The sequence below is a fragment of the Diceros bicornis genome, chromosome X, assembly GCF_020826845.1.
Source record: "Diceros bicornis minor isolate mBicDic1 chromosome X, mDicBic1.mat.cur, whole genome shotgun sequence".
Lineage (NCBI taxonomy): Eukaryota > Metazoa > Chordata > Mammalia > Perissodactyla > Rhinocerotidae > Diceros > Diceros bicornis.
The window spans coordinates 123,550,177-123,622,265 of record NC_080781.1 but is presented as its reverse complement, the minus strand read 5'-3'; the positions used below and the strand labels follow the sequence as shown (position 1 = coordinate 123,622,265).

At 40.0% G+C, this 72,089-nt stretch overlaps 1 protein-coding gene and 1 pseudogene across 7 annotated transcripts; both read right to left on the bottom strand.

The window, feature by feature from the left end:
• Positions 1 to 1,382, bottom strand: part of LOC131400372 (integrator complex subunit 6-like) — a 5,830-nt pseudogene extending 4,448 nt beyond the window's left edge.
• A 10,600-nt stretch (positions 1,383 to 11,982) lies between these two features.
• Positions 11,983 to 65,590, bottom strand: INTS6L (integrator complex subunit 6 like). Of its 7 annotated transcripts, none has more exons than XM_058536814.1 (18): positions 65,136 to 65,590; positions 64,917 to 64,994; positions 41,168 to 41,317; positions 40,266 to 40,355; positions 39,845 to 40,028; positions 39,452 to 39,580; positions 37,041 to 37,204; positions 34,663 to 34,815; positions 31,475 to 31,607; positions 24,880 to 24,974; positions 23,770 to 23,880; positions 21,311 to 21,529; positions 20,289 to 20,412; positions 19,121 to 19,263; positions 17,262 to 17,496; positions 14,332 to 14,706; positions 13,353 to 13,446; positions 11,983 to 12,970 (listed from the first exon to the last, which is right to left on the bottom strand). In XM_058536814.1, the coding sequence occupies exons 1-18, from the start codon at positions 65,244 to 65,246 to the stop codon at positions 12,862 to 12,864; spliced, it is 2,697 nt and encodes an 898-aa protein (XP_058392797.1). In that variant the 5' UTR covers positions 65,247 to 65,590; the 3' UTR covers positions 11,983 to 12,861. The 7 variants fall into 7 exon arrangements, 6 of the variants coding, with proteins under 6 accessions (XP_058392797.1, XP_058392799.1, XP_058392798.1 ...); XM_058536816.1 differs by having other exon boundaries at positions 17,394 to 17,496; XM_058536815.1 differs by lacking the exon at positions 23,770 to 23,880.
• Positions 65,591 to 72,089: the final 6,499 nt, after the last annotated feature.

Sequence of the window (72,089 nt, the reverse complement as noted above, 5' to 3'; positions counted from 1 at the left end):
AGATAGATTGAACATGTAAATCTCCCCACCTCTAACCTTGCGGAGATTCAGATAATGTCATACTTGGAGCTGGGTGGGTATACGGAGTGCTTTTCAGGGTTGGTGGTAGATAAAACATGAAATCAAGGGTATAATAGGTTATCTAAAAGCTGTTTTCATCAAAGGATAACTCAAGAATATGCCCCTACATTATCTGAATACAGTTGTGATAAAAACATTTTCCCAAACCATTGACATTTTCTATAAAATAGGAGCCCAGAATGGATAAAAACATTTTCATTGAGCATTTACTTTCCACCAGTACTGTTCTAAATGCTTTACATGTGTTAACTCGATCCTCCACCAAGCCCTATGAGATTATTATCTCCATTGTTAAAAAGGAGGAAACCAAGGCACAGAAAAATAAGAAAAACTTCAATTGTTTGAGAAGTTTTAGGGTGAGGTGAAATAACTTTAAGTCTGGTTTTGTTACAGAAGAGATTATTGCACGTTCTGTGCCTTTACACCAATCATCTCTCTCATGAGTGCAGATGTAATCCCCTTTGTCTTCATGCTTCAATGGTCAAGTCAGTATGTCTCTCTCACACACACAACACACATCTCACATTAAGATGTCCATGAGTACAATCCAATTATGGCAACATCACCTAGTCCTTCATGTTTCAAGAGGAACACTTAGTCATTGTCTCGATGAAGCACTAGTGACTTGAATAATGGAAACAGAGGAAGTAGACTGTAATCTCGATAGCAAAGTAGTTACTATGGGGGGTGGGAAAGAATATAGACTCTGGAGCCGGAAATATGTGGATCAAATCCTTGCTCTATCTCTTGTGAGCTGTGTCACTCAGGGCAAGGCATTTGACCACTGTCAGCCTTGATTTCTTCTTATTAATGGGCGGATAGTAATATTCACCTGCAGAACAGCTATAAGCATTAAATGTGATCATTTAAAACACCAGATCTAGTCCAACAAATGGCAACTATTATTTCTGTTCAACCAACACACTCTTGGATCAGAAGGCTCCCACTTTCTGTTCACATAAGAATCCCTGTGTCGTATTTTATATTTTAAATACATAGAAGTAAAGCATATGATTTATATTCATTCTTTGAAGAAGAAAATAATTATATCAAGAATATCACAATTTGGGCAGAAATAGAAATTGTTCTCCTACCTTTTTATCATTTTTAAACAGATATCTAAAAGTATAAACTCTTTTAGGTTGACCTGGATTACTCTGTTGAGGTGGAGAAGCCGTCTTCAGACGTTCCGCATAGTCAATTATCTGTGCAAGTAGAACACTCCGATAGGAAAGTGGAAAATCCTTGGAAAAGAAATTGATGCTATACAGCTCAAATTGACGATCCTCTAGGGAGGACATGATCATAGACTGTGTTAGCGATGTGTACCACGGTGCCAAACAGAATTTAGAATCTCATATCTAGGAGCTATATCATGTTCTAGGATCTAGAATCATCTTCCCTCATCTAAGTCATGACTCAGTCCACCATCACTCCTGCCTATAGGCTCAAATCACTAGGTCCAGAACAACTCCCTTATGCCTCAAGCCAGGTTTGAGAATGGACTGACCTTCTTATACCACCATCCCAACTAAAAGACCATACTTGTCCCCTGTTTGGAAGAGCCTAGGCTCTGTGACATTCTCTTATCATCCAGAGAAGTTTGGGTAGTGGGTATTTACCTCTTTGGATAATTGGATGAAATCTACAGACTTTCTTCCCCCAAAACCCCCTTACACACAAAACCTGGTGTATAACTTCAGGGATGTGTCCAGCCTAACATCATCTCAATTTAATGGACAGATGATCCCACTTAAAATGAACAAAATGGGGTAAAGAGGCTTTATAAACTGATGCCAACTATCCTGGATACTCTCAGTTTCATTACTTTCATGTAAACAAGGAATTCTCTGCCGGACTCATAACTGTAGGCAGTGTGATATCGTATTTGGGTGTGCAGTCTTTGGAATCTTAGAGACCTAGATTCTGCCACTTTCCAACTGGCTAAACCTGGGGAAAATACTTGAAAGCTTACTGGAAGTTTCTGTTTCCATAAAATGGGCATAAAACAGTATCTACCTCCTGGGGCTGTTTTAAGGATTACAGGAAAGAAAGCATGGAGAGGGTGGTGTATATGCTGATTAACACACAGCTCCCCTTAGGCTTGAGAAAAATAAACTTGGACTTGGGTACATGTAGGGATTCAGTGAGAATGGGTATTCTAAATATTAAAGTATTACAAAATAACCTACTTATGCAGTAAACACCTTCCTGCAAGCTAGACTTGATATTTTCATAATCAACAAATTTCCTAAACAAAATCTTGTCTGTTTTTATCAGATCAATCTCCTTCTAGTTAACTGATCTAAATGACTACTACATGCAATATCACAAACATTTCTATATGTCTGAGGTTTCAGATCCTGCTTTAAATGAGGCAAATAATTTTAGTTAGCCCTGAAGTATATCTACAGATGTAACACAATCCCTATCAAAATACCAGCTAGTTTTTTGCAGAAATTGACAAAGTGACTCTGAAATTCATATGGAGATGAATGGACCCCAAAGAGCAAAAAAAAAAAAAAAAAAAATCTTGAAAAAGAAGAACAAGGTAGGGGGACAAACATTTCCAGATTCCAAAACTTATTACAAAGCTACAATTTTCAAGACCATGTGTACTGGCATAAGGATTGACATATAGGTCAAAGGAACAAACCTAAGAGCCCAGAAGCAAGCCCTTAATTTATGCTCAATGGAATTTTGACACGGGTGCCAAGAGCACTCAATGAGGAAAGAACAGTCTTTCCAACAAATGTTGCTGGGAGAACCGGACATCCACATGCAAAATAGTGAAGTTGGACCCCTTCCTTACACCATATACAAAAATTAACCCAAAGTGGATCATAGACCTAAATGTAAGCAAATAACAAATGCCAACTACCTGTAGGCTTTATGATCAGAAAAGAAAAAAACATCCACCAATCCATAAGTACCACTTCATATATGCTGCATTTTAAACTAAGTATAAATCCAATGAATCAGACTGTGAATTATTTATACAATTTCTCTTTTTGTTCTGGAAGAAAACTAATATAGGCAGTGCCTGCATGTTGTGAAGAACTACCTATAGTCCAGGCCTCACATGTTGCTTCTCTAGCCAACTGGTTTTAGTGAAATCCACATGAGGATAAGGGTGCAAATTCAGAGAATGTATTAGTTTTTCATTTTGTGTAACAAATTACCCACATTTAGGGGCTTAAAAAATTACCCCAAATTTAGTGGCTTAAAACAATACCCATTTATTGTTTCTTACCTCACAGTTCTATAGCTCAAGAATCTGTACAGTGTTGACTTGGTTCTCTGCTTCAGGTCTTAAAAGGCTGAAATCAAGATTTTAGCCAAGCTGTGTTCTCATCTGGCAGGTGGAGGCTGGAATGAGCTTCCAAATTCATTTGGATTGTTGGCAGGATCCAGGTACTTGCTCTGTGGGACTGAAGTCCTGGATTTCGTGCTGGCTGTTAGCTAGGGCTCACTCTCAACTCTAGAGGTCACTGTCAGGTGCTTTTCACGTGGCTCTCTCTATCTTCAAGCCTTCGACGACACATTAAATTCTTCCCGTGCTTCATAACGACCTCATCTGCTTGTGCTACCAGCTGGAGAAAACTCTGCTGAAAAGGCTCGAGAGAGTAGGCTTGGCGCTCCCACTAATCTCACTATATGAAGGTCAAATGATTAGGAATCTTAGTTACATCTGCAAAATCACTTTTGTCCTGTACTATAAGGATGGAGTAACACCAGAGGGCAAAGGTCACGGGGACCATCTTAGAATTCTTCCAAGCAAGAGAGAGAAGCTAACGCAGCAGGAGTCAGAGCCATGGGTTTGGGGCCACTTCCTCATGCGAAGTACTTGTGGCTTCAGGGCCTGCTCGGGTCCGAGCTTGTACCAGTTCCTTCCATTTGATAATGGGCTGCTTCTCTGCATACCCACCGCTGTGACTTGGTGGGTCAGAAAACACCCAGGTTAGGACGGGCAGCTCAGGTGGCATGGGAGCTCGGTGTCCCATGCTCCAGCATCCAGTCTCTACTAAGACCCCAGTGGTAAGCCAAATGTTTCTCAAAAGGACCAGAATGACATTTATGTCTCCAGGAAATTAGTGTCACTTCAGAGCTGGGGTCCCGTCATCATTGAGAAATCTGATTCTTTCTCTTTCCTAGTGTACAGTCATCCTAATAAAGGGCTGCCTTACCCTTTGGGTAAGAATGGAAGAAAGATTAACAATATAAACTCTTCAGTGTAGAGGGGTCCTTCCTCAAGAAGCCTCCCCTTCATGCACGAGTTTTTGGATCTTTAACCAAGTCGAGTCTGGGATTTGATTGATTCAGGGACCCTCAGTCTTAGTGGGAGTAAGAAGGAGTAGGTCTGGAAAGCAGGAGAGCCTGGAGGGCCCCTCTCAGTGCTCCCAAGTCCACTGATGAAGGTCAGTGGGAACTACAACTACCTGATCCATTCAGGACTGCTAATGGCCTTGAACCTCAGGAGTGGAAGTTCAGGTCACCCTACCAGGAACAGCACTATCACCAAGCAAGGTGCTTGCTGAGGGCTAAGGGAATATGGAATGGGTAATGAGAAAAGTAACCAGATAACCATAGGTGGCAACAAGGACTGCAATAACTATGTTACTTCTTTATCTTTATGTGAATTCATTTACATATACATTAACCAAATATTTTTGGTTTTGACACTCTCTCATTCCCTTAGCTGCTAACATAAGATGTGTTAGTAAGAGTTAATTGTATTTCTCAGTATTTAAGATACAGGATATTAAAGGCAGGGTGTGATTTAGGCAGCAAAAGAATGAATAAGAACTAAAGGCAAAAATTAAACTTTGGGGGGCCGGCCCCGTGGCTTAGCGGTTAAGTGTACGCGCTCCACTATTGGCGGCCCGGGTTCGGATCCCAGGCACGCAGCTACGCACCGCTTCTCCTGCCGCGCTGAGGCGGCGTCCCACATACAGCAACTAGAAGGATGTGCAACTATGGCATACAACTATCTACTGGGGCTTTGGGGGAAAGAAGAAGGAGGATTGGCAATAGATGTTAGCTCAGAGCCGGTCTTCCTCAGCAAAAAAAAATAAATAAATAAACTTTGTATCCTCTTTAGGAAAAGGGTTAACATGTTATCAGCTGTAAGCGGGGAAACTTGTATCATGTTAGGCAGGAATATGATTTTGTTATTGTCTTCATTTAGGGACTCGGTATAGTTGAAAGAGATGTTCATGGGTACCAAGACGACAAGAAATGCTGGTTGTAATGTGTTAACTTGGTTAGGTGACTCATTACAGACACTTCCATTTCCTGTATATTTCCAGTTAAGAGTGTGCCACAGGGAGGGTCTTGGAGATTGGAGAGTGTGATGAAAAGAGAGGCTGCCACCGTTTTGTAGCTCCCACACATTGTTGCTGCTCTGCTAATTCACCGTTTGGCATGAAGCAGCAGCTGGGCCTACAGTTCCTCTACCTTTCCCTGGATTCTCCCTCAGTTTCTGTTTCTTTTGGGCCAGGTGTTTATGTTTAGCTCCGTGAAGCAGGGCCCTGGATTCTGGAGACACCTTGTCACCAAGGTCAGAGGCAACAAGGATGGAGATGTATTTTGTCCATTCTTATGGGGTTCTAGACCGTGTATGTGGGTTTTAGCTTGTTAGTCTTCCTCTTTACTTCAGCTGAGGTGACAGCACTTTTATCGACACTTCTTAACCACATGCCACAATTACATAGGTAAGGCCAATTTTCTGTAACAGCAGCAGCAGCAACAATAACAATAACATATATATCCCCTACTTTTTCTGCATCTCCAGTTGACTGATATAGGCAGGAGGTTGACTAAAGCTTGTTAAGCCTCATCGTACCATCTGCTTCTAGAGTCTGGTAGTTTTCTCTGTGCTGACATATTGTAGATAGGAACTCTTTTGAATTCTATCTTGCGATTTCCTTGTTGTTCAGTTCAACATTTCCAAATAAAGCACAAATAAATAATATTATTGATTGTAAGCGTCTTAGTTCAGGCTGCTATAATAGAATACCATAGACTCAGTGGCTTAAAAATAATAGAAATTTATTTCTCACAGTTGAAGGGTAGAACTGTGAGATCAGGGTGCCAGCATGATCTGGTTCTGGTGAGAGTCCCATCCCAGGTTACAGACTGTTCACTTCTCAATGTATCCTCACATGGCAGAAAGAGCACAAGACAGCTTTCTGGGGTCTCTTTTATAAGGGCATTAATCCAATTCATGAGGGCTCTACCCTCATCACCTCCCAAAGACCCCACCTCCTAAGACCATCACATTGGGAGTTAGGATTTCACCCTGAAAGTTGAGGTCACACAAACATTTAGTCCATTGCAGTAAGTGAATTTTTTTAGACTTTATGTTTATAGAACAGTTTTAGGTTCACAGCAAAATTGAGAGGGTACAGAGATTTCCCATATATCCCCTGCCCCACACATGCCTCCACCATTATCAACATCTGACACCAGAGTGGTACATTTGTTACAATTGATGAACCTACATTAACACATCATCACCCCAAATCCATAGTTTACATTGGAGTTCAACCTTGGTGTAGAACACCCTATGGGTGTGGACAAATATAAAATATAAACTGACATGTATCCATCATCATAGTATCATATGTAGTGTTTTCACTGCCCTAAAAATCCTCTGTGCTCTGTCTATTTATCTCTTCTCAATCCTTCCAACCCCCGGGACCACTGATCTTTTTATTGTCTCCATAGTTTTGTCTTTTCCAGAATGTCATATAGTTGGAATCATACAGTATGTCGCCTTTTCATGTTGGCTTCTTTCACTTAGTAATATGCATTGAAGTTTCCTTCCTGTCTGTTTATGGATTGATAGCTCATTTCTTTTTAGCACTGAATAATATTCCATTTTCTAGATATACAAGTTTATTTATTCATTCACCTACTGAAGGACATCCTGGATGCTTCAAAGTTTTGGCAATTATGAATAAAGCTGCTATAAACATCCATGTGTAGGTTTTTCTGAGGACATAAGTTTTCAGCTTCTTTGGGTAAATGCCAAGGAGAGCAATTGCTGGATCGTATGGCAAGAGTATATTTAGTTTTATAAGAAATCACCAAACTGTCTTCCAAAGTGGCTATACCATTTTGCATTCCCACCAGCAATGAATGAAAGTTTCTGTTGCTCCACATCCTTGCCAACATTTGGTGTTGTCAGTGTTCTGGATTTCGGCCATTCTAAAAGGAGTGTAGTGGTATCTCATTGTTGTTTTTAAATTTGCATTTCCTTGATGACATATGATGTGGTGCATCTTTTCATATACTTATTTGCTATCTGTATATAATCTTTGGTGAGATGTCTGTTGTCTTTGGCCCACTTATTTATTTATTTTTAAATTGCTTTTTTGAGGTTATATTGGTTTATAACATTGTGTAATTTCAAGTGTACATTATTATATATCAGTTTCTGTATAGGTTGCATTGTGCTCACCCCCAATAGTCTAGTTTTTGTCTGTCACCATATATATGTGCCCCTTTATCCCTTTCACCCTCCCCTACCTCTTTCCCCTCTGGTAACCACTAATCTGTTCTTATCCATGTGTTTATCTTCCACATATGAGTGAAATCATACGGTGTTTGTCTTTCTCTGTCTGGCTTATTTCACTTAGCATAATAGCCCTAAAGGTCCATCCGTGTGGTTGCAAATGGGATGATTTTGTATTTTTTATGGCTGAGTAGTATTCTGTTGTATATATATATACTACATCCTCTTTATCCATTCATATGTTGATGGGTACTTGTGTTGCTTCCATGTCTTGGCTATGGTGAATAATGCTGCAGTGAACATAGGGATGCATAAATCTCTTTGAATTGTTGATTTCATGTTCTTTGGATAAATACCCAGTAGTGGGATAGCTGGATCTTATGGTATTTCTATTTTTAGTTTTTTGAGGAATCTCCATACTGTTTCCCATAGTAGCTGCTCCAGCGTATGAGGGTTTCCTTTTCTCCACATCCTCTCCAGCACTTGTTATTTCTTGTCTTGTTAGTTATAGCCATTCTGAGAGGAGTGACGTGCTATCTCATTGTAGTTTTTTCTCGTTTTTTGTTGAGGAAAATTGTCCGTGAGCTAACATTTGTGTCAATCGTCCTCTACTTTGTATATAGGATGCCACCACAGCATGGCTTGATGAGCAGTGTGTAGGTCTGCACCCAGGATCTGAACCCATGAACCTCAGGCTGCTGAAGTGGAGCACGCGAACTTAACCGCTATGCCACTGGGCTGGCCTCTCATTGTAGTTTTGATTTGCATTTCCCTAGTAATTAGTGAAGTTGAACATCTTTTCACGTGCCTATTGGCCGTCTATATATTTTTTCTTTGGCCATTTATTTTTTTCTTTTGTTTCCCTTGCCTGAGTAGACATAGTATTTGAAAAAAGCACTGCTGAGACTGATGTGAAAGAGCGTACTGCCTTTGGCACATTTTTTAGTCAGGTTGTTTGTTTTCTTATTGTTGAGTTTTAAGAGTTCTTATATATTTTGGAGAATAGTCCTTTATCACAAATATGTTTTGCAAATGTTTTCTCCCAATCTGTGGATTGACTTCCCATTCCCTTGACGTTGTCTTTCACAGAGTTGAAGTTTTTAATTTTAATGATGTCCAGTTTGTCAATTTTCCTTTCATGGGTTGTGCCTTTGGTGTTGTATCTAAAAATTCATCACCACATCCAAGTCCTCTAGGTTTCTCCTATGTTATCTTCTAGGAGTTTTATAGTTTTGCATTTTACATTTAGGTCTGTGATCCATTTCATGTTAATTTTTGTGAAGGGTGTAAGGTCTGTGTCTAAACTTGTTTTTTGCATGTGGCTGTTCAGTTGTTCCAGCACCATATGTTGAAGAGAATATCTTTGTTCCATTGCATTGCCTTTGCTCCTTTGTCAAAGATCAGTTGATCTGTCGATTTGTTCCATTGATCTGTCTATTGTTTTGCCAATATCACGCTGTCTTGAGTACTGTAGCTTTATAGTAAGTCTTTTTTTTTTTTTGTGAGGAAGATCGGTCCTGAGCTAACATCTGCCAATCCTCCTCTTTTTGCTGAGGAAGACTGGCCCTGGGCTAACATCCATGCCCATCTTCCTCCACTTTATATGGGACGCCGCCACAGCATAGCTTGACAAGTGGTGCGTCAGTGCACGCCCAGGATCTGAACCAGCGAACCCCGGGCTGCCGCAGTGGAGCGCATGCACTTAACCGCTTGCGCCACCGGGCCAGCCCCTATAGTAAGTCTTAAAGTCAGTTAGCGTCAGTCCTCCAACTTTGTTCTTCCTCAATATTGTGTTGGCTACTCTAGATCTTTTGCTTCTCCATATAAATTTTAGAATCAGGTTATGGATAGCCATAAGATAACTTGCTGGGATTTTGATTGGGATTGCATTGAATCTGTAAATAAAGTTGGGAAGAACTGACATCTTAACAACCAAAAGCTGGATTTTTTAACTCAGATTTGTTCACACTGCCCAGCAATTTGTCAGCTATAGTTCAGGTTTTCCTACCCAGGCACTGGTTCTCACAGTGGTTTCTGGTCATGAATCTCTGTTCCAGTCAGCCATGACTCCCTGTTGTTTGCCTGTCTTCCTCTCCAACACTGGAGGGTAGTGGTTTCCCTGTGTGCTCCCCTCTCTTACGGATCCAAGAAGAGTTGATTTTTCAGTCTGTCCAGCCCTTTACTTGTTGGGATGAAGTGGCAACTTCCAAGTTCCTTACATGTGGGACCAAAAACCAGAAGTCAGTGATTTTTTTCTAAAAATCATTATTACATCTCATAATTTTGTGTCAGGAATTTGAGCAGGGCTGAGATGGGCAGTCATTCTGCTCCATATGACATCAAGTGGCATCAGATGGTAGCTGGATTGTTCTGGACCATTTTGTTGTTGTTGTAAATTACAGATAAAATTTACTATTTTAAAATGTACAATTCAATGGCATAAAGTACATTCACAAGGTTGTGCAACCATCACAGAACTATCTGTTTCTAGAACATTTTCACTCTCCTAAAAGTAAACTCCATTAGCAATCACTCTCCATTTCCCTCACTCCCCAGCCTCTCACAACCAGTTGTCTACTTTCTGTCTCTATGGATTTGCCAGTTCTTGATATTTCATATAAATGGAATCATGCAATATCTGCCCTGTTTTGTCTGGCTTCTTTCACTTAGTGTAATGCTTTCAATGTTCATCCATGTTGTAGCATGTATCAGTACCTCATTCCTAACAATGTATGAGGGTTCCAATTTCTCTACATCCTCAATGTTTGTTATTTTGTTTCTTTTTGATTGTGACCATCCTAGTAGGTGTGAAGTGCTTATTGTGGTTTTGATTTTGCAAATTCCTAATGACTAATGATGTTGAGCATCTTTTCATGTACTTCTTGGCCACTTGTATACGTTCTTTGGAGATATGTCTTTTCAAATTCTTTGCCTGTTTTTCCTTAGATTGTCTTTTTGTTGTTGAGTTGAAAGAATTGTTTTTATATTATGAATACTAGATGCTTACCACACGTATACTTTGCAAATATTTTCTCCCATCCTGTGGGTTGTCTTTTCACTCTCTTGATAGTCCTTTGATGCACAAAAGCTTTTAATTTTGATGAAGTCAAATTATCTATACTTTCGTTTCGTTGCTTGTGCTTTTGGTGTCATATTTAAAAATCCATTGCCAAATCCAAGGTCATGAAAGTTTACTCTAAAGTTTCCTTCTAAGAGTTTTATGGTTTTAGCTCTTATATTTAGGTACTGATTTATTTTTAGTTAATTTTTGTATATGGTGTGAGGTGAGGGTCCAACTCCTGTTATTGCTTTCTAGTTTGACTCCATTATGTCAAAGAAGATATTTGTATGATTTCAATCTTTTAAAATGTATTAAGACTTGTTTTGTGGCTTACTATATGGTCAGTTCTGGAGAATATTCCATGAGTACTTGAGAAGAATATGTACTCTGCTGTTGTTGGGTGGGGTTTTCTATAGGTGTCTACTAGACCTAATCAGTCTATGGTGTTGTTCAAGTCCACTGCTTCCTTATTGATCTTCTGACTAGTTGTTCTATCCATTATTGTGCTGAGCCTAAAGATTAGCCAGAGGTGAAATCTTATGGCCTTTTCAGGTCTTTTCTGACTCTGAGTCCTGCCCTGGGCAAGCACGTTTTTCTAGATACCCAGGTATACTTGGGAGCATTTTAATGCCCTTATTCCCTAAAGTGTCCCACTCCCCAGTTTTTCCTTCCAGGATGTTGGCATGTCTATTGTTTGCCACAGGCAGGAGCAGCTTCTTCACTTGCCTTTCAATGTTTTTGAGGAACATCCTCCACATAGCCACTTCTCCATCCTAAGAGAGTTTAGAGTGAGGTGAAAACAAGAGCAATAGATCCCCATGTGTCAGTCCTTCAGGGAGCCCCCGGGACAGGTTCAAACGGACAAACACAATTCCTTGGGAATAAGGTCCACTCTTCTCCTTGCAGAACCAGGAACCCACACCTTGATGCAGGCTGCCATCTTTAAGACCACGGCTATGCCAGAGAGGAGGATGGGCAAGAATAAGTTAAAATGCCACAAAACATTCCTATCATGTTTCAATGGCTTGCTTCCTGATTCAGCATTTGCTTCGTTGCTGTAAACCTTTGAATAGCTTCCAAAGTTCCAGTAAACTTGATTCTGACCATTTTTTCCTGTGTTTTCAGTGTTTCTGGAGAGGGATTGACCCAACCCCAGAGTACCCTACTCTGCCATTTTCACCAACATCACTCAGTTCTGTGAGTGACGTTTTGAAATGTAAACCCTTATGTTAACATCTTAATTTAATAGTGTGCACTTTTTTTTCCTGAAAGGAATAACAAATCACAAGAAAGACAAAACTAGAAATTTCTCTAGTATTAACGAAGTTGTGAAAATCAATAAAATGATTTATTTTATATATGCAAAGTCAAAATCTCTTTGTACACTTAAATTTTTGCAGATTAATACAAACATAACAATACTGCTTCATATAAACCTTTGTATAAACATTAAAGGAAATATATACATAATTTTTTCTTTTAGTGCTTCCAAAGCACAGAATATACATGTCCACCTGAAGCCTTTCTGCTGTCACACGCAAGAACAAATGTCAGGGGTTGGGGCAGCCTCAGGTGCACTTGGTAATGTCTCTAGACAAAATAGAAGAGAGTTGGAGGTAGATTGCTTGGTGACTCTCCCTGCACCCTCCCACAGAGAAATAAGTTACCTGAATAGCAGCTTTCTTACTCTTTGATTCAAACTGTCCTGAATATCGCATGGTTTAAAAGGCACAGCTAGGAACTGTTGAAAACTTTGTTCAGCACACACAAGATTACCAGTTGGATTCTGAACACCTATTCTTTCTCAAGGACGTAGTAAGGACAGCAAGTAGTGCTCCACTTGCAGGTGGCCCCTAGTCACTGGGGAAAGGCCTGGAACGGCAAAGTTCAAATGAGTGAACCCTTATCACCTGTGGTGGCGTGGCAGTGTTTACCGCATTGAACCTGCTGAATTTATAACATCATCTTCCTCAATGAAGAAAAGAAACAACAAAACAACAAATTAATACTTTCGAAGAGAACTCCTGGGGCAAAAGCCAGCTTTTACTGTCAGAGAATCACAAAATGAAAAAGCTCCACTGCTTTTTCTTAGCCCCTGGAAAACAACTCCCTTGACCAAAACATTCTAGGAAGCTTCAACAATATGCTGCTCCATCCCACAGCACAGACAACTTGTCCTTTTTTCTCCTTGGTCTTTGTATTAACATGATGATCTGCTGTTGATGTGATTGACATTGTTCAGAAGGTGGTGGGAATCTATTTTTTCTAGTACCTTCTCAAGGTACTGAATTAAGACTCGTCTTTTAAACCTAAAAATAAAGAGAAATTTTATTAACCAAGAGATACTTAAAGCACTTATGTGCAAGGCAGTATGCAGGGTACAAAGTAGAACTGACAATCTCCATGGGAATAGAAAATGTATCCTCATGTCAAGATAGGGTTTAGCACATAATACCAGTGCCAACCGAGGGTCCAAGCCCACCTCATACTGTGGTGAGCATAGAAGGTTCCATAGACTTGGATGAATGAGTTGGACTCAGATAATATCAATCTAGATGCCTCTGGAGACAGCCTTAACTGTGAGTGAGGGCCAGGGTTTGAGAAAAACAAGGCAGAGCCTATTCTTCCCCTTGTCTTGCGTTGGGCACAACTGCTTAAAAACAAAAAAAAAGAGCTCCTCTTTGCACTCACCTTGCAGCCTCCTTGATGGTAAATTCAACAAACTGTTTCTTGACTGCAAGAGGTCCTTGCACTTCTTCAAGCAAAATGAAAATTCTTTCATACTCTGAAGATATTTAAAGAAAAAGCTTCAGTATTTTAAAAAATATGAATGGGAAGTAAAATTCATTCTTTACACATCCTCAGTAATCATTCTTCATGGGCGAAAAGTTAGACATAGTCTGTAATTTAAACACTCAAATCAAAACATCTGCACATAACTACTAAGGGAACTCTTGTAAACACTAATCAAACGTGATAGACTGAATAATGGCCCCAAAGTTGTCCAGGCCCTAATCTCTGGAGCCCGTGAATATATTACCTTATAAGGAAAAAGGGACTTTACTTTGCAGATGTAATTAAGTTATGGATCTTGAGATGGGCAGATTATCCAGGTTTATGCATGTAGGCCCAATGTAATCACAAATATCCTTATAGAAGGAAGGCAGTAGACTTAGAGTCAGAGAGAAAAGATGTAAGGATGGGAGCAGAGGTTAGGGAGGAGAGAAGGTGCTAACATTGCAGGCCTGAAGATGGAGGAAGGAGCCATGAGCTAAGGAATGCAGGCAGCCTGTAGAAGCCAGAAAAGGCAAAGAAACAGATTCTTCCTAGAGACTCTAGAAGGAATGCTGGCCTGCCAACACCTTCATTTTAGCCCAGTGAAAATAATTTCAGAATTTTGACTTCCACAACTGTAAGATAATACAGTTTTGAGCCACAAAGTTTGTGGTAACTTGCTACAGCAGCAAAAGGAAACTATTACAAGTAAGGGAAAAAAAGAGAAAAAGGTGTGCTGGGTCTTTTTAATTAAGCAAGAGGAATCGCTTTAAATTATGTGAAAACCCAATACTTCCCAAAAATGCACCTGAAGAGATGGTTTGAAGCTATTCTGAATCATAGAATGGGAGAGACCTCCCATTACATTATTGATAGATGTTCTTTCACTACTTACTTCGTCCAAATTTTCGAACTTCCTTCATTAACTGATGTTTTATATCAGCATTGATTCCTTGTGCCATAGCAGGAGTTATTTGCAATCTATTTGGCATAGCTCCTAAAGTAGATGTTACTGAGACTTTTCGATCATCTACGGAGACAGTACAGTTTTTGGTTCCTCCCACAAGTGCATTACTACCAGGTTTGTGAATCAGGCCATCTTTCCTGAGACTCATGAAGTCATCAGACAGAGAATCCAATGGGTTGGGTGGAATCCCATCTCCCGCCATATTCATCAGCTCTGGTGCAGCAGATTTTGACAAGAAGCCATCAGGTGGGGTTTGACCATTTTCCATCTTCTCCTCATGGACTTCATGAATGACAGTAACATCTGAAAATCAAATTAAGAAGTTGAGCTGTGAGGTAGGTGCATTATATCAACCCCACAGATAGATCCCGGTGCCCCTCAGTTTTGAGGAAATTGTTTCATAAAACAAAAGGATGTACCAGATGGAGTCTGAGACCCCTCAAATTGAGCTCAGGAAGGTAAAATGGCAAAACCACTTTTTTCTCTCCATGGCACTATGAATGCACATGGAAACTAAGTAAGATGGTATAGCTAATAAACATTCTCAGATCCCTGGCACGGCTGGTCTAGTGGCAAGCTGAAAAGCAGCAAGTCTCACTTGATATCATGATTTCTATAATTTACCCATAAAACGCCATGCTATACTGAGCTTGACACCAGACTATGTGAGCCCCCCTCAACCTCCCCCCTCTCTACATCAAAAGTTCTAAGAAAACAGAGGTGGCCATTAGGTCTGAAGGCTCTACATGTACTCGATCACCAAAAATCCTTGTCTGTCTATGATTCTCACTATTCTCTTCTGTGTCAAAGAAGTGGCTTTCTTTTTACTCCAAGTCTGACACCTCTACTTCATTTACTCATCTCCTCTGTGCCAGGCACTGTGCCAGGAGCTGGTGGATGGGCAGTGAACAAGACAGAAACGACCCCTACCCCTGTGGAACTCACATTCTCATGGGGGATGTCAGACAGTAAGTGCGCAAGGAGCAAATAAAATAATTACATTTTGAATTCATGTTAGGGAAGAAGCAAGCAGGGGTGTGACAGAGAGCAGGAGAGGGAGCCCCCATGGACCGCATGGTCCAGCAGGGCCTTCTGTGGAGGTGTCCTTTGGGCAGAGCTTGGAGGAAGAGAAAGAGCCGGCCTGTGCACACGCAGAGGAAGAGTGCCAGGCTGCAGCAAGGGCAAGTGCAGGGCCTGTAGGAGGAGCTGAGCCGGGACCATAGAACAAAGGACACAGACAGACAGAGCAAGGAGGAGACCCACAGGACATGAGTTAGGAGAGGGTGGCAGGGCCAGGTTGTGCAGAGCTTATAGACCATAGTGGGGAGTTCAGATTCTGTTCTGACTGCATAAGAAAGTTGATGATGGGTTTTCAGGATAGACATGGCATGATCTGATTTCCATGTTGACATGATTATTCTGGCTGCAGGGCAGAAAATGGGTTAAATGAGAAGATGGGAAGCAGGGAAATCAGATAAGAAGCTATTGTAGTAGTGTGGTGACAGATGATGGCAGCATAGACTAGAGGAATGGAGAGAAACGGTAGGGTGCAGGATTTTTATTGGTCGTCAAGTGGCCTGGACTTGCTAATGGATGGAAGTGAGAGAATAAAAGAGAAACAATGGTGACTCTAAGGTTTTCACCTGAACCACTAGGTAAATAATTGTGCCGGGGGGTGCAGGTGCCAGTGCACAACTGCTCATGAGAGTGGACTGTGTCCAGCTCTTCCCGATCTGGTTCAGTGACCTCACGTTGATAGCTTGACATCGATAATGTTGGCATTATTTACACTGTGGAAATCTGCAAACAGTACAATCCAGGGCTTCTCCACCCTCCCAACCCCCACACCTGTGGACAGTTGGCTGTTACAGTGTTACCACCCGATGGTGTCCTTAACTGCACTGGGGAAGGCTGCAGGTTGAGTTGTTTTGAAGGGAGGGGCGGTCAGGAGTTCAGCTGAAACACATGAAACCTACTGAGTTTTATGTCTGTCAGACACCTAAGTAGAGATACCATGTCCACAGTTAAATTTGAGTCTCGAGTTTGGAGCAAGTTGTAGTCTAAAGGTATAAATATCCAAGTCGTTGACATGTAAATCTTATTTAAAGCCCCAAGCCTGCATGGGATCACCTAGGGAGAGAGTGCAGTGACGAGGAGTGGGTCCAGGATCGAGCCTTGGGTCCCTGCACTATTTAGAGGTGGAAAGGAAGGGAAAAGCCAGAAAAAGAGGATGAAAGGGGTCTCCTTTCTATTAAAGGGAAAAGAAAACCAGGAATTTGTGGTGTCTGGGAGCCCAAGAAAGTTTCCACGGAGGAGGGAGTGAACGACTGTGTCAAATAATGCTAAGAAGAAACGGGAACATGCGGCAGACACTGGGGACCTTGATGAGAGATGTTGCAGGGGAGTGGAGGAGGCAAGGCCAGATTGCACCGGGCTAGAGCATGAAGAGGAGATGAGGACATAGAGAGCCAGTGCAGACCCATCTCTTTATTGATCCCATTTGCCCCTACCGCCTCAGGAACCTGCTTTATCATTCTGACTTGTGCAGCAAAGCCAAATGGCTGCATCTCATTAGGCCTTGCCCTGGCAAAGCAAACATGTTCACACCTCCATTTCTCCATCTTGTGTTAATTACTATGTAGATATGGATATTTTCCCCCCTCATATAGACTGAGATCCTTGAAACAGGGTCTCTGCTCCCCACAGGGCCCTTTGTACCTACCACATCGATGGTTTAATAATGGTTTACTTAATGAACAGGAACTGAATACAAAATAAATGAATAGAAAGGAAAATAAAATTGTTTAGTGTCTTAGTCCTCTAGGAGCCATAAGGAAATCACAACCACTACTCTATACCTGTGTGTACAAGGGTGGGTTTTATGAGGTTTGGATAAGATGGGAACCACGAGGCTGAGGGTGGTCCCTTTCCGCCCACATGGTTAGTTACAGTAGGTGGTGTTTGTGGTTTCCTCAACAGCAGGGACATACTCCGCCTTCTCTTAGATGACAGAGGACTGTTGGGTTCTCCAGGACGTTTCACTTTGTTTTGTGGCCCTGCTACAAACTCATCTGCTTCATCAATCATCATTCCCTAAAAAACATCAATGAACACATTCCATTAAACATAACACTGCAAGCACTCTTCATAGGCAGACACAATCATGCATTATATCACCCATATAGGTCTTAATCATGGGCCAAAGATTTACCAGGCCCCACACGGACTCTGTTCAGAAAATGCTACTCAATTTTAACCCAGTGTAAGTGGAACAAGGAGGAAACTAAAATATAAGGTGCTGTCCAAGGTCAAACATAGTACAATCATGATTAACCAGAAAGCTTAGGAAATAAGCACTTTTCATCAATCAAAATTGGAATAAACCCACAGTTACCTTTCTGAAGAAGTACAAACGATTTTGAATCAACCCTTGGTACGGGAAATAATTCATTTTTGTGTGTTTTGTGCTTTAAACTCATTAAGAAATATTGATTATCACTGTACAGAATGCTGCATGTACATGGTGAAGGGCAGGTAGATGGAAAATGTAATTCCCCCAATGGCAACCTCACAGAGATTCAAATATGTCCACCTTGGTGCTGGACAGAAAGGAGGGGGCTTTTCACTCTTGGGGGTAGATAAAAGATGAGAGCCACCAGTATAGAAAGTTAGCTAACAGCTGCTCTCATCAAAGGATAACCCAAGAATATGCGCTCCCATTATCTGAATAAAATCATGATAAATGACTTTTCCAAGGCATTTTCCAAAGCAAAATAGTACAGAAAGCGGAAAACATATTCACTGAGCATTTACTATGTGTCAGGTAATGTTCTAAATGGCATACATGTGCTAACTCAATACTCCACAGAGCTCTATTAGTTAGGTATAATAATTATCCACTGTGCTATAAGTGAGGGAACCAAGACACAGAAAGATTAAGAAAAACTCCAACTGATTGAGGATTGGGGTGAGGTGGAATACCTTTCACGGTCTAGTATTGTTACGGAAGAGATTATTGCACAGTCTGCACCTTAATACCAATGGTCTCTTTCACGAGTGCAGATATAATTCCCATTTGTCTCCCTGCTTCAATGGTCAAGTCAGTATATCTTTCACATACACACACACACACACACACACACACACACATTTAGATCTCTAGTAGGACAAACCAAGTAAAGCAACATCACCTAGTACTTCATATTTCAAGAGAAGCACTTCATCACTGTCTAGATAGAGCACTAAAGATCTGAATAATGGAAAGAGAGGAAATGAACGGTGATCTCAATATTAAAGGAATTAGTATGTGGAGGTGGAAATGAATACACTCTGGAGCTGGAAAGATGTGGGTTCAAAGCCTGATTCTTATCAGCTGTGTCAGACAGTGTAAGCCATTTGACCACTGCCAGCCTTGATTTCTTCTTATTAAAGGGCAGATAGTAATACTCATCTGAAGAACGCTTGTGAGCATTAAATGTGATGATTTAAGACCCCAGCTTCTACTAGGCACTCAATAAATGTCAGCTATTATTTTATTCAACCAACACACTCTTGCATCAGGAGGCTACCACTTTCCATTCACAAAGAGCCCTGGAGTCATATTTTATCTTTTAAACAAACAGAAGGAGAACCTCTGATTTATATCCATCTTGTCAAGACGAAAGGAACTATACCATGAATATCACAATTTAGGCAGAGATAGAAATGAGTATCCTACCTTCTTATCTTGTTTAAATGGATTGCCAAAAGTATGTAGTCTTTTTGGTTGATCTGGATCAATCTCTCGAAGTGGAGAAGCCAATGTCTTCAGATATTCCTGATAGTTACCCATTTGTGCAACTGGAACACTATGAAGGGAATCTGCAAAATCACCGGAAAAGAAACAGATGTTATACAGCTGAAGTGTATGGTCCTTTTGAGAGGACATGATCATAGTTTGGCTTAGCAATGTGTATCTTAGCATCCAATAGTCTAAAATCTCGAATCTAGCATTCTAGGATCTAAAATCATCTCTCTTCATCCCACTCATTACTCAGTCTACCATCACTACTGCTTACAAGCTCAAATCACTAAGCCAGGAACAACTCCCTTACTCTTCAAACGAGGTTTGAGGATGGGCTGATATCCCTTATACCACCATCCAAACTCAAAACACCATATTTGTTCTGTGTTTCGATGAGCCTAGGCTCTGTGGTTTTCTCTTATCATCCAGAGAACTTTGGTTAGTGGGCCTTACCCTCTTGGAGAATTTGATTAAATCTACAGGCTCTCTTCCTAGAAAAATCCCTCCTTCCACACAAAACTTCGTGTATAATTTCAAGAGGTTGGCCAGGCTAAAATTTGCTCATTTTAATGGACAAATGACCCTGTTCAAAATGGACAAAATGGAATAAAGGGGAATTGTACACCATCACCAGTTATCCTGAACACTATCAGGTTCATTCTTTTCATGTAAATGAGGAATTCTGGATTGAATTCATCACAGTAGGCCAGGTGGGATAGTGTTGTGGTGTGCAATTTCCCAAATCTGACAAACCTGGGTTCTGCAACTTACCAACTCACGAAGCCTGGGCAAACTACCAAAATGCTCACTCTCAGTTCCCATGTCCATAAAATGGGCATAAAACCATTATCTTTCTCATGGGGCTGTTTTGAGGCTTACAAGAGCTAAAGCACGATGATTAATATATGCACTGATTAATGCACATTTCTCCTTAAACCTGAGAACAATGAACTTGTGCCTGGGTAGACGTAGGGATTCAGTGAAAGCAGGCATTCCAAAAATAAAAGTATTGCAAAATAACCTATTCGTTATGTAATAAACACCTTCGTGTAAATCAGGCTTGACATTTTCCTAATCAACAAAAAGTGCTTTGCTCATTTACCTTCATCTTGTCCAACAATAAACTTGTGTGTTTTCAGCAGATTGGACCTCATTCTGGTTAACTGGTCTAAAAGACCTCTACGTGGAATATCATAGGCATTTCTGTATGTTTGAGGTTTCAAATCCTATTTGAAATGAAACAAATAATTTCAGTTACTCCTGAGGCTTTTAATATAGAAATGTAATTCTTAACCCTCTTATCTTAGCGAAGAGAGGGATACTCAATACAGCTAACTACAGTAGAATTTTCCCAGTGGAAAATTTACCTGCGTTGGCCTTGTTCTGAATTCTAATACACCCACAAAGCATTAAAGTCACCGAGAATATCCTTTTTGAAGTATGTGATTTAAAACATCAAATCCTGAGATTTATGCCTGTGGCACCTTGCAGGCCCACTGCTTGCAATCGAGATGCATTCCTCTGGTAGCCATGGAGGGGAGCTGCTGGGACCTCCCTCCAGGAAGCAATGGCTGATCCTGCAAGCAGTGCAGTTAGCTGAGCGCCTCCAGCTGCAGTGCCTTAGGGATCCGCTGCAGCACATGAGCCGAGGCCATGCTCTTCCCAGGCTGCCACCCGCCAGTGACTGCGAAAGGTGGGGGGTGTTAGGGCCTGGCCACTTCTGCCCAACATGGACCTCCTTTATGGGAAATCTTGGTGCCAGAGGTCCCTGTTAGGCTGGCCAAGACTTTCTACAAGCTACATCAATGTCTGAGGCTCTTCATATCCAATCCTCCTTCCTTGCCCCCTCCTCTCATGGCTGCTAGATCTGCATTGTGGCCTGAAACCTCCCCCTGCTTACTCCTGTTCCCTATCCCCTTTCTCTTTCACAGACATTACCCCTCAAACATATCTTGTACATTTAATCCCATATTGGCGTCTGCTGGCAGGACAATTCCTAGTCCGGTCCATTAATAATGATGAAGTCCAACAGGACGGTAAGGATTTCAAAACTAAAGTAATACTAAAGACATAAATGTATCTGACAAATTCAAGCAAATACAAACTATTTATGTCACAATTTACCTTGTTTAAGAGCCCTACTTGGAAGCCAGCAAATTCTTTGGTATTCAATTCTGTCAGTCTCGGTGCAGTTTCCCCTATGATTTCTTTCAATAGTTTTCTAAAATTTTTACTGTGAGTCAAGGACACGCCACCTCCAGAATGATTTTTCACTTTGATTCCAATTTCCTGGGGAGGTTTCTTCCCCACTGAGGCTAGTATTCGTTCTGACTCTAGTTTGGTCTAAAATGAAAGTACATAGTATGTTATGAAGTGATCTATATTATCACTGTTGTTTTTACTACTTAAGAAAGACAATACTTTAAGAACCCCACAGAACAATTTTCAATTGCAAATCACAGAAAAACGGATAATTAAACATTTTCCTGTGCTTCTCTGCACTACCACAGCAAACGGGGAGGGGGGCTAGAAAGATAAATAAGAATACATTTTTTTCTCTTGTCTAGTGTCAAAATTATGATTGAATCATGGAGAGAATGGAAACCATGGATAAGAATTATATTCATAGACATTTAAAATCACATTTTGTTACTGTAAAATCTAGTCTAAGTCAACATATTCATTTCGAACCCAGACATAAAGGTTTAAGACTTTGTATTTATAAATGTAAACTAGCGCTAAAATTCAGATTACATAGATTGGCCTTATATCTGAAAAAATTAAACTGTTTATTCTTAATATTGAACCATCCAAAAAAAAGTAATGTTTAATTTAACAAATATTACCAAGTAAATAATTTGTAATATGTGCTCAATAAGTTTCTTACTAACAACAAAAAAGTCCTCTTAAAAGATACTATTATACCATATTGGTAAATATTACTTGAGAGTGTATTGTAGCAATATATTGGGCATAGTTTTGGATTTACCCACATTCTGAGATGGTTCAAGGAACACTAGTGACATAGAGTTATTAAATTAGTAATTAGAACTATTATAAATTAGTAATAATCTTTTCTTTTTCTCTAAAAGATGAAATTCCACCAATGTCCAGTAAGCCCAAAATAATTTTGAATTTCTTGTGGTTTGATCAGAGATATTCATTAATTTTCACTACTTATTGGAATTAAGTATGTTTATTATCTTTAAAAAAATTAAGTCATAAAAAAAGGGATAAGAGCGAATGAAGGGTCTGTTTCCATAAATGGTCCTGAAAGCCCATTTATAAAACTATACAAGCAATGTGTCCCAGAAGGTCCCAGAACCTGCATGAGTTTCAACTCTGTTCACTATTCTTCCTTGTGGCCATACCCTGCCGACACAGCCTTAAAGGCCTAAGGTAAACATCAAATAAAAAATATAAATCAATAGATCAATCAATAAATAACCAAAACAAAACATTAACAACAACAAAAATCTATTAGCAGAGAGGAAAAGGGGTTAAGGGGACACTCGGTAGATCAGAAATCTGGGTTTGCCTTTACTTTCTTCTGCATTTCTGAGCCCACAGGACTGGTAGGAACTGGTAAACTCCAGATCGTACTTAAGTTTTTGCCAGTTCCTAGGAAGGTGTGTCAGCTTCCCAATTGTGGAGTCATTTTGGTTCTTTAGTGAAATCTGACACGTTTTTGCTTACTACTCTCTGTTTTCTAAAGGCCCGACTTCTAAACATATCCAACTTGAAGCATTATAATCACTGCAAATGCTCCTACTGTTCCCTACCTGGGAATACATTTGTGCGTGAGAAGAAAAGGAAGCTGCTGCATTAATTTGTCATATAACATAACACATTCGCATGGCAGTAAAGCTCTAACTCAGTAGTTCTCAAACATTTCCATCCTGCAAGAATGGGCTAGGTAGAGGTGAGAAGTATGATAAGTAGGGGTGAGTGGAGGATGAGGTACTAATAGAGAGGGGCAGGCAAGGGACAAGGTGAATAATGGTGAATGAGGTGGGGGTATAAAGGAACAGATGGAGGGCAAGAAGAGAGGAGGTCGAACTCCACTCTTCAGGTCCCCTTGGGGCCTATCAACCTCCAGTTTGAAGAACACTGGTCTCATCTCCCCCTCTCCAAGAAAAAGCATATGGATATTTATTGCCTAAAAACTAATTTCAGGCAAGTCATTTCATCACACCATGCCTCAGTGTGCTGACCTAAAAAGGGAGGATGCTCTAGCCCAATGTGATTTGAGGAGAAACTAGGTTGAAGATAGACAAAATGTGACCCACGAGATAATTCTATTAAGCCTCTGCCCCTCTTAGGCCACAAAATATCAACCAGCTTGTGGGTAGGACAAACTGGCAAGCGAAAGGAGAAATGGCACAGCATCAAATGATACTGACAGACCCTTAACTGCAGTTTAACGGTGAAGCTAGAAGCCATAGAGAATCACATTATTACTAATCCATAAAGTGTAGAAATATATACACATTTAATTTGAAAAATTACAATTACACTAAAGAATAAGGAAATGCACTTCTGAGGGCAAAGGATTTTTGTTTGTTTGTTTTTACCAATACTACCTGTTGGCTGAGTTTTTTAAGGTAAGAGATAACACTGTAACTAAGTCCACAATCTAAATTATCTGATATCAGATTTGGAGCTCCCATCATCCTTAGTGCTTTCTTTAATGGCTATAAGGAAACAAAATACACAACAGTAAGAATAGAATAAATCTTAAAATACTCAAAGTTCAGTTATAAGGGGCAAAGGGACATGATTCATTTCTTAGAAGTCAAGGTGCTGCACATAAAACCAAACATGGAACATTAAAAAGTGGCAATGAAAACAGCAGAGAGGTAAGGAGCAGAGAGTAAAACAATCAGAAGAGAGTGGGATAAGAAGAGCAAGGAACAGCAAATTCAAACAGGTAAATTGCTTTCAGTCTTAGTACCCAAGTCAGAAAATCAGTTCACATTGCATTTTATTATGCACCCCATTCCTGCCATGGTAAATACTAACACACCCCAATTTCTCTTCCCAGTGACACCAATGGTACCATCTGCCTTTTCACCTCTAGAAAGTTGGCTTAAAGTTTACCACATCCACCTCTGAAATGATTTTGATCATCTTGATTTAGATTATATGATCAGTTCAAAATCATCATGAATATTTTTCTCAAATTGTAAGAACCCAAATGAGATCAAGTAATTTTTTACTCTTTTTGGATCTCCCCCACCAGTGCCCCTACTTCAAGCTGTGTCTAGGACACATTTAACAGGGACCAAGTAAATACAATGTCCTCAGAATTTTTTTTTTTTCAGAGGGATACCCCATATTGAGAATTTCTAGAGTTAAAAAGGGAAGTTGATATAATGCATGAATCCAGACTTATTTCTCTTAAATTCCAAAATTACACTTTCATAACGTTAGTTTTAATAAGAGAAACCTAGATGTGTTTTATAAAAATAACCATGGCAGTTAAAAGAAATAAAATAAAGAAAGCAGTTCTCTTTTGTGCCGCCATGACATCTGCAAGCTCTTACATAATTTGAGAAGACAATGGTGACACAAATATTTATAAATAAAAAGAAATATCTCATTTCAGGGATAAAGTTTTTGGTTCATTGACATTTCTTGTGACAAGAATCATCACTGATACAGTTAATACATATATACACGTAAATACATACTAATAAGTAGTATGGAGGCAGAGTTTTTAAGTAGCCGTCAAAAGCCTGTCGCCACTTCAGATTTGGCTTAAGCTTGTGAACTTTAAACAAGTCATCTGTAAGAGAAAACGAAATAAAATATTACATAATTCCAGTCCTAAATGCCAAGACGTGAATCAAGCAACCCACATCTACTATAACATTTCCTAGAAATCTCAAGTTTTAATTACATTAGATGAACCTTGCATTGCAGTTTATTTGATTGTCTTTTTTGGTACTATTTACCAAAATTATATATAGCATTTTTCTAGAAAATGAAATAAATCTTCAATTTACATATTTCTCTTCTGTCTGTGAAACTACATAAAATATAATATTAAAACACTGGCTCTTATCCATGTGAAATATTTTTCGGACCTGTTACATCTTGGTAACTCTACTGTAGAAATTTTCACCTGAGGGGAAATCCATGGTCACTGGTTGATGGAATATTTCTTTTATTTAAATAGAGGATGTTAAAACAACAACAACAAATGAACTCAGAGATACAGAGAACAGATTGGTGGTTGCCAGAGGCAGAGGGGTGGGAGGGTGGGCGAAACGGGTGAAGGTGGTCAAATGGTACAAACTTCCGGTTATAAAATAAATAAGACCTGGGGATGTAATGTACAGCATGGTGACTATAGGTAATAACACTGTATTGCATATTTGAAAGTTGTTGAGAGTAGATCTTAAAAGTTCTCATCACAAGGAAAAAAATTTGTAACTATGTGTGGTGACGGATGTTAACTAGACTTATTGTGGTGATCATTTCACAATATATACAAATATCGAATCATTATGTTGTACACCTGAAACTAATGTAATGTTATAGGTCAGTTACAGCTCAATAATAAATAAATAAATAAATAGTGTTATACTTTTTGCTGAAAGGTCACGGTAAGAGACTTTACAAAGTCTATGAGAACAAAGGCTAAGCCTCTAACGTCTAGGCAATGATGGCAAGCTCTAAATCATGTTTTGGATTCTCCTTAATCAGCCTATACTTTGTTTAGCTGTATTTGTCCCCTATTCATTCCTTTGATTTCAATATCAGGCATTTTCAGCCAAACTTTGAATCTCTCAAATATTAGTTAACAATTGGGTGATGGCACTAGTAAAAGCAAGTAGAGATGTTAAGTTGAAGTTCAAAACTCTGTATAACTAAATATGCTTCTTGAATACCACGTGCATTTCCTTAAATAAGCAGATACGCCCTATTTTTTCACACTTTAATTATTTTAATAATCTAAATGCATTATATACACTACATGAAAATTTCCAAAACATGTCATTATTTCCTTCTGAGGGTAAGAAAATATATTTTTTCTAATATAATAATTCAAAATCGATAACCCCAGACATCAACATGAACTTGCTACACTTACTGTAAACACCAAAAATATTATAAATTCATCCACTATTTTGTTTCTTCAGGTGTTATTGGCTCTTATTAAAAAAAATGCTTTACTTCCAGGGACAAAACCATCCCTATGCCATATGCGTAATTTCTCTACAAGTAGGGCTATTCTTTGAAATTCTGAATTACTGTAGTTAAGGAAAGCAACTACATATTTTCTTCCTTTTACTTCTATAATAAATTATTCATTCCTCCTGAAACTAACTTAAATGAATTTACAAAGTCATAAAATGAAGGTCTTTTGTTCTTTTGGTACATGGTAGAAAGAACAAAGAGAAAAAGGATCTGAAGAGATTTCTGGCTCATTGTAGCATGCAAGTCCTTTAAAGACCATTCATATTTTGACAGAAAGGAATGAGAAATCTTGGAAATATTCTGTTATACTGTGTCTTTATGTGGAGTCTGCTGAGAATTAGGCAGATTTTGGAAACTAACTGACAAATTTAAATACCACAAGACTGGAGAGACATTTAGATATAAATAGATTAGATAATGAGAGTCAATAATAGTCTTAATATTTCTAACAATGCCAATTGCAATGATTCTACCCAGGAGGCAATTTAGTCTAATTATTTCTTGTCAGATATTTTTTTAATGGGGGTGGGAGGAAGAAAGAAAATCTTCCACAGTCAAGATTAAGGGTAGAGAGCTACTGAGGTGACACTGCTTTAGTCACTATCTCTGTAGCTCAGACAATTATTTCCGTGGTATTAGATTTCCATTCACATGGAGTCTCAAGGATGACGCGGTAAAGATATCGTAAATCATTAGCTAATCAACGTCTGAAAGATGAGATGAGAGTGCAGAGGAGAGTAAAATGATACTGCCAACACCTCAAAAACTACCGATACTTTCTCTTCCAGTTCCTTTCTCCCCATTTCCAGCTTCAAAGAGGAGGAAGATGTGGGTTTGAGTCCGAGCTCAGCCACGTACCGAGCTGAGTGAGCTGTGAGAAATCACTTCACCTTTTTGTGCCTCCATTTCAGCTATGACATGGGTTTAATGATAACTGCCTTACCGCACAGGATTGTTCTGAGGAACTAGATTACGTACGCGAAAACACTGTATAAAATGAAAAAAATGGGGTAAGCTGTGAAGCACTGGCTCTATGGTGATTAACACACATTAAATTATCCTCTTTCTATTATTCTCTTCCTCCTCCTGATTGTAACTGGTCTTAACATGGAGCTGAATTTTATTTTTTATGTGAGTCTCCAGTTCTTAACGTACAACAAATAAAACAGGTGAACTGAATGTGGTACATTTAAGAAAAGAAAAAGAAGAAAAGTTGCTACAAATGCCTTAATTTCTGAAGTTATTGGCCCTCAATGGAAAAAATAATTTCCTAATTGAGACATAATCTTCTTGCCAACTGTGCTAATCTGGTTACCACCCAACTGACATGATTCTTATGACAGCTTATTGATCCAATTAAGCCTCACTTATCTGTCCCAGGCAACTTTTAGTGCTTAAATACTTAAACCTTTGTTAACTACTTTTGATGGAAATCTTGAATTAATAAAAAGAAAACAGAGGTTGCCTTTATGGACAGTTATTGTAATATGCAGTAATATAGTGATGTTTCCGGACATTATGAAGTGTATGTGACTTAACTTACCTTTTTACCTAGTGCTCTGCCCACTAAAACTGCAAATTTGTCCTTTATCTTTATATTATATCCTTAATATGGAATAGCAGTGTCTTTAAGAGCTACTAAGATAACACAGATATTAATAATGACAATAGTAATAACACCACTAATAGCATTATTGAGCACTTACTATTTGCCAGGTGAGTTCTATGCAATTTAACTGTATTAATTCATTTAATCCCGACTAAATCTTTTTGAGGTAGGTACTGTCATTATCCCCACTTTATAGATGCAATAACTGAGGCACAGAGAGGTTAAGTATCTTACCCAAGGTCACGAAGCTAGCAAGCAGCAGAGCGAGGATTCATAGCAGGGCAGCTATGCCCCACAGTCCATACTTTTAACGACTATGGAGGCTACACAACCCAGAAAATGAAGTAATGATGGAAATGTTGAGAGTGTCTATTTCAGAACCTCAACATGAAACCCAAGTTTGGGATTCAGAGGCACAAGGACCTCCAGCCTCAAAGCGTGTGAAAAACCCTATGCTCCTTGGAAGACAGGTTATAGAAAAGCCTGGAAATGGATAGTTGAAGCCAAAGGGCAGAATGGGAACTGAGTCAAGGATGGGATGGCCTTCAAATGGATGTGTGGGGTTAGGGAAGGAGGAAGAATCAAAGATGCCTCTGGGGTTTCTGGTTTGGGATGTTTGCAAAGGGATGGTGATGCTGTAGGCAGAGTTGGATTCTTGGAGTAGTAGGTTAAGGAGTACCAGGGACAAATGTCATACATGTCTCTCTGGTGACAGAAGATATTTCGGAGAGAAGGGGAACTTCGCATTTGGAGAATAGAGTGAAACAGACTAAGAGGTGACCAGGAAAACAGTGCCAGGATTTGACCTTACATAGTACAGGGGAGTCTGGGAATAGGCAACATGTGGCAACTTAGGCACAGGTTTTAGGCAAAGGAAGAACTGAATCCTTCCTTTTAGCCATTATGCCAGGTCCACATCTGACCTCTATTACTTGCAAGACCAGCAAAGGCCAGGTTTAGAGGGTGGGTCTTGTTGTTAAGTGCTATACATTTCAAGTTCTAACGGGAGACCAGATACTCTAGTAAGGGGCATTTTCATATAACTAAAAGGCAGGCTGAATTTAGACCAAAGTTGAGATCCTGGAATTCGGCCCATAATAGTTCTATAGAACTTTTCCAGGGCTCTGAGGTAAGGAGGCCATCTCCACCCCTATGGTGTCAGTGGAGACCATGTGGAGAGAAGTAACAAAAAACTCCTACTTCTCCCAGCCAGGGAGGTATCATTTTAGTGAGGATTCAGAACTGCCACCCTTGCATAGCAATAACAAGGAGCCCCCTCCCTTTCCGTGTCAACAGAGGCCAAGTGGGGAACCTGGACTTCTACCCACTCCTGGCACTTATGAGGTGGTACCTCACAATCTCTGCCAGAGTATGTGGGAGGAAGCCAGCTAAAACAGAAGGTTTAAATAAGATCCAGAGACTCATAACACACTACTGAAAATGTACAGGTTTCAACTGAAAATCACTCATCATACCAAGAAGCAGGAAGATCTCAAAACAAATTCAAAAAGACAATCAAGAGATGCCAACACTGAAATGACAGAGATGTTAAAAATATCAAATAAAGATTTAAAAAGAGCCATCATAAACCAATGTTACTGCAATAAACAAACAAACAAACAAAAGATTTAAAAAGAGTCGTCATAAAAAATGTTTCAACAAGCAATTATAAATAGGCTTGTAACAAATGAAAAAATAGAAAGCCTCAGTAAAGAAATAGAAAGGAAGAAGTAGAAGATATAAAGAAGAACCAAATGGGAATCTTAAAACTGAAAAATACAATAACCAAAATAAAAAGCTCAATGGATGGGCTCAAAAGCAGAATGGAAGTGACAGAGGAAATAATCAGTGAACTGGAAAATAGAACAATAGGAATCACCCAACCTGAATAACAGAAAATAGACCCCCCCCAAAACGACCAGATACATAATTTGCAAATTTTCCCCATTCCATAGGTTGCCTTTTCATTCTGTTGATTGTGCCCTTTGATGTACAGAAGTTTTTAAGTTTGACATAGTCCCATGTGTTTATTTTTGCTTCTGTTGTCTGTGCTTTTGGTGTCATCTCTCTCTCTTATTATTTCTTACAACTGCATATGACTCTACAATTATCTCAAAATAAAAAGTGTACTTAAAACAGAAAAATAATACTAATAGTCTAAGCAAAGATTACCTAGTCTAAACCTTCACTTTATAATTGTGAAAACTGAGGTCATAAAAGTATATTTAAGAAAAAGTGGTAAATAAATCCACAAAATATAAGTACTTTTTTATTGGTAGTCTTATTAATCTCAAAGACATAACTCATATTTTATATTAGTGACAATCACCTCTTAGATGATATTTTTATTATTTTTTTTAATGAGGTAACTGCTTTATAACATTATATAAATTTCAGGTGTACATCATTATATTTCGATTTCTGTGTAGATTACATCATGTTCACCACCCAAAGGCTAATTACCATCTATCACCACACACATGTGCGAAGCACCCCTTTTGCCCTCCCCCCTCCCCCCTTCCGCTCTGGTAACCACCATTAGAGGATATTTTTAGATTGGACTACAAAATAAAGTAGATAGGCTATCCAAAACAATCATGCTAATATATTTATGATGACTCATTCTTAACCTTCTTAACTTGCAACATTTAAAAGAATTGCTTTTTCAGTACATTTAATACATACAGCATTTATAGCACTAAAAATCTTATGCTTCTAATGACTATATTAAAACTCGGTAAAAGTTTGATCCTTTTCACAAAAATTAAGAAACCTTACCAAATAAAAATGTTCGAAACTTTACAGACTAGAAGGATAGCACGTGGTACTGTATTACTCTAAACAGATGTGGTTCTTTAAATGAGAAAAAATCTCCATACACATTTTCAGCGATATCTGAGTAACAGCTTCTGGAGTTGTTCCTTTTAGAATTTTGCCATGGAAACCAGAGCTTCTACAACTACAGTTATTGCAGAATTTACTCTTGTACCTATTGCCTTAACTTGTTACCTTACCTAAAACAGATGCCTCAAGAGCATTTAATATTCTTTTGTGGAAGAATGAGCACAGGCCAATAGCCCCACCGAAGCCTTATTTTCTGAAGAAAACCATTAGATTCTTGGAGCTTTAATCCCAATCAATGGTATTTTTTGGCCCAAGCTAGTCTACGAAAAAGCCAAGTGCACTTAAAACTGGGAGACGGGGGGGGGGGGGACAGCATTGGAGCTCGCAACGTAAAGAACAGCAGAAGAATCACACACCAGAGGTTAAGTGTCTTTTCTGTTTGATGTAAAAATAACAAGAGGAAAATGAACAAAACATAAAACAGCATGCAAATTCTATCCTTTTTAGGCTTTTATATATCCTAATATCAATTACTCTTTGACTACATTTAAAATACTTAGTCCACTATTCTTCATTTTTGTTGATTAAATGATGATTAAAGATGATAAAATGGTACACGTTTTACTTACCTAAAAGAGGGAGTAAAACTGGGTAGTTGTAGGGCATCACAAAGAGGTTTACACAAGTCAAAGTCGTACTGGCTTTTAAATAACCAAATGGATATCCGAGTTCATTGTATTTCCCACTGCTAGTAACAAATACCTGAAAAGAACATGAAGTAATGCAGTTATGACAATAAGGATTCTATATGAAACCAAACTCACGACAACATTCCACAGTGATATCTATGGCACAATTTAATTGCATGTCATTTAAAAATGGGAATAGAGCTTTTAACCTAGGGTTATGTCAAAATACATCATACTAAATAAGAATGTTCAGATTGCAATTCTTTTATAAATTATATTAAAAAATGAAACTGTACTGTGCAATAACCATTCAGAGACCACAGGCTACATCAACAATACCCAAATATTTACTTGGTTAGCACGATGGAAAATAAGGCTGAAATACGGCTAAGCGATACCACACATTAAAACAAACCGACTTCTCAAAAGAACAAGTGGTGACCAGAGTGGAGACTTTTAGGAAAACGGAACATGGTCCCACAAAAACACAGCCCATTTAAGAGTTCATGCTAACACTCCTCATGTGTACTACTATTAAATCTTGCTGTACTTCCCTTCGATGCACCATTCCCCTACCCATTTATTCATTTTTCATCCAATAAATATTTGTTAAGTAGGCTATTATAAGCCAGCCACTGGTGCTGATTATTTTGAGATAGCAAGGAGATGCTTTGGTTCAATCTGGAAGGCATTTTCTCTTGTAAATTATGCTGGAAGAGCAAACTTTCAATCAAGATGAAAACATTAATCTTTATTCCATATGACTATCATCTTATTCCTTATTGATATTCCTGATTTGATATGTATTATATTGTCAGGTCTCATAAACTTGACATGCTGTGCTGGAGTCCTCTAGCCACCATGTTTTCTCTGTGTTCCATGTTCACTCTTTGCCCCAAATCAGGGCACCAGTATATACTTTTAGAGACCTAGACCTTTGCCTTTTCCAAAGTCCTTCAGCAGGATCATTTAAAACAAAAGTCAAACTCTGATGGTAAACAGAATCCATTTACCTTGCTAATTCCTGGTACCAGCAATATCACCTACCAGGTCACTAAATTCTTGCTATATTTAGTTATAGCTAAGGATAAATCTTTCCTATGTAATTTATGACTCCACAAAACAATGAGTTGTGCTAAAACATGACTCATCTACTAGATTTCATGTCTTAATTTGAACCTTCATAGAAACAGATAACTGAAATAAAACATGTTGGATTTCCCCCTATTTCCTAAGTGTGTATAATAAAAGTGGGGGGGGTGATCATAAAGGAGAAAAAAGTTACATACAGCCCTCAAGGGTCAGACCTATGATTCACATGAAAGGAAAAGCACTGGGTTTTATTCCTCTCTCACTCTCTTTCTCTCTTTCTTCCCTCTCTCCCTCCCTCCCTTCCTTCCCATAAGTCCCTTGAGTTTTTCCAAAAACCTTATCACCTGCAGATTCATAGAATTTAGGGGTTCCGAGGGATCATTAGAGACTGTCTAGTCTAGAGAAAGTAAGTGTCTGATCCAAGACCACATAGTTGGTGGCCAAGCTAGGCTTAGAATCCAGTCTCCATTATGATTTTGCCAAATTTCCTGGCTCCTGGTTCATCTTATTCTTTTCCACTTCCACTAATTCATTGCATTAAAACTACTCTAAACCAAAGTAACATAACGTACAAGAGAAAGCCATATGGTTATATTTGAGAGATGGTGCAGGGAGTGAGGACAGGATTTCTTAAGTTTCTTTGGAGAAGATTTACAACGAATGTGCTATATAGAAAACAGGGTTTATTTTAGGGAAAAAGTAGAATTTGCAATTTTACTTGCTTTTATTGAAAATTTTTTTCAACCCATAAATTCAAACCTCCTATCTTGATTTTAAGTTAGCATTCTATTATCTATATCTCTACATTTCTGGCACATTTTTTGGTGTATTTTATTGAAATATAAACATATGTTCAAAAAAATGCATGAATTATAAGGGTATAGCTCAATTAATGTTCACAAATTGAAAGTACATGTGTAATCAGCACCCAGATCAAGAAATAGAATATGACCAGAAACTCCCTCATGTCCTTATCTGGTCACTACTCTGCACCCCAAAGAGAAGCCACTATCCTGACTTCTAGCAGAGGCAGTTTTATCTCTTTTTCAATGTATATAAAGTAGAATCATACAATATGTGATCTTTTATGTCTGCCTTCTTTCTTTCAATATTATATTTATGAGACTGCTCTGTTTCTTGGACTTTTACAGCCTTGCTTTAAGTCTGTTCCTTTTTTCCTACCCGGTTTTAGCATCTTTGGAGAATTCAAGTAGCTTAAAGACAACTAGTAGCAATAATCTCACATTTTGGGACAAAACAGATGGCAGTCTGAAAGTGTTCCTTGTGTAAGTAGAACCTAACAATTATTGATTGCTATATGGTGCTGTGAAAATATATATGGTGCTGTAGAAATAAAGCAAACACCCTTAATGTGTAGGACTTTTTTATTCTACCCAAATAAAAATGCTGTGACTGCCATGTCTGGATTTTTACAAACTAAAATCCAAAGGTGAGTCTGTTAACAGATCAGCAAGCCCTCCTGGCTGAAGTCTAACACTTGGAAGAGCCAGTGTGTGTGCATTTGCCTCATCCAAGTAAAATCCCCACTCCACACCCCAATGTGGTTTGTACTACAGGAAGAAGAGTTGGATTACATTACATGAATACAGACAGTACTTTCAGGGCTTATGGTTTTTTTGTCAAAAATATCTTGTACTTCTAATCTGTCAAGTTCACACTAAGGGCTGAGAACCTTGCTTCAGTTGCAGAAGCCATAGCTGAATAGAATGACATGCTTTTGGGTAGGGATTCTTAACCTGGGGTCCCTGGATAGGCTTCAGGGGAGTCCTCCAAATCCTCAAATACGCAGGTTTCACCAGATTCTACTATCTTAAATGGGAATGGACACTAGGCTAAGGATTCATATCAGTCTGAAATTATTTTCTTGGCCCCATTGCTTATTTAATAGTATTTGTGAGAAACGTTATTAACAAACTCAGCCTAATTGTTCCCAGATTAACCTTTGAAACTTCTTAAAACAATTCCCAGATCCCAGAGTGGTTACAGACATTTGGCTAACAGGTAAGGATAAGTACCTGCCAGCAGGTATGGGGAGACTTTCTTTCCAGGATGTACTGAGTTAAGGGTGAAGGTTCAAGTTCATATTTGTCAAAGGGAAGTTTGTCTATTACCATTGGCTCACAATCTACACAGGAGAACCTCACAACAGGATGAGATGTTCGTGGAGGCTAAAAAACAAGAGGGGAAAACATGGTCTGTTATCAAGCGAGCTCACATTTCTGACAATTCTGCAACCCCTTTCATGTTCTGTTAAACCATCACTGAGATACAGAGTAGTGTTTTGAGAAAGAAGGCTTCTGATCTCTAGGCATCACCAATGGCTTCCATGGGAGGAGGGGACTCAGATTCTTTATCTCTATTATCTACTCAGCACTGGGAAGAGGAAAGGTAAATTATAACACTCATAACTACAATTTCAGTGAAGTAAAAAATAAAAATAAAAAATAAAACTGCTTTGAATATGTTTGAGAAGTCATTATGATCCGTAGGATGAGCTCTGAATTTCAGATCCACTTTGCGACCTCCAAACCTTACCTGCTCTTTCTTCCTTTGTACCATGAGGTTATAGTCCAGATACTGCCAGGAAAGAAGAAATCCATGAAGATGTCTAATGAGGCAATGACAGAGCTAGAGCCACTAACAATCAAGATGAAAAACTGTAATGGCATGGAAAGGGCAAGAGAGACCAAAAACGAGCCACTCACAATTCCAGGGCCCAGTTGAATTTTTTTTTTTTCAGTTGAATTTTTACAGAATTTCTCACACCCATATGCTTGCCTTGAACAGCTGGAGCTGGGGATGCTTTTAGTTGGGCTGCAAAGGCCTGTGTGCCTGGGGTACCAGAGCAGATTGATGGAGCAGCCATTTTAGGAACAGGTTTAGCTTGTGGGAATGGAGAGCGCCAGAGAGAGAAATGGTGGCAGCAAGGGCAATATGGAGAGATAAGGAGACAGGACAAATCCCAGGGCCAAGGGTGAGACATGGCTCCACCTATTCTTGCTGAGAGATCTGTAAAGCCAATATGAACACGATAAAACATCTCTGTGTCCTTTATAATAGGGAAAAACATGCTCATTTGCCTTTATAATTTACAAACCTACACCATGTTTTAGGAGCTGAGAAAAATAGTTCTCATATGTGCTTTTATAGCTGGAGGAATGGTAACATGAGCTATGTGTGAGTTACCTCGAATATCTTTTATTCCAGTTTTTCCTGGTTTTAATTTTAATTAAGCTTCAGAAATATCTCTGGCTCATTAGATTCAAACCTATAAAAAAGCGACAAGGACATGAGTGAAGCCCCATTACTACAAATTCGTAACTAAAACATTGACTCTGGGGTTTGAAAGGGCTGAGAGTAACTGGGCACTGAGATTTGGCAAGTGTGCCACCTTGGAGCCCTGAGGGAAGGAGGAGGCACTTCACCCTCACTCACAGCAGGGGCTGAAATGGCTCTTCAGTTGGACATTCAGGCCTTTCATGGCTACTCTTGAAAAAATGCAGGAACCTAAAAATAGTAATCCAGGAGAAAATGCAGTTCATGTCAGAATTTTCTAAAACTTAGACAGAATATAGATTAGCTGAACCAGGAGGCACTAAACTGGAGGAGTAGTGACCTTTTTGTGCCTCCTCCCCCCACACAAGAAGGATTACTCTGGCCTTTTTCTATTGGCTGGCGGGTGAGAGGAAGATGAAAGGGAGCGTGGGTTTCATATGGCTTCCCTTTTTACTAGACACCAACCCTTCCCCCACAAAAGTCAATTCATCCCGTACCAGGAGCAACCAACTACAATATCAAATCCTCTCCTACCAAATGCAGTGAACAAAAAGACAAGTCCTTGCTTAGAGATCATTTTAAAAATATTGTTTAATTACCCATCATTGAAAGGTGCATTGCCAAGGAACACAAGTCCATTGATTGCAAAAAATGAAAAGTAGTTCCACAAAGCTCCATTAGGTGTCTAACGACTCCCTAAAAGAAAGTAGAATGACCTCTGTTTTGAATATTTTTCCAGAACCTATACAAGGTGCCACCTAAGTTCTAATTTCCTGAGGATGTACATGAAAATCAACGTCAGCACTTTTTAGCCATTGTGTTTACCATGTAAATCAAGTCAGCTACTCTGAAACAAAAACCAAGTCACAGATCACAATAGCATCAAAGATAACAATGCTTTAATATCCAAAGAGGGCAGTTCAATTGGCAAAGACAACTGGAAGAAAGAATGCCAGAAGAGAAAAGAAGTCCTCTCTTGCTTTTGAGTACAAGCTAGATTTCCAGCAAGAGACAGAAGGCATGGCTTAAAAACCTCAAAGCTATTTTAAAAGGTTCACTGTAATCAGCAAATTGAAAATCCAGAATGATGTTTACCTTTTTGTTTCATGACACTTACTAGTGAAGGTAAATTCTGATCTGGCCAAAAAGATTCTGGAATTGGCCAATGTCCAACAGGAACACCAGTTTTAGAGTTAGGTCGTACATAAATGAGCTTATGACAACTATGCCATGGTTGAGCAACAAACGAATTGCTTGGCCTAGATGCATCCATAAGTCCATCTAAAAGTGAAACAAAAGACAGATTAAGGCATGAATTTCTTTTTACAGCTGCTGATGTTCTTGTCCAAGTTTTTCAGCTCAAAGCAAGGTACAAAACAAAACCAAAACAGTGATTCATGAAAAATGGAAGAAAAAAAGCAACTCTACTAAAATTTCTGAATGTTCTTTGCAGCAACTCTTTCACCTAATCCATCCTCTCTAATCCAACATCGCACCCCCCTCATCCTTAACTACAACCAAGATGTGTAGTTACACGGAAAACTATTGTAAAATTAGTTTTACATTTTCTGAGATTTGGACACACAAATTAAACTCACCAAACCACTACAGTTAATTTTCCAAATTAGGCAAATGAAATTGTTCATGCCTGGTATTGTTCTACACTTTTGGAATCTGACAAAATAGGTCATAAATTCTATTTAGATTTTCTTTCTATTCCCAATTAGATGAAAAAAGTATTCTTTACTAAACAGTGAGACCCAATGACCACAAAGGCAAAATAAAAACTATCCAAATTCACGCAAAGGTAGAAAGAATGTGATGATACAATCCATGTATATAGTTGGGGAACAGAACACAAAGCAAATGCATCCAGTTTATTGTGGACTAATTCATTATAGTTTTGCCATCCACCACTCAAATTCCATGGAAACTGGGCACTGTATAATGCTAAATAATGTATCCAGAATGCATTTTAATTATTTAAACTAGCATATTTCATTTGCCCCCAAAACAGGGCAAGGCAGAGTTACATAAACCTTTAATGCAATGATTCATTAGTCTAAATTATATTTGTAAAAGATATGTTTTAATAATTTGAATCTCATTTTTCTTAAATGACAGGTCATTTGATTTATTTATTTCAGCATTACTTTAAACGAGTAATTACGTTAGACCAGGAGATTTACTGGGCTCCATGGAGCTCTAGGGAGGACATGTAATAGCTTCCAGGGACCAAGAGACCCCCCCTGAAGTTGAGCTCACAATTCTGAGGATGCGCATTTCTCTGAGGAGAGAGTTCTTAGCTTTCATCACAATCTCAAAAGTTAAGAACTCTGGACAAAGGGGAAATGAAGCTAGAAAGAAAATCTGAGCTATTCACGTGACATCGAATCCAATAGATTTTCAGTATGAAAGTTCCCAGTTCACGTTAAGGTAATGAACACAAAATTAGGGATTGAGCAGTCAGTCATTCACAATATAACATGTTCTTCCTTTATGATTAATTTAATTTAATATAAGCTGTGAAGCCTCAGTCTTCTATGGTGGTCTTCTTAAATTGGAGTCCAAGAAACCCCTGAAATTAAATAAAAATTGTGTGTGTGCGGCCTATTTTTCTAGGGCAAGGGGTCTCCATTTTTCCAACAGCTTCTCAAAGGATTCTGGGAACTAAACAGCAAAAAGGTCAGGAAGTACATGATCCACTGCTTCAGACTGAAATGTGTTGTCTTTCTGCCCCTGTGTACTTGTTCCCTTTGCTTCCCTAGGCAGCTACCACCGATTGTGGCCACGGCAATTAAAATGTGTGGATCAGATTAGACAAGCACCATGGTAATGATGGAGTCTAGGTACACACATGTATGTATGTGTGTGAACTGGCAGGAATGAGCAGAAGCAATAGCCTAACAGTGCTGCGAGGAAGCCTTGCAATACGATTTGAGAGAGAAGGTCCCTTCCCCCTATACAAAAGGAGCTCTGCTTTCATCTCTTTTGAGATGTTGCACTTCCTGTAAAATCTCATCTGAAGAGAAAAGGCTCTGCAGTTAAAAAGTGGCCAGGAAAATACTGATGTAGCATCGTATGGAATAAAAGCAGTTCCTGGATAAACATTCACAATCTCTTGCTGATGTGCGGTAACACAGATTTCATAAAGATAGCTTGGCACATTTGGCGCTCACAAGATCAAAACCAGATTACTAGTTAAGTGGCACTCTGTAGCGAATCTCCAGATATTTTGTGAATAGGGAGGTGAATAATTCAGTGTCATCCCAAGACTTGGACTAGGTAATATGAAATGGGTAGGGAAAAGGAAGAATTTTCTCAGGAAGATTTGACATTGAATTAAAGTCGTTAGAATTTGGCTACCTGACATACACAGGCAATGAATGAATGGTAGTTGTTTGGGTGGATGTAACCACTTGAATGTGTGTGGACAGTGAAGACTGTCTATTATGATTAGTTTGTCTTCCCAATGTCAGACCATTCTCCTATATAACACTTTAGGGCAGAAAAAGTCATCTACTGTACCTTCTCCAATGGGAAGTGGATCTGGTCCCGTTTTTTCAAAGTTAATAACTACACCACTCTGAACTTTTTGAACTAGAGATTCTAAACATTGATTCAACATTCTTTGTGTTCTAACACAGTAGGAGCGACCTATACCAGAAGGAAAAACAAACAGTACTAGTTTGATCAAATAAAATACTATTTAACAATACAAGCATTTGAAATCCTAAACTGTAACTTGAAATAATCATAAATACATTGGCAGCCAACATTACACTAATGTTGAGCTTAAGCAGCAGAGTTAAAAGATTCTGAAAAAAAAAAAAACATGTAAAGACTGGATATAGCATTTCAGAAAAATTATACTCTGCTGTCCTGAATTCTTCCTTTAGAAATATTAAATATTGCCACTACCTCCTGTGACTTCACACATCTGTGTGATGGCAGATTCATCAGTTGGTACACTCCCTAGTTGCTCTGGTTCAGTAGAAGCCAGTCCAGGCAAACGCAACACCAGGGCAAATAACCTTTGATCCCAACGAAAAGGTTCTTTGGTTAGTTCACTTCCAGGCAGAGGAGAATTCAAAGGAAGATGAAGCTGATAAGGCAAAATTCGAAAAGTTTCATCATAACAACCCATACAAAAACGAAGAAAGGGAAAGAGTTAAAGGGTTCACTTTTCTTTCACGTACTCAATAAAATGAAGCAATCTTTCAAGGATTACCAAGATGGAAGGTTCGATCAAACTTATTCGTAACTGGAAATTTATGCCTCCCACAGAAATAGCTACATGTTCTCTGCCATTTAAACGAAATTTTAAAAAATGAAATCTCACCTCTTCTTGAACACCAGCAGTACTTGTTAACTTGTTTCCATCTGTGATGGTAATTAAAATAGATGGTTCTAAAAAAAATGGATTTCTCCCCTAAAATACATTTAAAAAGTATTAGAACCGTGTAAAGTAATAAAATTGTATTTACACTTTTACATTTGTGTTGCCAGTGATCTCTCAAGTGTGTGATAAAATTTGCCTGGATAAATAAGAAGGAAAAGATTAGGGACTGAAGTGGGTGGGAATCAAAATAACAATCCCTGAAAAGGTAACATTCAGAATAAACTCAGGAATTCTTATAATTCAGAACTCCCTAAACTATAACATCCAAATACCCCTCTCCCTCTGCTTTCCAAGTAATCATAAAAGATATTAAAGAGATTGTCATGGCAACATCATCCACACCCGTGAATCCATTCACCTGAGTCAAAATCCAGGCACAGATAGGGGGACATTAGTGACGTACGCTCTGCAACCTGGAGAGTGACTCTGGTTATTGGGAGCAGAGTTTTTACAGTAGGAAAGGACAATGGTAGCAGCAGCAAATGCTATTCTGCCTTCCTCTTATTCTAGAGCTTTTTCATTGAATTGAGAGGGACGAGGGAGTTAAGGACACTGAAAGTTTTTCTTCAATAGTCTTGTTTCAGTATTTCTCAGCAATGTATTCATCCCATTCTCAGATATCTGACCATCTAATGGGTAGGAAATTTCAACTCTTTTATGATCAAGCCACATACAAGACCCCAAAAAGGAGGGATTTTTTTCAAGTGTGTATTTAAAAGATATATGAACCTCCTTTTGGAAGTTACGAAAAGTAGCAGAAAACTGGTAACCATGCCCAATTTTAAATTCTTACCCCAAGTCACCAAAATAAATTAGCTGTACTCACTCAAAATTTTTTTTACCTGTCCATAATTGTCTATTCCAGATATTAATCTATTGAGATTTAACAAATCAAATGAGGATCTTAGAGCCTGACCAAGAGTAGTCAGTCCAGAAGCCTGAAGATTTTTTAGTTCACTCATGAATGTTGCGTGATTTTCCTTCCAACCAGCCTGAAAACCAAACATTTACAAAGAAATTCCCAATTATACAATGAACAATATATAAAGTGCAAACAACCACTAAACAGCAAGTACCAAACCTCTAACAAATTAATAGTTCCTTAATCTAATTCTATTCTATTCTAATTCTTGACTGATCAAGTGGAACTAAAGCAAGTAGTCAGTTTCAGAAAGATCTGCCAGCATTAATGATCAAGAGCAAAGATACAAACAATGCAATCATCCATTATGGTCGGAGGGCTTTGGCTCAAGAAGTCCAGTTTTCTATTCAGGCTCAATCAAACCTACCAAAACACCTGGGTATTTACCTTAGTTTGACACTGATGATGCGCTGGAGTAAGGGGGAGAGGAAAGAGTAATTATTTAAATGCATTGTCTTTGATAGAGACAATTAGCTACTGAGTGTCTGAGCTACATGAACTTTTCTAACCAAGATGCTTCTTTCCAAACAATATTTTCACTTTAAAGAATAGAGTAAAGGGGGAATTACAGGAATAGAGCCACAACTATTTGGAGACAAGCCTTCTGGCATCGTCAAGCATTCAGAAAGCCCCAAATCTAGAACAAGCGAGAAAGAAAAGAAATAAAAAAGTTTTGGAAAAAAAGCAGCATCCCCTAGGTACCCCCAGCAGCTATGAACAGCAGCAAAGAATCAAAGGCTCAAGGTCAACAGCCAACATGCTGTGATTGAATGGTTTGTAGAATAGAAGGAAAGAATCATGTTGACTGGTCAGTGATGGCTATAAAAACAAAGCAGCACAAAACGCCAAGAAGAGAAGCCAAAAGAAGATGGCAGCTAACAGCATGTCATGGAGGAGTAGGCCAGCAAGGGAGAGAGCAGACAGTAGAGCCTGGCAACTTGGTGGGACAACCACCCGAGTCTTGGTAGCCCTGAGGGCAGCAGTGTGATACGATAAATGCTGAAATCGTGCCAACCAGGCCAGTACAGCTGGAGGTGGGAAGCAAGAGCAAACAATACCGAGATAAACTGAATGCTTTCTATTTCATGTTTAGCTGAAGGCATACTGTCCATTATCCATACAACCATAAATTATCTTTTCAAGTTTCATAGTCTCCTGAAGCAGTCTAGATTAGAACGACTGAGAGGCAGAAAAGGGGCAGATCATTGCCTGCACCCTACCATGAAATATCTGTGTGACCTTGAGCAAACCTGTTGGCTCTTAGGACCTAAATCTCCTTATCTGAAAATGAAGAGGATTAGATAAACAGGGACACCGTATAAGGCTGTGCATGATACAGCCCTGGGGGAGAGTCATTCACATTGTAATCCATAAGAATGGCGCCCCCTAAGGTTGAACAGTGCACAACCTGCATAACCATACAAGGTGAAGGTGGTCCTGGTTAAGATCCATTCCAGTCCAATAGTCTGGGATTCTGTGAAATTAAAGATGTGCTTAAAAATGTTCTCTTAGGGGCCGGCCCCGTGCCTTGGCAGTTAAGTGCTCGCGCTCCACTACTGGCGGCCCGGGGTTCGGATCCCGGGCGCCCACTGACACACCGCTTCTCCGGCCATGCTGAGGCCACGTCCCACATACAGCAACCAAAAGGATGTGCAACTATGATGTACAACTATCTACTGGGGCTTTGGGGAAAAAAAAACTGATCAGAACCCTTAAAAAAAAAATGTGCTCTTAACATTTCACAGATATTAGTGACAACCAGAGCAGTGACCATTAACAATAAGACCTACATTCAGGCATTAAAGATCTAAAAGATCTAAAGAGAAGACTAGAGATAATTATGACAAAAGACCAACTTAATTTAAGAGATAAAATCAAATTTGATATTTCTAAAATTAGAAAAACATAAGAAATATCAGTTCTGTCAAAAGTCAGTACTAAGTCATTATGCACGTGAACATTTATTTTTAGTTTATTTTGGCTGCATTTCCTATTAATAAAATTATACGGTGTTTTCTCAATAAAAAAAAAGATGTGCTTAGTTTTTTTTTTCTTAACTATCCCTAACATATCCTAAGGTAAAATCTTTCCACGTGTTCCTTTGGCCAGATTGTATATACGACTTTTAGTACTTGGAGAAAGCAGGGCATGAGAATAATTCTTTGTGGCCCAAGGAAAATCTTACCGGACCAGGTAAACTAAACTTTAGTTAAAAGGAAAGATTATGATTTAAATTGTTCTCATCAAATACCTAGAAATATCAGCAGGTGATTACAAATCACACTGAATTCAAAAATTAGCTTTCTTCTTTGGGGTAGAAGAGAAAGGTGTACAGTTGGGAGGGATAGCACCAATTCTTTATTCAACAGATTTTTACGGACCAACTATGCTATGTTGGACAGAATGTTCCATGCTGGGGATATAGAGAGGAATGAGCCCTTGAGGAGCTCCTGCCACAAAGGAATAAGGAATGCAGTTATGGCGACTGAAAGAACAAATGACCAGCAATCTAGGGAGGGCTTCTCACAGAAGATGGGGCATTTGAGGAAGCTAATGGCATGAAGAGAAGATCATGGGACTCCCCACACTGATATGAGGAGCGGACGGGGCAGGCCAAGGGAAGAGAACAGAGAGTTCATAAAAGGATAGACTTCCTGGGGAACTGCAAGTAATTTGATTATCATTGCTCTGGGTACATGGCAGGAGGCAAGGCTGATAAGTTGGGCTCTGACTGTAAAGTGCTTTGTACATTATGCTCAGTAGTTTGAATTTTATCTGTTGGCCCCGATAATAACTTGAGGTTTTTAATTAGAGGAGTGGCATGATCAGATCTGTATTTTAGCTAGATCATTCTGCTGGGAGTTGGAGAATAAATTGTGGGGTGGCTAGGAGGCTGAAGCTTGAGGCAGGGAAACTGGTTTGGAGAATGTTGTAATAGCTTATGAGAAAAGTAATGAAAGCTTCAGCGAGGGCACTAGGGATGGAGAGGAGGTTGCAGATTAAAGAAGTATTTCTGAGGCAGAGTCATAAGAATTTAGTAGCTAATTAGAGGGATAGGTGAGGGAGAAAAGGTCATACATTAGGTTGAGGTTTCTGGCCTGGGTAGACCTGTGAATGGTGGGGTCCTTCACCCAGAAGCCACTTTACAAAGTTGACTTTTTTTTTCAGAGTTATTTCATTTAGCAATCTTTCTTCCACACTGTAAACTTAGAGTTACATCTACACAAGTGTTGAACTCTCGAGAGCCAGAAGATAGCGCAAGGCATGACTAAAGAAAAATTAGTGGACTACTTCATTTGGTAAAGGGCTGGGATAAGATTTGAGTACGACTTAAGCAAACACCCTATAACTCATCAATATTTGAAGTAATGTGTCCTGATTGTTAGCAGTCTTACTACTCTATCTGTCAGAATAACTGCTCTTTAAAATTTCCTTTATAATGTGGATTGAAAGCATTTTACAAATTGTTTCTGCACCTGAATCACCGGCATCCTGTTTTTAGGTCAACTCCAATTCTTTGCAGTAAATTGGACGATACAAGAAATTTGAATGCTACTCCTACATCAGTACTACAAAGTGTATGGTCTACATTCACTACCCAAAACAATAAACTTCTTGGTGACAGTCTAGCTCCTTCAAGAGAAGAACTAAATGTCCCTAAATGTATTCATCAGAACGCTGAAGGGGAAAAAAGGCCTACAGATTAATATAAATATTTAGAGAAACTTATTCATGTGACAAATTTCTTCCAGAAAGATAATTATGAAGAGTGAATGGGAGAAAGTATATGTTTATATTCTTCATTCATTGCTTGGAGTTGATTTTTTTCCTAAATGAATTCAGGACAGCCCATTTGCCTTTTTTTTTTTTTTTTTTTGCTGAGGAAGATTCGCCCTGAGCTAACATCTGTTGCCAATTTTCCTCTTTTTTTTGCTTAAGGAAGATTAGCCCTGAGCTAACATCTGTGCCAATCTTCCTCTATTTTGTATGTGGGTTACTGCCAAAGCATGGCCGTTGATGAGGGGTATAGGTCCGCACCCAGGATCCAAATCCGCAAACCCAGGCCACTGAAGTGGAGCGCACCGAACTTAACCACCAGGCCACAGGGCCGGCCCCCCATTTGCCTTTTTAATACAGTCTTTTCTTTCAAATTACTCCAAAGATATCCTACTCTTATGTCAGCAAAACCTTTACTCCTGATAACAACATCCATACATTCTTACGGAGCTTGACAGCTTACAAAGCACTTTCACACTTCACATTTGCTTATGACAACTCTATAAAATAGGCATGGGATTACCAGCCTTATTTTGTTTTAACAAACCAGGAAGAAGTAAGACTTAGTATGTCTTGTTTGTGGGGTTGACAGTGGTAGCGAGCCACACTCTGGAGTTGCACTACTACAGTAACCCTTAGTCACATGTGGCTTGAAACATGGCTAGTCTGACTTGAGATATAATGTAAGTATAAAATACACATGGGATTTTGAGGTCTTAGAACACACACACAAAAAGAAAATATCTCCTTATTTATTTTCATGTTGATTACATGTTGAAATGACAATGCTTTGAATATTTTCAATGAAACAAAATATATCACTAAAAGTTTCACCTGTTTCTGTTTAATTTTTAATGCGGCTACTAGAAAATTTTAAATGTTGTGTATGGCTGGCATGATATATCTATTGGACAGAGATGTTGCAGAGGAACCTGAACGTCAGGCAGGAGAGCTCGGCCTTGCTTCGGCAGACAACAGACTCATTATAGATTCTAAGGCAGGGGGAAACAGGATCAAAGCAGTGTCTCAGGAAGGTCAGTCTGGCGGTGACATATAGGACAGAGTAGAGAAGGAGAAACTGTACTTAGGAAAAAGAAGCTAGGAGGCTTAAACAGTAATCCAGGCCAGAGGAAATCAGGGCCCGAATTAGGATGGGAATGAAGAGGAAGGGGTTAATTGAGAAACATTTTAAACAAAGAAGAGAGGACTTGGTGACAGACAGACCATGGGCCTAAAGGAGAGAGAGTAGAAGATGATTACAAAACTTCTCTCTCTCCTCTTGGAGACCTAAAGGATAGAGGCTTAGGACAAAGAAGTAACCTGGGATGCGTGAAATTCTTTTTTTTTTTTTTTCAGTGAGGAAGACTGTCCCTGAGCTAACGTCTGTTGCCAATCCTCCTCTTTTTGCTTGAGGAAGATTGTCCCTGAGCTAACATCTGTGCCACTCTTCCTTTATTTTGTATGTGGGATGCCACCACAGCATGGCTTGATGAGCGGTGTGTAGGTCCGCACCCAGGATCCAAACCTGTAAACCCCAGGCCACTGAATTGGAGCATGCAAACTTAACCACTACACCACAGGGCCAGCTCAAGTGAAATTCTAAACTAAGAGCTTATTGTCTTCACAGGTCAAGTTTTAAAAGTCTCCCAGAAGTAAAATGATGATGATGATGGTGATGGTGATAAATAATAATCATAGGTAGTATTTATCAGCACCTACGTGTCAGTACCTCACTTATGCTAAGCATAGTATTTTATATGTATCCTTCTCATCTGAGCCTCATAACCACCTTATGAAGTAGGTGCTATTATTATTTCCATTTTACAGATGAGCACACTGAGGCTCAGAGAGGATAAGCAACTTGTCCAGGTCAAACAACTAGTAAATGACACAGCCAGGATTTGAACCCAGGTGGCCTGATTTTAGAGGCCACCAATTTAAACCACTGTACTAGAGATTCTTCTACCTATCCCACATATTCACCTCAGAACCATGTCTTGTTCTATAGCTTAAAAGTTCATAAATTTAATGGAATTTCCACATTTCATTTATATTTATTTATTTTTTCCCCCAAAGCCCCAGCAGATAGTTGTATGTCATAGCTGCACATCCTTCTAGTTGCTGTATGTGGGACGCGGCCTCAGCATGGCCGGAGAAGCGGTTCCTCGGTGCACGCCTGGGATCCAAACCCGGGCCGCCAGCAGCAGAGCGCGCGCACTTAACCGCTAAGCCACGGGGCCGGCCCATCCACATTTCATTTAAGCCTACTTTCCCTGATGGCTAACTGCAAACCAGTTGAGTGTGGGGAGCAGGGAATTAGCACTTGGAAGACTCTGGTCTATTCCTGACTGTAACTAACTAGCAAGCAAGTGGTCCAGAGTAAGTTGTTTTCCCCTTACTGGGGCTATTTCCTCATATAAGCAATGAAAATGCTGAAAAACCAACTCAAAGTTCCCTTCCAGTTTTCATATTCTATAATTCCATACCTCGTACCATCCTTTATATAAATCTGACTCACAGAAAGAAAACGCCTCATATCTTAATAAATATGTTAACTCAGGCCTGGTTTCAATTTGTATGGCCAACTAAAAACGTCTTTGAATACCAACAGCAAAAGTATGGGCCTTTCACTCTATCAACGACTTGGGTTCTTGCCCCAGCTCTACTGACTGGCCACTAGCCATTTATTCCCCACTGATATCACCACAGAAAGGATAGAATTTGCACTTCCTTCCTCAGAAGGGCAAAGCCTAAAAGAAATATTTTCTACTACCCTCTGCACCCTTATTTGCATCTTCTTATCTGACTAGTGGGTTTGGCAACAGGAAACTGGCATGCTCCCTCTAGGCCTGTTGCTAAAGCTCTTTCTAATTTTCTGGTACGTTCTCTGACATATGGTGCTTAAGGGGTAGGCTCTGCCCCTACAACAGACCTATGGGGAGGTCTGTCAACATGTAAACTATTCGGAAGCTTTTTGTGAACATACAGCTAGGCTCCATCCTCCAGTCTAGCTTTTATTAGGAATAAAGCTGTCATGTAGACCTCTGGCTAACTCCTGTGTCTCATTTCTCCATTGGTTTCAATGGAGGAGGGAAAGGTGGGGGTGCCACTTAGTGGCTCCCCTAAACCTCAGCATCCTAATACTTGTCCTTCCTGAACTTCAGCCCATTTTGGCCAGACCATTTCTCTGATTCATTGATTTTTATTTTTTAAAATAGAAGAACCCTTTTCTCCATTGAAACCTTGCCAGGAAGTATAAACAAGTAAAAGAGATAAAAGCAGATCAACTGTCCTTGAAGGGGATGTGGGAGTGGTGACAGAGTCCATTCTGAAAACCCCTGCTCTGTCTCTAAAGGTCACTGGTAATCTTTTTCTAAAATACAAATGACCTTGTTAGACATACATAATGTGTAAATATAATGAACACACTATTCATTTCCCCATCCAATGTAACTAGAAAACATATTTAGGGCGGCTGCATCTCCCTCCCACAAGAGAAGTGCCCCTTAAAAACTATGTAAACCGAATATTTGTCAATCAACAAATAATTAAAATTCTTTAGGATGACAGCTATTGAAAGGGAATGGTGGTGAATCTTTTCAAAGAGCAAAAATCATCCTTCTATATTATAGATTATCACAAGCCAGGCTCTCTCACACAGCGACAGAACCTCTGACTGGAAGAGTGCCACTTGCTATGTCCCTCTGACTTGGTGCTGAGCCACTGTACTGACCCGTTTTGGGCACTCACACTCAAGATCCTATTCGGACAGTCCCCTGAACAGCAGTTCAGTTCAGTCCAAGTCTTCATGGCTTGTTAGCAAGCCCTTCACAATGAATAAAAAGCCTCGCTGGAATCCAAAGACAATACATGTTGCTTCCCTCTCCTTGACACCACTTTTTATCTTTTATTAAAGGAAATGAAATCAGCCTGGTAATATTTGCCCTTAATAATCCCATATAGAGGGCTATCCTGGACCTTGGGCTCTTCTTGTAGGTGGTTCCACACTAGATGATTAACAGATTTGAGTATTTTCCCAGATGTTGCAAGTTAAAGCCAAAGAGTCTAAATTTAGCAGGGCCATCATTTCTCTTGTTGAAAGATAAACTATTTTCCTTTTTCCATCTGCTCTCCACAAGTTTAGGGGAAACTTGCTCTGCAACAACGCAGACAATTTGAATAAACCAATTTCAACAGCATTTTTCAACCCACAGATTTTCTTCTCCAATTTAACATTCTATCATCTTTGTCATCCCAAACTGTTTTTGCGTTGGTAAACTGACCAGTGGGGCAGAATGACATGAAAAATAAGAAGCCCTGCTTTTCCAATCTACTCTGTCTCCTGAGGAGACAAATGACTTTTCCCTTGGTCTTTGCCCTTAGCCTTATACGGAATATTTGTGCGAGTGAAAACTTTTCAACTTCAAGAATTTTCTTCTCACAACTAAAATGGACTCCAATTCTGATAGATATAAGACAAGGTTTTCTTGCCCTCTTAGGTAAACAGAACACTGTGACAGCTGAATCACCTTAAAATGTTCAAATGTCTTTTAAGTGTTTACAGCTAGTACACCTATAAAGGAAGTTGTTAAAATTGTGAAGTACACATTACGAGGACACCATATCATTAAAAGAATGGAATTGTCTTGCTTCTTCTACCTCCATTTAAAACTCTCTTCTTGCATTATATTTTCTGACCCTATCTGATGCATTTTTTTTCCCTTAATACTCTAGCAATTTGGCCTGATTTCACTTTTTTTGTGGTTTTCACTTGACTCAAGGTACTGATACACTTATAAGTTCAAAGGAGGCATTCTATTATTCTGTGCTTTATGAGTACTAATATAGCTTTTTCTTATGAAATTACTTGTTTTAAGAATAACCAGTTTTCTTGGATTCCTTTTTGTCAAAGTTACTTCCCCAGGGACACTTTTTAGTGTCCTGAACTTGCTAAAATGCTCAAAGCCCATTTTATTTGATTACATCAGTTCTCTCCCTGAGAACTCTGAATGCTATCATTCTGTGCTCCAGCCCACCAATTTTCATCTACACGCTTCAGGAAATACTACCAGTCAAGACAACATAAAAGAATTTTAGCTTACTTGAGTCTTCTACTTTTTAACAAAGTTCTTAAGAAATTGACCTCCTAATATATTGCAGAAGCTTATCTGACAGTCTGTGGCCTACTGAATTGTTTTCTCAGCAGATGGTTAAAGACTCTCATGACCACATATTTTTAAGTAAACTGGGCAAAGAAATAATTCACAGTTTGATTCTACTGATACAAAGTTCACCATTTTGTGTTACCAGTCACTTTAAAATACCTAGTATGAGTTTTTTTTAGTAGATAAACAATTATAAGGATTAGTCTACAATATTGCAAAATGCATTTATGAGCTTTCAATTCCCATTCCAGGGAATTAGGATAAAATTATGAAGTAGCACACCTCTCAGAGTTCACTTGAAAGCTCGATAAGATCAAAAGAAATTTGATCCTCACCAGAGGATGCTAACATGTAGAAACCGAATTTTAGAAACTTTTCTCCTTTGTCCGAGAGTTAATTGCACTGTTATTGGAGGAAAAATACCTTGGAGTTGCAAAAAATTTGCCAGACTCGGTCAGATATAAATGTTGTTTCCTCTCTCACTCTCAGACCATTTCAACTGTACCTACTGACCAATAACTATTATTAGAAAAAAAGCTACTGCGTGGATCATATGTTCAATTGTCTAGATTTTGAGTTCTGATAGGAGATATTTTTATGAACACATACACAAAATAAAAATTAACAAAGAGGGCCTTGTAAAAATACACAAGGACAGGAGTGAGACTAGGCCACCCAAACATTGCAGAAACAGTTGAACACAGGAGATAGCAGAACGGCCATTCATTACTTTCTAAAGATTATATAGCATCTCTTTCCTCCAGATGAATTTTTAAAAATAATTCTCTCAAAACAATTTTATGAACTGTTTTTACATTATAAAAGTAACACACATTCATTGATAAAAATCCCAACAGAAATACAAGGTTAGTCTATCTCTTCACCAAACTCTCAGTTCCACTCTCTAGAGGTAACCAGTGTTAGGAATCCATCCTGAATGTTAAACTGTTAGCAGCAAACAGAACCGACACCAACAAGATGGAGTGACATTTACCAATAAAATGGAGCGACATTTACCGATTTAACCAGGAAGCGTGTGCTATAGCACATTAAACACGTACAGGGACTGTTTTCTAAAATTTAGAGCAATTTTGAAATCACCCCGAATTCATGTCTCAATTATTCTACTTCCTGTCTTTCAGTTATACAATTCTCTCCTGTACTTTTTTGGAAGGAACAGTGGAAATAATCTAGTCTAATCCCTTTATTTTACAAATAAGAAAATTGAGACCATAAAAGGTCAAGTGATTTGCCCAGGGTCATGTATCTACCTAATCAGTAGCAGACTGTGGCTAAGAACCCGGGTCTCCTGCCTCCTAGTCCAGCACTCTTTATGGAGGTGCTAAAGCGACACAATTTGCCAGATTTACATGACAGTGGATGGTGTGATCTACCAGACAGGCTATTCTAGGACCACTTTTTAAAATCTGATTTTTATAAAAGTACCTAGACTTAGACTTCTAACATATAGCTCAAAAACATCACTATGAAATGGAGTTTACAATGTCTATACACATACGTAAGCTTTTGAGAAAAATGGAGAGCTTTGCTCTTCACATCTTCAGCATTCTCCTACAAGAAACAAAACAGGAGGGACTCCCAACTTTCTAATTCCACGGCTGTATTAAAGCCTAGATATTCTCCCTAGAATCCTATTGTCTACTGTCTAGTTATGTGGGCTCCCTTCTGCAGAGACAAATGCAAAGAGAGACTGGGGCTTCTGATTAAACAGCAGTGCCTCCAGGCAACTTCAGGCCAATTTAAATCAAAACATCTTGGTCTAGTTCAGGCTAATCAACCACTAAAGGTCATACTCCAGCTCCCTCCTCCTTCCTTCTGCAACTTCTCATCATTATAATAGCACTTTAAAGCACCTTCTGTCACATCCTGCCCCTCAAATCACATCCTTAATGGAATGCTTTCAGTTCACTTCCAGCTCTCCTGGCCCTGTATCTCCTCTTCCTTTGGCTAACTGATGTTCTAAGGGCAGGCACCAGGAATGGGCAGACAGACTCGGGGTGGAAGAGACAGGTCTGGCTGAAGCGCAAGCCTCCTGTGGGGAAAGGAAGGGATATAAGTGTAGACAGACCCATGGGGAAGATCCCAGAGAGCTCAGAATGGCATCCAGAGGCATGGGGAGTCTGAAGGCTTGGGAGGGGGAAGCAATGTGATGAAACCAGCTTTTTTAGAAAGTTGCCAGTTGGTGTGGGTCGAGAGTAGGAATTTGGGAGGCACTTGGGAGACCACGTAGAAGGTTGTTATAGTGGTCAAAGCATAAAAGGTCAGGACCTGGACTAAAGTGATGGCAGCAGAAATCGAGTTGAAGGAACATATATAAGAGACACTTCAAAAGGATGAGAGATGGGCCTTAGAAGAAGACAGAAGGACAGGATCAAAGCTGAATAATGCTTAGCTTTCAATCCTGGATGACTCAAAGATGGGGAATATGGAAGAGGGGATAGGCTTTAGAGCCATAAGGAGGTCTTTCTGACATGCTAGTTATGGGCTGATGGCAGGATAGATAGCCAAGTAGAGATGTTCTGTAGTCAGCTAGAGATGGCCTGGGTGAGAAGCTGAAGATGGAGAGGCATCAGTGCAGAAGGAATGTTTGAAACCATGAGTGAGTAGGGTGCATTCACCAAGGGATAGAATTTGGAAGATAGGGCAAGCATCATGAGAGAGAGGGGTGAAGAGACAAAACAGAGGAGGTGATAAGTTTCTGGAAGGAAGGAGTATTAACAGTTTCAAAAAGTAGTCAAGAGCAAAGAGAATAAAGATTAGTAAATTGGCCCAAGTAGCTATATAGTAAATCTTAAGACCTTAATAAATCATATACACTTTTCTCACTAGTACTATTCCTTACTTGCACAAACATAAATGTTGAGTCTTTTGTTCAGTAACATTCAAATCCAGAGTTTGGCTCTTGGTACTAAGTTTACTAAACTATTCGACCTATGGGATATCAATAATGAAAGAGTAACTGTCATTAATGAATAGTATAATCAGGCAAATATGGTTTAAGATAACAGAAGTCTATTTTTTCTATGAATATCTGGCACATCAGCACAAAAGTCTTCATATAACTTTTCTCTGGTTCAGTGGCTGAGTTGGCAATGTCTCCATTTCTTCTCTGAAATCCACCCCTTACCACCCTAATTATGCAGGAAGAAAAAAAAACTATCTGGCTATGGCAGGGGCGTGGCTTGAGGAGAATGGGAGATCTGGATGAAATGAGGATGGCACCATTAGGTGAGGCACGGGTTGATACACAAAACTCTGCAAAGGTAGTAGTGTGCATTCAGGCCTTTTGCTTGTGGATTAGAAGAAACTAAATGGTGACTGTGGAGTACACTGAATGTCTTTCTTCTCCCTACAAGAAAAACATTGATCAGGAGATTGATAAAGTGAAGATGGCAAATCAGTTTCTGGAGGCCACTAGATAGCCCAAGACTCCCCTGTTGCTTTTTCAAGCCCACTACTCTTCCTATAAGGCCTACTCAGCGTAAACCATCAGTCCTCAAACTCCACCTCCAACATATACATACTCTCTCAAGCTCCATCAACTTAAGAGTCCCAACAATTCCACATCTGTCCCTGAGTAGGGGCATAAGTGTGGCACATCAAAGGCCAAAGTGTTCCACAAACAAATACATCATGATATTCACCTAGAAATAGTCAGAGAAATAATAAAAATGGTAACACTGGCAGTAATAATTTTCATTCACTGAGTGCTTGCCACAGTACCAAGCACTGTTACACCAAAAGCAACTATAAATAATAGAATGATAATTCTGTCTAAAAAATTCGGTTCCAGGACATACATCATAATGAGAAAATACCAGTGAGAAGTTATTAAAAGGAATGTTCTATCATGACTGATAGGAAAAGTGAAGTGGCTCATTACTGAAGACTCTGGAATAGAAACAGACCTGGGTTACTATTCAGCTGTGTTGCTTAACCTCTCTGGGCCCGGGTTTCCTTATCTGTTAAATGGGGATAATAATAGTACCTATAACTTAGGTTGGTTAGGAAGATAAATGAAATAAGCACTTTACATTCATCGGCACATTGCCCTGTACATAAGCATTACTCAATAAATGTCAGCTGCTATTATTAGAAAGCTATTATATTATTGTTCATTATTACAAGGAAGTAGATATAAGTCAAATCATATCTGTAAAAGCCAGATAAAACCTTTGACTACAAGATGGGTTTTAGGAGGATCCAAAACTAAGGCTATTTAAAATGGTTCCACCTCCTATACATGCTATTCACCAGTATATCTGCACTTTCACCCCCCAGAATTAAACATTGTATTTATTCCTTAAATGGGAGCCATCACAGGAACAAAAAATAACATAGTCACTTCTGTAATCCCCATTAAGAGGACTGAGTTGAGAGAAAGTATTAACCACAGGAGCCCTCCTGTTGTGTGGTCCTGCACCTTCCCCCTCTTTTTAATGCCACTGATGACTTCCCATGATATAAAAGAAGAGCTCTGCTAGGGAAGGAACATCAAGAAAGCCCTCCTCAAAAGCAGTGACACAAACCCCCCTTTGTTTCTTAGGTTTTACACTATGCCAAGCTAGAGAATTTATCCTTTATCCTACTTTTCTTAATGAATACTGTTCCTGGGAATTCTTCGGCCAAGTAGCTATGTAAACCTAATAAGGGGTATGTTACATATTTCTAATAACAGTAATAGCATGGAACATTTAGTGCCACTGGTGAGCACATATTACAAACAGAATTCTGAGTTACTGTAGTTGTAGCAGGAGTTCACATATATATTCTATTGTACTTAGCTCAGGAAAAACTTCCAACCCAACCAGTTAGATTACCAACTGCATCCAAAACTCGAAGCAACCAAACTGGCTTTCAATACAAACAAGAATAGGATGCCTTCATATTTTGCCCCAGGGCCAAGGATTATCAACCCATCAACTCTGAACTGTATGATAACCTTTCATGCACAAATGAGTCCATTAAGTCGGTGTTCATTTTAAACAGAACTTGGAAAGAAAGGATCCGCTTTCAGAAACAATTTCTAGGACATGAACATCATAAATATCTTGAGAAAGAATATATACCAACACTGCTGTCTAACAGCTATACAGTGCAAGCCATATATGTTATTTTATATTTTGAAGTGGCCACATTAAAAAAATAGAAACAGGTGAAATTAATAATTTATTTAACTCAATATATAAAAAAGTATTTAAACGTGTAATCAATATAAAATTGTTAATGAGAAATTTTATATAATTTTGTACTGTCTTCAAAATCGAGTGTTTAATTTACACTTACAGCACATCTTCTCCCCCCGCCCCAAAGCCCCAGTAGATAGTTGTATGTCATAGCTGCACATCCTTCTAGTTGCTGTATGTGGGACTCGGCCTCAGCATGGCCGGAGAGGCAGTGCGTCGGTGCGCGCCGGGATCCGAACCCAGGCCGCCAGCAGCGGAGTGCGCACGCTTAACCGCTAAGCCACCGGGCAGGCCCCACTTACAGCACATCTTGATTCAGAGTAGTCACCTTTCAAGTGCTCAGTGACCGCATGTGCCTGGTGAATGCTGTACTGAACAGTGTCAATATAGCCAATCTAAAATATGAGTGACTGGCATATTTGAAGAGCCATGCCTACCCTCACTGCCACCTCAGCCCTTCACGCTCTCTGCTGGAGCCCTTATAGTGTCCCCACCCCTCACTGGGACCACTAGTCCAGCAGGAGTTGTGAGGAAGAAGGGAGGAAGGATGTGTTTTTAACAAATCACCTTGGAAACCCAAATCCATTTCCCAGTAGAAACAATAACAGACACAATAGTTCTATGGCTAAGCGACATTAAGGGTTAAAAAGGCTTTCCTGGGGAGGAAGGTCTGGGAACCTAATCACCATTTAGAACATTGTATTCAGGAGATAGCATGTTCCAAGCTTCCAATATGCACGCAAAGGGACTGTCTGGATCTCTCATTTACACTCGAACTGGAAGCTATGTTTACAAAGAGTTTTTCATTTCAGGACTTAAACCAGTGGGTTCCCTTCTTCATCCCTGCCCCCTCCCCCGATGCAGCAGGTCCTTCAATCCTGTCCTTCTCTGGAGAGCACATTTCTCCCTGAGATGTGGACCAGCTGCCACGTTTGGCCACTCTGTGAAACTAAGAACCCTGTCTCCAGAGCAGTTCTAATTACCTTCGTGAAGCAAAGGCAAACTGAAAAGGACAATATTTGCCCTTTCCTTACGTGTGCCTTGCCCTTCTGCCATCCTCCCACTCCAAACCCAACCTCAAGGCCAAAAGCTCTCAGGTGGCCAGTGCTCATGCAAAACTAGGCAATTTCAACTACATCTTTTCGGTCTCCCCCACCTTTCATTCTCCCCTCTCCCCAGCCCAGCTCAATGTATGCTTCTGCACAATAATAACAAAACAAGCACACAGACAGCTTCGCCCTATTTCTCTTCAATTCCACCTCACGGCTCTTCATCACATCACAGGACAAATATACAAACTCCAGCTTGTAGCTTTCAAAGCCCTGTTGTGGTCCAGTCTCAACTAGCTACAATCCTGACCAGATAAAAAGAATTCTTACTATGTCCTGCTCATCCTCGCTCCCTCACCTCCAATCCATTGGTTAAGAGCCCACTGTTCTCCACATCTCTCATACCTTAGTACAGTCACCTTTTTCTAATGACTAGGACCATGTCTTTTACCATTCTGATCTCCCCTTGGGCCAGGTCTTTCTTGGTGTCACCTTAGGCCTCTTAACAAAGCCTGGTCCAGAGAGGGTACTCAATGAACATATGGTAAATGAATGCCTAGATTTCTATAGCAGCAATCCACTGTCAGACTTATCTTTCAGAAACACTATTTTGACCGTATCACTACAGTGGTGATAAAAGTCAGATCAACAGTTACCTGCAGGGGAGTAAGGGATTGCGGGAAGAAGCAAGAGGCATTTTCTGGGTTGAAATGTTCTGTACCTTGGCCTGGGGTGGTGGCTACATGAATGTATAAAGATGTAAAAATGCATCATTTTTACATCATTGTAAATGAGGCATCATTTACAGTGCATGATTAACATTGATGTATTTTACTATATATAAGTTATATTTCAATAAACAAAATAAAGGTGGCATATGTACATTGGTCTTGTAAAAATACAATTCCATCATATTATAAACTTGAACCTGGGGCTGGCCCCGTGGCTTAGCGATTAAGTGCGCGCGCTCCGCTACTGGTGGCCAGGGTTCGGATCCCGGGCGCGCACCGATGCACTGCTTCTCCGGCCATGCTGAGGCCGCGTCCCACATACAGCAACTAGAAGGATGTGCAACTATGACATACAACTATCTACTGGGGCTTTGGGGAAAAGAAGGAGGAGGATTGGTAATAGATGTTAGCTCATAGCTAGTCTTCCTCAGCAAAAAGAGGAGGATTAGCATGGATGTTAGCTCAGGGCTGATCTTCCTCACAAAAAAAAAGAAAAAAAAAAAAACTTGAACCTAAGTGAAAATGCTTGCTGTAATAAACACCAAACATATCAAATTGTTAACAGTGACCACCCTCTGGGGAAGAGCAGTGGAAACGGGAGGGGAGGGAGAGACTGGGTAGCTTTCACACTTACATATTGCTTGAAATCTTGTTTTCATTTGAGTATTCATTGAGTATCTACTAAAATCTAGGCACTCTCTTAGGTACTCGAGGTACAAATATAGAGAAGTTCAAATATGTGCCCTTAAAGAGCTCACATTAGGGAGGCCAACATGAACACTGATAATCACCATATAATATGCTAATTGCTATAGTTAAGGTCTTGACAAAGTGTTAAGGGATCACAGTGGAAGTTGTTACACTGTTTGCAGTAGGAGTGGGGCAGAGGGGCAGGATGACTTTTGAGAATGCAAAACTAAGATCTGAGGCATGTCAGGCCAACCAGTGTGTCCCAGGCAGAGGGAACAACATATGCAATGGCACAGAAACAATAGGCATAGTAAGTTTGGAGAAGACAGCCTAATTTCTCATTGTGGCTGGAGCCTGAGGTCCAGGAGAAGAGAAGAGAGTGGAGAGACACAGTTGGAAATGTAAGAAGAGCACGAAGGCCTTGGCGGTCCGGCTAAGAAGTCTGGATTTTATTCTCATATGTCATAGGGAGCCACTGAAGAATTTTTAGTAAGGGAATGATTTTTATTTTATTTTATTATTTTATTTCATTTCATTTCAAATGATCAATCTAGTGGCAATGAGGGAGAAGAATCAGTGGACAGCAAGACCAGAGGTAGGGAGACCAATTGCATGGCTGCTGCAACATTGGTCCAGGTGAGGACTGATGAAGGTTGAAACAAAGGAAGAGCCCATAAGAATGAATGGAGACAAGAGAGGTTTAGGATACAGAACAGACAGGACTCCATCATTTTGTCAGCACTCCCCAGTCATCTTCCAGCTGGTGCCTGGTCTGAAGATAGCATTACTCCCTTGCCACAGCTCTAGTCTTCTACTAATAACTCTCCCCTTTTCTTTCCCTTTTTTTTTAACAAGGAAAATTTTATTCACTGCAAAACAAAACAACAAATAAAAGTACAGATAAATAGTGGTGTATATATAAGTGATAAAGGGTTATTTGTATAAGCTTTCACTAAAGTTGTAATTCCTCCATCTTCTACTCTTGTATAAAAGAAAAGAGCTACCAGGCAGAGTACCTCACTCCTAAAATTCTTTCCAGTAAACTATACTTAATTCATAGGTTGGATAAAAGTCTGTAAGCATTCAGTATTTATTTACTTAGGTATAATTGACATATAACATTATTTTAGTTTCAGGTGTACAACACATTGATTTGATATTTGTATATATTGCAAAATGATAAACACAATAAGTCTAGTTAACATCTGTCACCACACACAGTTACAGAATTTTTTTTCTTTTTTCTTATGATAGGAACTTCTAAGATCTATTCTCTTAGCAACTTTCAAATATGCAATACAGTATTATTAACTATGGTCACCATGCTATAGATTACAATCCCCATGACTTAGTTAATTTTTTAGTGGAAGTTTATACCTTTTGATCACCTTCACTCATTTTGCCCACACACCAACCTCCACCTCTGGCAACCACCAATCTGTTCTCTGTATCTATGAGCTCGGTTTTTTGGTTTTGTTTTTTTCCAGATTCCACATATAAGAGAGATCATATGGTATTTGTCTTTCTCTGTCTGACTTATTTCACTTAGCATAACGCCCTCAAGGTCCATCCCTGTTGTCCCAAATGGCAAGATTTCCTTCTTTTGTTATGCCTGAATAATATTCCACTGTATATACATACATACTATTGCTTGTTTATCCACCCATCCATCACTGGACACTTACGTTGTTTCCATATCTTGGCTATTGTAAATAATGCTGCAATGAACATAGGGGTGCAGATATCTTTTTGAATTAGTTTTCATTTTCTTCAGATACAGTCACATGTGCATAACGATGTTTTGGTCAATGATGGACTGCACATATGACAGTGGTCTGATAAGATGAATACCATATAGCCTAGGTGTGTATTAGGCGATACCATCTAGGTCTGTGTAAGTACACTCTATGATGTTCACACAGCAACAAAATTGCCTAACAACACATTTCTCAGAATGTATGTCAGTCGCTAAGTGACACACAACTGTAAATACCCATAAGTGGAATTGCTGGATCATATGGTAGTTCTATTTTTAATGTTTTAAGCAACCTCCATGCTGTTTTCCATAGTGGCTACACCAGTGTACATTCCCCCAAACAGTGCATGAGAATTCCCTTTTCTCCACATCCTCTCCAACACTTGTTATTTCTTATCTTTTTTTTTTTCGGGAAGATTAGCCCTGAGCTAACATCTATTGCCAACCTTCTTCCTTTTTTTCCCCCTTTTTTCTCCCCAAAGCCCCAGTAGATAGTTGTATGTCATAGTTGTACATCCTTTTAGTTTCTGTATGTGGGACGCCGCCACAGCACGGCTTGATGACTGGTGAGTAGGTCCGCGCCCAGGATCTGAACAGGCGAACCCCGGGCCGCCAAAGCAGAACGTGCAAACTTAACCGCTGCGCTGCCAGCCGGCCCCTCTTGTCTTTTTCATAACAGCCATTCTAACAGGTGTGAGGTGGTATCTCATTGTGGTTTTGATTTGCCTTTCCCTGATGATTAGTGCTGTTGAGCATGTTTTCATGTGCCTGTGGGCCATCTGTATGTCTTCTTTGGAAAAATGTCTATCCAGATCCCTTGCCCATTTTTTAATCGATTTTTTTTTTTGCTATTGAGTTGTATGAGTTCTTTATATATTTGGATATTAATCCCTTATCCAACAGATGGTTTGCAAATATCTTCTCCCATTCAGTAGGTTGCCTTTTCATTTTATTGATGGTTTCTCTCCCCTTTTCTTATTTCAAAATAACTATAATCACATGCTTCAAATGGCCAATGGGGAAGGTGAAGAGGAAGCAAGATCAGGGGAGAAACAACTCATCACAAAAGTCACCGCATTGCCTTGGTGGCATTTTGAGTTTTAAATGCACCTTCCACCGTCTCAGTTTGCTCTCACAGGCCAGGTGGCTACTGTTTCACCCAAAAGCACTTCTTTAGCTTCCAAACACAATGCAAGGTTCCCCTAAAAGTCACTCTTTTCCAAATAAAGCCCATAAAATATACTCATGGGCATATGAAAAAGTTATGCTTTAGTTCAAATACCAATAAATGTTTGGAACACAGATCATAAAAAGCATAAGTTTACTTCCTAAATTTATAAGCCAAAATGCTGCCTTTTGCTGATACATGTCGACAAAGGCATGCAGATACCAGTAAGCAAAGCTAGCTACAGGATGTGAAAAAGCAACACTCAAGGGAAATTTTCACGTTTTCAAAGGCTCTATGTTTTCAAATTACAGACTTGTGACATTCCTTTGAAACATCTCTTCCTATTCATAAAAAAAAACTTCTGTCCATTATTTATACATGTGTTTCAGCTATTTCTAGAAAAGTGACTCGGTTTATATTAAAAAAGCATTTCCTTCAATAAAAAAAGAAATCATTTTAAGAATGCGGATTCAGACACCAAACTATTCTGAATACTTATATCATTATACACCCCAGTCTCATGGCTCACTTTCTTCTCAGTGCCCTCAAATTGCTTTGAGTTAGTAGTAGTGACAAGCTTACCTCTGCTATTCACTGAATAAAAGGAAATTATGATTCATAGCAAAACAAAACATACGAAACAGCAGAACCTCAGCCAAAGCTATTAAGAACTATCATATAAAAAAACTCCACTTTTTAAAACCACATATTAGTCTTATAAGGATACACTGGAAATTTTAAAATATTACACAGGGTTTCACCCTAGCTGTGTACACTAAAGATCCCATTGTATAAATGTAATGTTAACACTTGTGACACTATGTATAAAACTTGTCTACGAAGCAACACATTTCATGTAGCACAAAATGGTTGCATTTCATGTTTTTTATATGGTCCCCAAATCAAACTTAATTCCATCCATGCAAAGCTGACTGCAAACAACAGGTATGACTAATTTTAAAAGAGCACATAGCCATGTCCTAAGGGGTATTCAGTAAGAAGTTACTAAGTCCTAGGTGAAATACTATATTCACATACTCAACAGTATATGTTAGTGAGAAATTCCAGTCACAGTAACTTTTCACAACAAGATTTATTGTCAGAGCTTGTAAGTGGATATACTGGGAATAGTTCCACGCCTATTAGGAAAAAAAGCCCTCCCCACCAAATGCACAACTCATGTCTGTCACACCACCAATAGAATTGAATCTTCTAGTAGGAAAAGAATTTGTTTTGCGGTGTTGGATATAACCAAGACCTGAGAAACAAGCAGTTATTTTGAGAAGAGATAAACAATAGCCCTCCAACCATAGAGAAATTGAAAAATACACTTCACCTTATTCTTCAGAAAAATAAGCTACAAATAAAACTCTTAGCATCTAACTCTGCTGAAAGAACCCCAGGCTCCTAATGAAGAGTGAAGTTTTAAGTAGGAACTAAGATGCCTGCTGACAATCAAAGACAGACCTATTTGATAAGCAGTGTGACAGAAAATAGACATTTATGGCTCTGAGCTATTAGCAAGTGAAAGACTAGACTAAATTTTAAGGAAAATTCACCAGATGTTCTAAAATTTCAGATCTTCCAAAATGGCTAAATCCCAAAAGCAAAAGAACAAATAGTTACCACACGCTGAGGAAGGGTTGGGGGCGGGCAAGAGGGAGTGGCTCAAAGAGACTCAGAAAAAGACAAGGCTACCAAAATCTGGCATATCATTAGTAATTCAGGTAGAGATAGCAAAATGACAAGAACATCACTAAGGTTATTAACCATTTCCTAGCACACGGAGTTATCATGTTAGATTAACATGAAAAACCTAAAGAACCTTGGGAAAGCATGAAGACTAAATAAGAAGATAATGAATGATTAGTAATTAAAAATATTACGCAAAGTATCTTCCCATACCTGACCTACAGAAGAAAAAAAGATCAAATTCAATTTGGAAGAATGGTTTTTACTTTAGGAAAAAATGTAGTCTATAAGATGGCAGGATAAAAAGAGCTAACAGATGAAATTTCCACTAAAAACAAAATCCAATTTTTCCCCTCTGTTCATAGAACTCTCTGGAGCCTCTAAAATACCATGGATAAGTTACACAGCCACTAAAATTTTAAGTATGAAGACTATGTGAAATCCGGAATAATTCATGAGACAAAATAGGTGGAAAAAGCAGAACACAAAGTAATACGCACACTGTGATTAAAATGCTAGGTAAAAAGATGTAATTACAGTTGTTAAGAGGGAGTGCGACTTTCTTTTTCCTTTCCAAAGATTCTGTAGATATTGCCATGAAAGTTTTATAGATCAAAAACCATTTTTAAACTAGGAGGCTTGGCATTCAGAAAAATGTTAACTAAGTTATTCCTTTAAAGAAAAAAAAAGGCACACTGCTTTGTAATTTATCCTTTTTACTACTTCGAATTAAGGAGGACTTCAAATGGCCACAGTACAAATGGCGGGTTCTTATCTGTATTAGTACCCAAAGGGTGTAGACTTGCAGACTTAGGATGTACAAACATCTGCTTTTCTATGTGGAAAAAACAGTCACACCCTCTCGAGAAACTGACATTTTTAAAAAGCTTATGGCATTTTGAAAGATGTCTACTTGCTAGATTTTTCTAAATAGATGAATCAAAAACTGAAAACAAAGCATGGAAACCAAAACAGTTTTAAGGGGAACCTCCTAGCCAAACTGTTAATGGAAGCTACGAGTTACAAAATTAAAGCCTCCCTTTGGTTTTATTTCTGAAGGAACACTCCCTCTGGCCAACGATTCAGTTTGGTAGGTTCCATTCTTTTAAACACCTCACGCTGCTGAAATGGATTACAACACGTCCAGGCTGCGCCTCCCCAGCAATATTAAGACAATTCTGAGAAAAAGAGGGCGTCTAGCAAAAGACGTCAAGGATTATGGTAATATATTTTTTGAATTTCAATACGCAAGCAGGGCTTATGCAGGTTGATTTAATAGTCTGCGTTCTCTTTTATCTGGCCACTGCAGGCAAAGCAGTTCTTTATCTCATCACCATTAGGAACATAAATTAACTATCCCACGGAGGTTAAGTCCTCCCCACTTTTCTCCTGTAGGTCAGAATCCTGTGAATCAAATCATCGAATTTGACCATTATAACTGCGCGCAGTCGAGTCCTCTCCTTCCTTTCTTTTCCCAGGACAAATCCCTACGTGGCCAACACAAACCTAATTTACGATGTAAATAGGTAGGCCAGGTCTCTAAAAAGCTCTGCCCCTTGTGGGTTCCGACTGGGCATCTCCCCGCCCCACCCCATCGCGGCTTCGGTGGAGTCTCCAATGAAACACTAACAGTAGCTAAGGTAACAGAGCCTGGCTTAACCGGACCAATTCTGGAGAAGAAATGGAAAGAGTTTCGCCGGGTCTGGGGGTTGGGAGGCTTGCTCGGCGGACAGATTTTCCATTGGGTGGGGGCGGGTCAGAGACCACAGAAGTGCAAACGCAGTAGTCTAATCTTTGAAGGCCGGCGGCTGGCTCTGCCACGCTCTCAGCAGGAAGGGGAGGGGAGCAGGAGGAAGAGGGGGCGAAGGAGAAGCAGCGAGGAGCGGGAGGAGGGGGAAGAAGGAGGGGCCGGAGGAGGAGCCCGGGCTCCAGGAAAGCCCGCGCGCCGGGCGCAGAGGACCTCGGGGCGGAGTCGCACGCTCCGCCCGGCCCCCGGGCCGCAGCCGCGCGTGGTGCGCCCCGAAGGGGCGGGCCCGCCCCGCAGCCTCCCTCCGGGGCTCGGGCCCTCCTTCCCCTCTCCTCCCTCCCTTCCCTCCTTTCCATCTCAGCAGCGCCCTCAGTCTCCCTCTCTGGCTCATACAAAAGCAAAATGTCCGCCATCTTCCAGGCGGCTGCGGTCGTCGCCGCCACCGGCTCTGCCCTCCTGCGGTTTCTCCCCGGGGCTGCCCCTCCCCCGTCCCCTCTCCCCGACCCTGGGCGCAGCAGCTCCTCGGAAGCCGCCGACTGCACCACTCCGCCCGCCCTCTGCGCGCCCCCCCCCGCCGCCCCGCACGCCCCGCTGGGCGACGCAGGACCGCCTCGGGTGGGGGCAAGGGGGTAAGCAGCTCTGGCGACTTGCTCCCGCCCGCCCCACCCCCCTTGATGGCCCCTTTACCTTAATGCAGTACGGGGGTTCGTCGTAGGTGACCAGCATGTACCTGTCTCCGCGGCTGGCCGGGTCCCGGGCGCGCAGCTGCGGGACGAGGGATGACGGAGGGGGCCGCGAAGGGAAGGAGGGAGGAGGGGGCGATACAAACGTTACAGAAGCACCTAAATCCACCAACCCCCCCATCCCTCGGGAGGTCTCCCCATCTCTCCGCTCCCCTCCCTTTACCTTCAAGAATAACTCCACAGCGCCTTTGGCAATGTCCAAATAGGAGGTGCCCAGGTCAGTGCGCTGGTTCATAGAGGCGGACGTGTCTATGAGGAACAGCAGGATGGGCATCTTCCCCTGTACCCCTAGCTCCGCTCCCCACTTTCCTGGCCCTCTTGCCCTCACTGCCGCGTACTGCCACCCGAACCCTCAACTCTCGCAGAGCCAGGGTGCAGGGAGCAAGAGGAAGAGGGGGAGACGGGACAGGACGGATGGAACTGCTCGCGTCCTCCTCTTTCTGCAGCCCCACCTCCTCTCCCTTCAAGGGAACTTGAAAGTGTGAGCGTGTGTAGCCCTCGGGGCCCTCCCCCTTCCTCTCCTGCCACCACTACTGCTGCCGCGGCCGCCGCAGGGACTACTGCCCAAGCATCCGTCCGCGCTCACTCAAGCGCTCGCCCCAGACTGAGAGCTGTCTCTGGTCACCGACACACAACTTCTGTCCGCTCACCTACCATCGGCACCATGTGACCAGACCCCACGCCATTGGCTGCCAATTATGTGGCATTTGCATATTCATTAGATGACAGGGCAAGGGGAGGGACTTGTGCGAACCCTGGGAGTTGAAGTTTGAACCCAGGCAGGGGGTAAGGGGAAATGTTAAGGACCATCTTTTAAAGGACTTGGAAGCTGTTAGGATACTTAGGGTGGTTTGGGTGGATTTTCTCTTGCTCTTGGAAGATGATGATTTGAAAGGAAGAGTGAATTTGAGCAACAGTTGTACAGAAGTACCGAAGCAGATGCTTGGACAGGCTGCACAGAAAACGCTCTGCTAACTGCAATCGATCAATCCTGCCAGTGGCTAAGACCAAAACATTTCAGAAGCAGCAAACTTCTTTCCTGGCAAGACCTACTCACATTCCTTTAGATCATTCCCCACTCTTGATTAGTATTTGTAAGTGAGTTCCTGGCTTTGCATTCCATGTATATCTATCTACTTAGAAAGGAAACTAAAGCTTAAACTCAGTTACCTAAACTGGCCTTCTTTAATGTACTAGCTTCTTCAGTTTATTGAGCTCTTTGAAGTATTGGCCTGCCTGTGGTAATTCCACCCACTGTTGTGTCTGCACAGCCTTCATACATGGAGGTTTGCCAACTCAGGTTCTGAGTAAACTCACATTTATTAAGCACCTATGAAGTGCCAGGTGCCCGCGTAATCTTTGAAATAATTATGGTAGATGGTATTATATTCAATCTTCAGTAAAGAAAAGTGCAGCTCAGCAAGATTAGGGCAACGATGAGGGAGGCTCTTAGGTCTGGCTCTATGGAGAGGCTCAATAAGTGGCCAACCACGCTTGGCTGACTACTTCATGTAACACATTTTTTAAATAAAACTATTTTATTGAGGTCATATTGGCTTATAACATTGTGTAATTTCAGGTGTACATTATTATATATCAGTTTCTGTATAGACTGCATTGTACTCAAACCCAATAGTATAGTTTTTATCCGTCAGCATACATATGTGCCCCTTTACCAGTTTCACCCTCCCCTCACCCCTTACCCCTCTGGTAACAACTAAACAACTTCCTTTCAAATCATTAGTTCTCCTTATCCATGTGTTTATATTCCACATATGAGTGAAATCGTATGGTATTTGTCTTTCTCTGTCTGGCTTATTTCACTTAGCATAATACCCTCAAGGTCCATCCATGTTGTTGCAAATGGCACAATTTTGTCTTTTTTATGGCTGAGTAGTATTCCATTGTCTATATATACACCACATCTTCTTTATCCATTCATCTGTTGATGGGCATTTGGGTTGCTTCCACATCTTGGCTATTGTGAATAATGCTGCGATGAACAAAGTGGGGGCATAAATCTCTTTGAATTGTTGATTTCATGATACCCAGTAGTGGGATAGCTGGATCATATGCTATTTCTATTTTTAATTTTTTGAGAAATCTCCATACTGTTTTCCTTTAACATATGGAGGTGTATATTCCTAGAAGTATGCTATGCACCATGTGGAATCCTGAGCTTCAGTGAGTTTATGATTTCATTGAAGACAGAAGATATATATATATAATATACATAATCTTTTATATATTGTTTGTATTATATATATATATATATATACACACACACACACACATTCAATAATATTTTCAGAAAAATAAGATTTCAGAAGAGGCCACATGGCATTATATGAATCAGGGACAAACAAGTGATGCAAATAAAAAATGCAATGGAAGCAATGGTTCTAGAAGTTCAGAAGGTTTCTTGGATGAGGCACAAAGTGGGAAGGGAGGGATTCTGGGTTGGAAGGAATGGTGTGAACAAAAATTCAGCCAGAGATAACAATATGCATGTCGTCTTTCAGGCCGGTCTGGTGGGATAACACCTGGTGGGAATTAATGGGGAGATAAGGATGAAAAAGACACTAGAAGTTCCCATTTCCATTCTGATACGAATAATACTGGAGAAGGGTAATGCCTACATGGGCTAGGGTGCTAAAAGCGCGGGACTGGTCAGGGCTGGTGTGTTAGTTTTCTATGGCTTTGTAGCAAATTACCACAAATTCAGCAGCTTGAAACAACATATACATTTATTACCTCACAGTTGCCGGGAGTCAGGGGTCTGGACATAGTGTAGCCGGATTCTCTGCTCAGTCTCACAAGGCTGCAATCAAGGTATCAGCCGGGCTGTGTGTTCATCTGGAGGCTCAACTGGGAAAGAATCAACTTCCAAGCTCATTTAGGATGTTGGCAGTATTCGTTTCCTTGTGGCTGTCTGCTGGCTGGAGGCCACCCTCAGGTGCAGTTCCCTGCTATGTGGCCCGCTCCATAGGCTGTTCACTGCATGGCTGTTTGCTTCTCCAGGGCCAGCAGGGACATCATTGACTCCAGTCAGCTAAGATGGAGCCTTGTATAATGTAACTTAATCATGAGAGTGCCATCCATCACCTTTGCCATAGTCTATTGACTAGAAGCAGGTCACAGGTCTCACCCACGCTCAAAGAGAGAAGATTATATAGGAGGTAACACCACTGGGTGAAAATCATGGGAACCATCTAAGAATTCTGCCTAACATTAGGTGGGGATGGGATTATTACCTGGAAACAAACTTTGCCTAGTTCAGTTTTTGTTAAAGTCAACTCCAAGAAATAATATACCACTTTCAGCCCACCAGATAAATGCATGGGGTTGATTGGTTGCTTAAATTATCCTTTGATTGAAGGAGGACAAGATTTCCTATTAGGCATTTATATTTTATTACATATATATGTATGATATCTATATAATAAATATAAATATATAATATATAAAATATAATAAATATAAATATGTTATATACAATATATATAAAATATTATTAAATAAATAGTAAATAAATTAAATATTAATAAATATATAAATGTTTATTTTAATAAATATATAAATAGTAATAAATATATATTTATTTGTAAATATATAAATAAATATAGTAAATTAATTAAATATTAAATGTTAAATAAAATAATAAGTAAACATATATAATAAATATTTATATATAAAATACCATTTGTGAAGTGGGGTATATCACAGTCCTTATTTATATATTTATATATATAAACATATTTATTTAAATAAGTAATTATAAACATAAATATTATAGAATAAGATATGATAACCATGTAATATTATGTATTATAAATTTATATATATGCACTGTGATATGCCCCAGTTCACAAACGGTATTTTAAGATGACATAAACAAAATCTTCTTTATACTTTCCCCACAACTTTTCTAGAATGAGTGTGCTTTACTTTTATAATCAGGAAAGAGATTATGTTTAAAAATTACATTTTTTATGTTAAAAATGTAATATGTTACAAAATTACAATTTTTTTGATTACAAAGTAATCAAAAAAAAAAGGCCTCCCAGGTGAATACTATTGAAACCGTTTTCAGAAATGATTTACCAGTGTTGGGGAAGCACAAATGGTCTCAGTCACCCGGTGCTGCAGAAGCTGAGGGCACGCAGGACCCACGGGACCGCCCTCAGGATGTGCTCCCCATGCAGGTGAATGCCTTTGAGTGTATGTTTTTTCTAACAGGCGTGTTATTGATCCTTTTCGGCATAAGCTCAAATAGAGTTGAAATGATGTAAATATAGAATCTGAAAAATACCCGTGTCTCATTATAAAACTACAAAAGTGACAAGATACAAAAAATAACCATCTGGTGCATGTATGAGCTGATTCAGATTAAACCAAACCCCAAGCCCTCAGCATGAAGCTTCTCTTCTTCACTTCCTGGAGGAAAGGAAACCCTGCATTATGCTAGAGTGTGTGTAGACCTCTCCATCAACACTAAACCCCTCAGAGCCCTTTCTACGTCTTTCTCTGCTACAGAACATCAGCCCCTGGTGTTGTAGGTTAATTTGTGCTTTGGCTTTGTCTCCTACTGGAATGGAAACTCCTGGAGAGCAGGCAGAGCCTATAACCAATGCCTGGTGCGAAGTACCTGCTACATAAATGTCTGGTGAAAGAAGTGTTGAATATGCCATGGCTGCCACTCTTGCACTGTCTTCTCAGTTCTCCTTTCCCAGCCCTGCCTTGCTGCCCCTGCCTGCCATCCCCCACCTGAGCAGAGCGGTTGGCCCAGTTCCCTGTCCCTGTGGATGCAGGGCCTTTTGGATTTGGGTCCCAATAGTCCCCTTCAGGCCAAGCCCTTGAGCTGACCCCTCCTCCTCCCGAGAGCCTCTGCGGCTTCCATTTTGTGCTACTCACACTTCCTTATGAAATGGCTCTTTTTTGGGCCACTGCTTGCTGTTTGGCTCCCTCGGCCAAATCCTCTTCCCAACTGCTTCCAAATTTCAGGCCCATTTTCATGGCCAGGCCTCTGGCCAGTTAACGGAATTCTTTTCTCCATTGCAGCTCTATGACCTGCACTAACCATCCTGTCTTCTCTCCGGTTTTCTCATGCTTTTTGAACTCATGAGCTCTTGAAAATAGTTTCCTCTTGCTTCTTCATGTCTCTGCTCTTTATCAGCTTTTCTTTCACTAGTAGCCTCTAAATCAATTCACTTTAATTCCTCACCATACTCCCCCATTCCAGACTTTTCTACTGCATGTCTGGAGTTACCAGACATCTCTCAGGAAGGAATTCCCACCAAGCACTGCTCCTGGCCTTCATTCCCTTCGCAACAAATGTTAGCATACTTTGCCCCATGTTTACATTTTGTGTAGTTGGCCGTGATGTGGTCCACCACCATACAGCAGACCCTTTGTTTTGGTGAGGGATGGTTTGACTCCTCACTCTCCAAAGATTTGTTACCTTTTGCCTTTAAGCAGGCCCTAATGACCACATCTTGACAAAAAGACCTTACTTAACTGATTACTACCCCCTCCCAAATCCTGCCTTTCCTGGCTCAGAGGGGAGTAAACTCTCACTGTCTGGTTTCTCCACCACCCACTCCCTCCTCAAGTCTGTGCAATCTGGTTTCTCTCCCCAGCACTCTTTGGAAACTGCTCTGAGGTCCCCAGGGGCCAGCTCCTGGCCAAATCCAATGGTCTGTTCTATATTTTCCTTTGTTGGCTGCAGAGCGATTTGTCACTTGCCTTTCTGAGCTCCCCCTGCCCCCGCCACCTTGCTTTTCATCACCTGCCACTTCTCCTGGCGTCTTCCTTACCCCTTGGACTGTTTGCTTTCAACTTCTCTGACTCCTAAACTTAATCTCTGCCTCGGTCTGTGGCTACCTCTTTTCTTCACACTGCTCCGCAAAGGACTTTATTATTTCCACTATCTTTATTCATTTAGTCATTCTTTCTTTTATTCAAATATTTCTTGGGTGGACCTTCTATATGACAGGCAAAGAGGAAACATTGGTGAACAAGGGAAACAGCATATTGTAGCAGTAAAGAGCTTGGACTTGGGGGTTCAAATCCCAGCTCTGCCACTTACTAGCTATGTGGCCTTGGGCAAGTTACTTAACCTCTCTCTACCTCAGCTTCATCGTCTGTATAATGGTAATAACAATAGTATCTCATAGGATTGTTATGAGGATTGAAAGAATTAATATTTGTAAAGAGTTTATAGAAGTTCTTAGCACAGAGTAAGCTCTATATAATAGTGTTACATAAAAACAAGAGTAGATATAGTCCATATGCTCATAGATTACATTCTAGTGGGGAAAATAGTCAAAAGAGTAGATGAAGGGGCCGGCCTGGTGGCATAGTAGTTAGGTTCGTGCATTCCACTTTGGCGGCCCAGGGTTCGCAGGTTTGGATCCCGGGCACGGACCTACATACCGCTCATCAAGCCATGCTGTGGCGGCGTCCCATATAAAAATAGAGGGAGATGGGCACAGATGTTAGCTCAGCGCCACTCTTTCTCAAGCAAAAGGAGGAATATTGGCAACAGGTGTTAGCTCAGGGCCACTCTCCCTCATCAAAAAAAAAAAAAAAAGAGTAGATGCAACGTTATATTAAGTTCTATGAGAGAGGAAATCTGTGGTGTTTTGGGAGCACTGAGAAGGAGTGTTTAATCTAGAGGGGTGGACAGGTGAGGGGGGCATACAGAGAAGGTTTCTGGAAGGATATGACTTTGGAGCTGTCACTCTCAGGAAATGTAGGAAGTAGCCTGGTGAAGGAGGGCTAGTGGAGGTGAGGAATGGTGCAAGGGAGGAGGGAGAGTGTTCTAGACAGGGAATGGTGAGGTGGGTGAGAGTCATTGAAGGAGACTCATTAGAAAAAAAAGGAAAGTTCTTTATTGCTGGAGTGTAGGGGAGCTGGGGGCGGGGAGTAGGATGGCGAGAGAGGTGGCTAGAGGTGAGTTTGGAGAGGTGAACAGAAGCCAGGTCAGGCAGAGCCTAGTAGGCTCTGCTAAGGAGTTGTAATTTTATCCTGGGAGCAGTGAGAAACCATTGAAGGATTCTCAGCAGATCGTGTTTTGGTAATATCATTTTATCTTCAGCATGGAGAATGGATTAGA

Excerpts from the sequence above, each read along its gene's own strand:
- INTS6L (XM_058536814.1), bottom strand. The coding sequence starts at position 65,246 with ATGCCCATCCTGCTGTTCCTCATAGACACGTCCGCCTCTATGAACCAG. Across the intron at positions 40,356-41,167 it reads GAATAGACAATTATGGACAG|GGGAGAAATCCATTTTTTTT; the intron begins GTAAAAAAAATT and ends AATGTATTTTAG. Across the intron at positions 31,608-34,662 it reads CTCCCCATACCTGCTGGCAG|GTATTTGTTACTAGCAGTGG; the intron begins GTACTTATCCTT and ends TGTTCTTTTCAG.